General features: G+C 33.6%; 1 protein-coding gene across 1 annotated transcript; it reads right to left on the bottom strand.

Moving 5' to 3' along the window:
- Positions 1 to 17,147: 17,147 nt before the first annotated feature.
- LOC149410945 (uncharacterized) lies at positions 17,148 to 50,623 on the bottom strand. Its single transcript, XM_089647191.1, has 2 exons — positions 50,433 to 50,623; positions 17,148 to 18,756 (listed from the first exon to the last, which is right to left on the bottom strand). The coding sequence occupies exons 1-2, from the start codon at positions 50,466 to 50,468 to the stop codon at positions 17,719 to 17,721; spliced, it is 1,074 nt and encodes a 357-aa protein (XP_089503317.1). The 5' UTR covers positions 50,469 to 50,623; the 3' UTR covers positions 17,148 to 17,718.
- Between the last annotated feature and the right edge of the window lie 21,466 nt (positions 50,624 to 72,089).

The following is a 72,089-nucleotide window of genomic DNA, read 5'->3' on the forward strand; positions in this document are numbered from 1 at the left end:
TGACCCTCAGAGTGTACTAAGAGGAATACGAAAGCCAAAAGTATTTTTGTTCTTACCCCTTCCATTATAATAATCACGAAACTCAGATTGCATGTCTTGTATGCACGAGGCAAGGAATTGTTAAATAATACATTTGCCATGCATGGCGAACCTGCAATAGATAGGAAGCGCCCGCAAAGATCTTGTTCCGTTGACGCTTCCGAAGGCTTGCTAAAACCCTTTTCAACTGGTGGACGCATACTGCCGGAGTTTTGTTGACAACTCAACAACTTTTGTAAACAGCCAACAATTCTCCAACTTAAGAGATTACTGATTAATATATTTACACAGTAAGTAACCATCGGAGTGTATTAATATCTAGTCTGTTAAAAGAACTTGGAAAGTTCACATAAGTGCGCTCACAAGACGTGTTTCAAAGGGCCGCGGGTAAGTCAGTTCCTAATTGTAACTAAATGTTATCCTGCTTCCAAAATAGTTATGTCAACTTGAAAGGTTATCAAAATATATTGATTAAAGTCCACAAAATTAATTCGCACGCAATATGCCACATAACCTAGAGTCCCAAATATACTGACATAAAACATATATTTTCATTTTTTTTTATGAACACAGAGATTATATTGATGAATTCACGCTAAGAATATAGTATTTACATCAGAAATAGATACTTCAATATGGGATTGAAAACTTATTCTTTATCAATGTCTCAAGGTTTACAAACTTTCAATTTCAGTTTTATCAATATTACGATTGATGAAGCTAAAATATTTTAACTCTAGGCCGTCGATTTTCAACGGTATAACGTCACACGAATGAACTGCAAAAAGAAAATATATGCAAGAATAGCAATGTCACAAAAAATAACAAAAATGTACACAAAGAAGAGTTCATATTTGGTGAAATATATGGATCAAATGGAGAGAGTACAGAGACGATTTATAAAAATACTAAGAAAATTGAAAGATGACCATTATGAAGATAGACACAAGGAACTAAGATTACCAATGTTAAGAGAAAGAAGAAAATGAGGGAACTTGATTGAGACTTTCAAAATTTTATCTGGACATTATGGTTGCCCTGACATCCAAGAAATCTTTGCCACCAAGAAAAATATAAATCTTGGTGGACTCTAAAAATAATGAATAAAACATATTTTACAATCAAGCATAGGAAACACTTCCTTGCAAATAGAGTAGTGGATGCACGGAACAATCTTCCAAAACATGTCATAGGTTCTACTAATATAGACCAATAGAGTAGTGGATGCACGGAACAATCTTCCAAAACATGTCAAAGGTTCTACTAATATAAACCAATAGAGTAGTGGATGCACGGAACAATATTCCAAAACATGTCATAGGTTCTACTAATATAGACCAATAGAGTAGTGGATGCACGGAACAATCTTCCAAAACATGTCATAGGTTCTACTAATATAGACCAATAGAGTAGTGGATGCACGGAACAATCTTCCAAAACATGTCAAAGGTTCTACTAATATAAACCAATAGAGTAGTGGATGCACGGAACAATCTTCCAAAACATGTCATATGTTCTACTAATATAAACCAATAGAGTAGTGGATGCACGGAAAAATCTTCCGAAACATGTCATCGATTCTACTAGAATAAACCAATACAGTAGTGGATGCACGAAACAATCTTCCAAAACATGCCATCGATTCTATTAATATAAACTAATAGATTAGTGGATGCACGGAACAAACTTCCACAACATGTGATAGATTCTACTAATATAAACCAATAGATTAGTGGATGCATGGAGCAAACTTCCACAACATGTCATAGATTCTACTAATATAAACCAATAGATTAGTGGATGCACGGAACAAACTTCCACCTCATGTCATAGATTCTACTAATATAAACCAATAGATTAGTGGATGCACGGAACAAACTTCCACAACATGTCATAGATTCTACTAATATAAACCAATAGATTAGTGGATGCACGGAACAAACTTCCACGACATGTCATAGATTCTACTAATATAAACCAATAGATTAGTGAATGGACGGAACAAACTTCCACAACATGTCACAGATTCTACTAATATAAACCAATAGATTAGTGAATGGACGGAACAAACTTCCACAAAATGTCATAGATTCCACTAATATAAACCAATAGATTAGTGGATGCACGGAACAAACTTCCACGACATGTCATAGATTCTACTAATATAAACCAATAGATTAGTGAATGGACGGAACAAACTTCCACAACATGTCACAGATTCTACTAATATAAACCAATAGATTAGTGGGTGCACGGAACAAACTTCCACAACATGTGATAGATTCTACTAATATAAACCAATAAATTAGTGGATGCACGGAACAAACTTCCACCTCATGTCATAGATTCTACTAATATAAACCAATAGATTAGTGGATGCACGGAACAAACTTCCACACATGTCATAGATTCTACTAATATAAACCAATAGATTAGTGGATGCACGGAACAAACTTCCACGACATGTCATAGATTCTACTAATATAAACCAATAGATTAGTGAATGGACGGAACAAACTTCCACAACATGTCACAGATTCTACTAATATAAACCAATAGATTAGTGGATGCACGGAACAAACTTCCACGACATGTCATAGATTCTACTAATATAAACCAATAGATTAGTGAATGGACGGAACAAACTTCCACAACATGTCACAGATTCTACTAATATAAACCAATAGATTAGTGGGTGCACGGAACAAACTTCCACGACATGTCATAGATTCTACTAATATAAACCAATAGATTAGTGAATGGACGGAACAAACTTCCACAACATGTCACAGATTCTACTAATATAAACCAATAGATTAGTGGATGCACGGAACAAACTTCCACGACATGTCATAGATTCTACTAATATAAACCAATAGATTAGTGAATGGACGGAACAAACTTCCACAACATGTCACAGATTCTACTAATATAAACCAATAGATTAGTGGGTGCACGGAACAAACTTCCACGACATGTCATAGATTCTACTAATATAAACCAATAGATTAGTGAATGGACGGAACAAACTTCCACAACATGTCACAGATTCTACTAATATAAACCAATAGATTAGTGGGTGCACGGAACAAACTTCCACAACATGTGATAGATTCTACTAATATAAACCAATAGATTAGTGGATGCACGGAACAAACTTCCACAACATGTCATAGATTCTACTAATATAAACCAATAGATTAGTGGATGCACGGAACAAACTTCCACGACATGTCATAGATTCTACTAATATAAACCAATAGATTAGTGAATGGACGGAACAAACTTCCACAACATGTCACAGATTCTACTAATATAAACCAATAGATTAGTGGATGCACGGAACAAACTTCCACGACATGTCATAGATTCTACTAATATAAACCAATAGATTAGTGAATGGACGGAACAAACTTCCACAACATGTCACAGATTCTACTAATATAAACCAATAGATTAGTGGGTGCACGGAACAAACTTCCACGACATGTCATAGATTCTACTAATATAAACCAATAGATTAGTGAATGGACGGAACAAACTTCCACAACATGTCACAGATTCTACTAATATAAACCAATAGATTAGTGGATGCACGGAACAAACTTCCACAACATGTCACAGATTCTACTAATATAAACCAATAGATTAGTGGATGCACGGAACAAACTTCCACCTCATGTCATAGATTCTACTAATATAAACCAATAGATTAGTGGATGCACGGAACAAACTTCCACAACATGTCATAGATTCTACTAATATAAACCAATAGATTAGTGGATGCACGGAACAAACTTCCACGACATGTCATAGATTCTACTAATATAAACCAATAGATTAGTGAATGGACGGAACAAACTTCCACAACATGTCACAGATTCTACTAATATAAACCAATAGATTAGTGGATGCACGGAACAAACTTCCACGACATGTCATAGATTCTACTAATATAAACCAATAGATTAGTGAATGGACGGAACAAACTTCCACAACATGTCACAGATTCTACTAATATAAACCAATAGATTAGTGGGTGCACGGAACAAACTTCCACGACATGTCATAGATTCTACTAATATAAACCAATAGATTAGTGAATGGACGGAACAAACTTCCACAACATGTCACAGATTCTACTAATATAAACCAATAGATTAGTGGATGCACGGAACAAACTTCCACGACATGTCATAGATTCTACTAATATAAACCAATAGATTAGTGAATGGACGGAACAAACTTCCACAACATGTCACAGATTCTACTAATATAAACCAATAGATTAGTGGGTGCACGGAACAAACTTCCACGACATGTCATAGATTCTACTAATATAAACCAATAGATTAGTGAATGGACGGAACAAACTTCCACAACATGTCACAGATTCTACTAATATAAACCAATAGATTAGTGGATGCACGGAACAAACTTCCACGACATGTCATAGATTCTACTAATATAAACCAATAGATTAGTGAATGGACGGAACAAACTTCCACAACATGTCACAGATTCTACTAATATAAACCAATAGATTAGTGAATGGACGGAACAAACTTCCACAACATGTCACAGATTCTACTAATATAAACCAATAGATTAGTGGGTGCACGGAACAAACTTCCACAACATGTGATAGATTCTACTAATTTAAACCAATAGATTAGTGGATGCACGGAACAAACTTCCACAACATGTCATAGATTCTACTAATATAAACCAATAGATTAGTGGATGCACGGAACAAACTTCCACGACATGTCATAGATTCTACTAATATAAACCAATAGATTAGTGAATGGACGGAACAAACTTCCACAACATGTCACAGATTCTACTAATATAAACCAATAGATTAGTGGATGCACGGAACAAACTTCCACGACATGTCATAGATTTTACTAATATAAACGAATAGATTAGTGAATGGACGGAACAAACTTCCACAACATGTCACAGATTCTACTAATATAAACCAATAGATTAGTGGGTGCACGGAACAAACTTCCACAACATGTGATAGATTCTACTAATATAAACCAATAGATTAGTGGATGCACGGAACAAACTTCCACAACATGTCATCGATTGTACAAATATAAATCAATTTAAAGCTCGATTGGATTCTTATCTGGAGAGAAAAAAAGGAGTAACTTATTTCTAATGAAAAGAAAAATTCAATTACTGTTAAACTTACTGTGTAATCACATATTATTGCATTAGTAGAATGCTGCCTGCTCATTAAATAATGGTAATAATAATAATGATTTGAGTTCTGTAATAGATTTTTTGTTATTCATACAGTGGCATAACTTTGTTAGTAAAACTTCTAATTGTAATATTTAATCATTGATGACAATATGAACGATTCTCAAACGAAATATGTGAAACTTTATATTGTCTTAGTTGTCTTCAGTGATTAAATGTTACACTTCGAGCGTCTCTGCTTCAGACTTACGGAGAGTGTTATCACAGTTGTACGAAGACGCGAGGCAGGAATTGTAGAAGGTTTTGTTGGTGCCATCGCTGAAGAAGCCGCACACCGGCTCTATTTTGGAAGGGCAAGCGATGATTTTATCGCAAGGGAGCTTGCCAAACTCTGACCGAGAAGACTCGCTTTTGTAGTAGTGAATATCTCCTCGACTCAGCGAAGCAAACGCCAGAATAACTGTCCAAGTAGAAAAAACAACAACAAAAGTTATAAAATTATTGATCTTGCTTAGAAACTTCCAAAGTGGTCTGTATGGACTTTGACAGAGATCCATGTCAGCTAGAAAAAACTTGGTTCCACGAAATTTAAATCAGATCTTAAGGCGATGCACTACGTCGTGTAGTATTTTAAATTGAGTCGCTATCAATAACAACCCTTACGTAGATGGCGATAAGGTTTAAATTCCCGCTTAACACCATCCGCCTGTTTTGATTTATGTAAGAAAAAAACATGGCCAAAAAGTGCCTTTTATTTTATTTTGAGGATGTTCAGGCATATATATATATTTTTTTTCGATCGTTTTATAAATAACTTAATTTGCCACATTACACAATAAAATCATAACCGAAAATGGGTTCGTAAGTAGGAGATTTTGAACTTTAAAGCAGTTTTCATAGGCCTTTACATTATTTTTTTCTGGGCTTATAAAAAGACTTATCTAAAAAATACTCGATTATTTCAAAGGCCGAGATGTATTCTACTTGCAGTATTTAACTAAAGCATCTGGAACATTTCTAGGCGACAAAATTTTCAAACCAAAAACGCATGATTTTGCATTACTACGTATGGCATCGCCTTAATCAAATTACGTGTAGTGTTACCTTCATTTACAACAAAATTTTGTCATTCTGCAAATAAAGTAATACATCTTACACAGATTGTGTGTACATATCACTTAGAATGGATTTAGGACGGGTTGTTTCAGAGAATTTGAACAATTCTTAAAATTTCAAAGTTATTTTTTAAGTTCTGTGATTTATTTTTTCAAATTCTGTTATTGTTTCCGTTCTGTCAAACAACTACCATATAGTGATATAATAACGGAACTTGAATAGGACTTTCACAGAACTCGAAAATGAACGGTTAAATTTGATGAATTCTTCAAATTCCGTGAAAATGGTCATCCTTAGAAATTGGTTATTTGTTATTTCATAAAATTGTTTGAGTTATATAATTCCCAATTCCCCCCAATGTGTCAATCACACACCTCTAGGATGGTGGAGGACATTCTGGCTTATATTCAATATTTATTTTTACTTTAGACAGACTTCTAAACTGCATTATCGATCCGTACGGTGGGTGACATTGAAGAATCAAATATCAAATGCCGAGAAGAAATGAATAAGAATAAACATCTTCGAAGAACTTCAGCGGCTTTAGAAATATATACCTGCTGCAATTATGCAGGATTATTGCAGAAAAGTTTTTGATATATTTTCCATCTTTATACCTCGTGGAGTCTTAACGCGGTAGCTAATCTTTTTACGAAAAAAAGAAATACATATTTGACGAACGTAAATAAGTTTAAGAAAATTTAATATTTGACAGGCAGTGGTTCTACGGGGTATACAAGTTTAGGAACCCTAGCTAGATTCTAGCTACTGCAGGTCCGGTCGTATTCGAGAATACTCTCGTCCAGGCCGTAGCCCAGTGGCACAGCGCATACATCAGATGGCGAATTTCCCTAAATGCTCTGTAAAACAAGTGCGAACAAATGTTCACAAGTTTATTTAATTTAATTTTTTGAATTACTATTTTATGTATCCATTGAAGAATCTCCACAAAGCAGCCTCTCCCGATCTGGCACGCCACACAGTTGGTGGGCTGGTGCATCCTGAACACATCTCACCCGATAAAATTATAGATAATCCTTAAACTTATCTTCCCAAATGTTTAATAAATTTTATACTGTAAATGAATAATTAATCTGTCGCACAGTAAAATAATATGATCAAATTAATAAGTACTTCTTCAAAAATTTTTAATAATCACTTTGTGGCGTCATTTTAATTTTAATAAAATTTAATTTTGATACACCACTGTTTCAAAAAGGATCGACATGTTTCAAAACCAATGGTTTCTTCGTCAGCATAAACGCGTAATTTATATTATTAATAATATTTCCAAGTTGGCAAAAACGTTTTGAACGATCGCTTGTCATAATTTGCCAAATTTATAAAACGTAAAAATATTTAATAAACGGTGAACTCTATTTCATTATTCATTGTCTTTAAACCACAGTAAGCAGTTTTGTATGTTTCCATATTAATATTTTGAGGAATGGTATGATGTAATATGAAAAAATGTATATATGTGACACCAATTTCTCGAGTAAATATACGTTTAAAATGGTGACCGGATAAATCATCTCAATAATAATTCATCACATATTTAAAAAGTTATATAAAGTGATGAAACAAAAACTTTATTAGCTGGGTTAAGTAGGTTAGGTTAGGTTTAATTTTTTTTTCATCGTTTCTAATGACTTTATATCACTTTTTAAAAGTGTGTTGAATCGTCACTGTGTTGAGTTATCATGGAACCGTTTAAAATATATTATACTGACGAAGAAACCATTGGTTTTGAAACGTGTTGATACTTTTTCATCAAATATTGGTGTATGCAAATTTATTTATAGTACTTATGTAAAAGAAACCCAAAAAAATGTAATCAAACATACCGAAAGCGACTACGAAACAAGCCTTCATTGCAGAGAGAGGTTTTCTTAATGAAGAAACTGATTAAGTTTCACGGGTTAAATAAGGTTTAACACCTTCAAATGCTTTACAGGTGTTATCAACTTAACGATAAACATGGCCTGATATTCTACATAGAAATTTTCGCAGATTAGGTGGCTTGGACATGTACTCAGAAGCAGTAGCGGTTCGTGATTTATCTCATTAGGGATTTAATCTAAGATTAAAAGATGAAGAAGAAAAATTAGTAAGAAATTTTAAAATCTTCCAATGGTATTTTCGGTGAGCAATAAAATGCAGTTCAGTGATTCAGTAAAACGTTTGCGGCCAAAGAACATAATGTCACAATATGAGCATACTGAGTCTGTTCTACAGATATTTCAATGGAGCCTGCTCTAAGGAGTGAAGCCTGCCCTGTGCACCGGTGCACGTGCGTGAAACTCGACGTACACTCAAAGTGAAAATTTCCAAACATCACTTTATAGCAAAGAGAACCCATTTCCCGTCACAATATCGGACCAATTTTCTCGCCAAAAAAATCCGACTTATTAGAATTTTTTTCTGAAAAATAAAATTTTTATCATGAATAATTTCCAATCTTAATATAATAATATCGAAATGAAAATGTTTTTACAAGAATTTCATAGCTCATTTTCCGAATTCAATGTTTGAGATTTTCGAATTTTCCTGTTTTTTTTGTTCAGCAATTCGTCCAGTAAATTTCAAATGAACGAAGTTATACAAAATACGTATATATGGCGCCCCATCTCAGGTAAAGCACACGGTGTGGCTCACATTATCAAATAATATATTAAACTATAAGTACGAGTATAGTAGGCATTCACAAATGTTTTTATTAAGATAAAAAATTATAAGGTACCTATGGGATAAGTAAATTTTAATAATTGGTCTTGTAAATACAAAGCAGCAAATCTCTACTATCACTGAACGTAACTAAATTGGGCGAGGCCTATCAAAAAGCCGCCTGCAGGGCCGAGCAGAATTTTATTTTACTATAGTAATTCTACAAAAAACTCTTGTATCTTCGGGATTTCTCACAAACTTTCTTAGCCTTTAACAAAACACCCCGACGTTAAGGTACTCACCTTATTTATTATCCTATTATTTTCGACAGCTAACGCCATCTATGGTAACCTAACAAACTAATCGAGTTCCATATATAGGTGAGCTCATACATTAATACAAAGGATATCACAAAAACTATTCGGTAATCGTTCGGCATTTAAAAAAAATATTCAGTTACTATATTGAAGATATTGTTTACTTTGCAGGAGTATTCGGTTTCATGGAGGTTGGGTTTTTCCAGGTCTCGGAGACGGATACGCTTGCCCACCAGCTGCGTGGCGGCCAGATCGGTAGAGATCAATTGAGGGAGATCCTTTGACCACACCGGCTGGTTTGTTCAGGTCTCGGAGACGGATACGCCTGCCCACCAGCTGCGTGGCGGCCAGATTGGGAGAGACCAATTGAAGGAGATCCTTTGACCACACCGGCTGGTTTGTCCAGGTCTTGGAGACGGATACGCCTGCCCACCAGCTGCGTGGCGGCCAGATCGGTAGAGATCAATTGAGGGAGATCCTTTGACCACACCGGCTGGTTTGTCCAGGTCTCGGAGACGGATACGCCTACCCACCAGCTGCGTGGCGGCCAGATCGGGAGAGATCAATTGAGGGAGATCCTTTGACCACACCGGCTGGTTTGTCCAGGTCTTGGAGACGGATACGCCTGCCCACCAGCTGCGTGGCGGCCAGATCAGTAGAGATCAATTGAGGGAGATCCTTTGACCACACCGGCTGGTTTGTCCAGGTCTCGGAGACGGATACGCCTACCCACCAGCTGCGTGGCGGCCAGATCGGGAGAGATCAATTGAGGGAGATCCTTTGACCACACCGGCTGGTTTATCCAGGTCTAGGAAAACCATTTCAAGCAACGTTTCAATTCCGAATGGTGGTCTTACACCAGTGCGGTACTGAGAGTATCTTCCACTCTGGAACGTGCCGTAAATATACTATATATTATTTTTAATTAATAAATTGTGAAATAACACAAATTCATCAAATAAAATTTACTTGCGCACGCCGGGTTTTGAATGTAAAAAGAAATAGCAAATCTTAGTGTTAATCTTATAAAAATGAGGCGCCCATATATATTAATAACTTTTCAACAATTATATATTGAACGCACCACTAATAGTGAGCCTATGTTGAGTATTTTTAGGTTGGTAATTGAAATCATTATAAAAGGCAAAAGTAAGTACTTTGTTATTGAGGACTGTTAACAATTCAAATTGAAATTAATTAAAATAATCAGAATGTTTAATTATTGGTTCAATCAATGTAATGTTCATGTTAACAGTTGCAGCGTTAAACTCACAGCTACGATTTTTCTAATCTTGGGCTGAGTCATAATTGCCAGGGATGTACTAAAATTATTTATTTATTTACGGTGGTTCCTTTTAATACAGAATAAATCATTCATAACAAAAAAAGAATTTAACACATATGACAGAGACAACATGTCGGCTGTACCCGAGTGGTTACGAGTACAGCTAATGCTAGCCGATTCCTAGGTAGCCAGCTCAGTTCTAGTTGATTCCCTCGTTAGAATAATAATAATAATGATAACATAGCATTTATATAGCGCAGTTTCGTGTCATTTCATTTCAAGTGCGCTGTACTATTACAAACTTAAAAACGATAATTTAGTATTAATGGCCATGTTCTTAGAATTATTCCTACAGTGTGACTTGCCCAATACAGATCTAATATTATAACACTAAATATACTGTTTATAAAAAGTGATGAAAAAACTTAGAATAACAATAATAGCAGGACAGGACAAAACAAGAACATTAAAACTAAAATGTAATATAAAACAGGAGGCAGTTTGTGCTCAGAAATGAGAGTCATTTGAGCAGACATTTAAAAAAAGGTACAATAAGAAGGCAACCGAAACCAAATAATTACGAAGTTTTAGAATATGGCTTATCATAAAATATTGAAAAGAAGCTACGATTTATGAATGGTAAGATGTTTTAAATAATTTTGTTTTTAAAGCCCGTTTAAATTCAGCCAAATTCTGGAGATTAGTAAGAGCTGAGGGAAGGGCCGCAGGCCTGTTACACGAAAAGAGCGATCATAGTAAATGGCTCGAAAAACTCACAGTATCTGATAGAACGAACGTATGGCATGCAAGATATTAATTGTAACTATCTTACGATAGTAAAGAACTCAAAATCTTTGACGAACCCAAGCATTAACTGAATATTTCCGTTATTACTTGTATTCCATAGTAAGAAGATAGTTAAACAGTACTCCAGTACATTACACATACAAAATGAGGATTGTGCCAGTAATGAAGAGCCTTTATGTGGAAAAAGAAGTTAAGAAAATAGAAGTTAAGCACATCAAACAAAAGTTAGACGACCACGCAACTCTGTCTTGGCACAAACTCCTTTTTTATTACAATTTACATAGGTAAAACATTAAAAGAATATGAGAAGTATCTTCAAAAATTAAAAAACTTCGACGCGTTTCACAAATTCTGAAATCATTGATATATATTCAGATCTCATATAAGCTTTTCTGTTATCTGACCCTTGACATGAACCCACTTAAGTATTGTATTGATCAAACTGAGCACAATATTAATCACCAATGTATTTTTACGGAATATGACGTCATTTTCAAGCCAACAATAATAATATGCAGATATGCGTAATGCCATTAAAGTGCCGATGATTCCAAAAGAATGATTAATTTAATGAGTTAAGAGAATTAGTCAATGATCGATTAAATCATCTTCATATTGAATTGGTAATCATTCTATTTGACCTTAGAGATATAAAAATATTAAGTATAATATACGAAAAACAAACAATTACGACAAGTTGAGACTTCAAACTTTCAATGAAAAAAATATATTTTAAAATGTCTTTCCAAACTTAAAAATATTTGGTTTCACTGAGAATTGAACCTTCCTCCCAGGAACTGGAGTCAAAAACTCTACAGATTTTAGAGAAATGTTAACATTTCTTTATTGAAGACAATATAAGCGGTTCAAAACAAAACGATTCAAAGGATACGGTCATATCTAGGACTCGAATCCAGGACCCGTGCCTTTTCGGGGCACGGGGTTTTACTCATTAAGTTATGATTTCAATTTGAGGTTTAACTCCTTAAGTTATTAAAAAAATATATATATATAATCGGTATCGAGGACGCAATACTATCGACGTAATGCGTAGACGCAGCACGATCGTCGTTATGTATCGAAAATTATATTACTTCGTGGACGCGGCAAGATCGTAGAAATGAATAAAAACATACACTGCTCGATATATACATCGTGTAGCGAACCTGTCGGAAAAATTTCAAACGTTCAATATTCGTTTCCAGACATTCTGAGAGATTTTTTGCTTCCACAAAAATTTTTGCCATACGATTCTAAATTGGGTAAGCATCGTTCTGGCCAATTTTGACGTCAAAACATTGTAGCGTCCATATATCGGACGCTGTAAGTCGGTGGACGCTGCAATGCTATGGAGTTTTTAGGGGTCGGACGCAACAAATGTAGCGGGATATATATATATATAAATATATACATATACTATATTCTACCTCGACTTGCAGAAAAGTCAAAAGATGCCGCACATTAAAATAAAAATAAAATATATTTATCCTAAGACACTGTCTAGATTACATTTAGCTCGTGTTAACCAATAAAAATGTGCGGTGATAAAAAATGAAGACAATGTTGGTAGTTCTTATTCGAAGTATGATACAATTAAATATGACCGAAGGAGATAGGGTTCCATTAGCTCAGTTGGTGGAGCGGTGCCCCGGCAAAGCAAGTGTACTGGGTTTGAGTCCTAGATGTCGTTTATGTTTCCTATTTTCGTTTAGGAATCGCTAATATTGTCTTCAATAATTAAATATTACAATTTGTGGTTTTACTTATTAAGTTATTCAAAATTTTTATATGTTCACTAAGCGCCCTTGAGGTGATTTCTTCACGAAAACGGCGCTGTACAAATAATCCAATCATTATTATTACGTTTTTTTTTTAATTATCTCCACACAAGAGGCCCTGAGGAAGATAATTTCCCTCAGGGCCTATGTCATCTTTTTTGGATGCTGCGTGGGTTTTTTATAAATAATATAAAAAGAAAGAGAACTGGAAAGCAAAAGGTATGATGGGTGGAAAGGAATCCGGGAGTCAGCGTGTCCAGGAGTGATTGATGGACGTTTGAGTTCATCCCTTTGAGAGGTAAAAATATCTTCTTCAACGAGTCTTCCAAATCTGGCCCGTTACATAGCAGGCGGGCAGACGAAGATAACAAACGTAGTGAATCACTTAGGGTTACCTATGGCAGAGGTGTTCGTTATCCAATAATGTTAGATTTAGAGCAGGGGTTGCCAACCCCGTGTCCGTGTAGTAATGCAAAATCATGTGTTTTTGGTTTGAAAATTTGGTCGCCTAGAAATGTTTCAGATGCTTTAATTAAATACTGCGAGTAGAATATATCTTGGCCTTTAAAATAATCGAGTATTTTTTTTGAAAAGCCCAGAAAAAAATAATGTATAAGGCCTATGAAGACTCCTTTTAAGTTAAAAATCTCCTACTTACGAACCCATTTTCAGTTATGATTTTATTGTATAATGTGGCAAATTAAGTTATTTATAAAATTATCGGAAAAAATAAAATAAAAGGCACTTTTTGGCCATGTTTTTTTCTTGCATAAATCAAAACAGGCGGATGGTGTTAAGCGGGAAACCTTATCGCCATCTACGTAAGGGTTGTTATTGATAGCGGCTCGATTTAAAATATTACATGACGTAGTGCATCGCCTTAATTGAAGAAATAAAAACATTTATAAACGGTAAAAAGGAAAATTATGATGAACTAGCTGACACTCGCTGGCTGATTGATTTGGGATTTATCGCAGACATCGTGGAAAAATTGAATTCTTTAAATTTGGAGTTGCAGGGGAAAGACAAAAACTTAGCTGAAATGATAAGCTCTGTAAAGTAATTTAAAGCTAAATTAATTGGATTTGTTGATATCAAATCTGCAGATCAATTCTCTCGTGCATATCTCGCATATGAAGAAAATGCTAGGTAACAATGAATTAATTCAATGTCATTATTTTTTTATTATCTTCAGGTGTTAAAAAAACAGTTTGAAAAAAAAAAATATTTCCTTCAATCCTTTTACTTGCCAAATAAATGTAATGAAATGGCCGCATGTATAGCAGATTTTGTTCAAGGTAAGACAGAAGAATTAGAGTCCTCTTATATTAAGAATTTTGCCAATATTCTTAATATAAGAGGACTTTTGGAATACAGTGGAGAGAGAAAAGTTCCTCTTTTTGAAAAAAGAGGCATATAAAATTGAATCATTTTTCGGTTCGACATATTTATGCGAATCATTTTTTTCAAACATGAACATGGGAATATCTCGACTCACCGATGACCATCTTTATGATTGTTTGCTAACAGGATTATCGTCAGACTCTCCTAATTATTTATAAGGCACTGGAAAATGATATGCAATGCCAAAAATCACATTGACATATTGATATTATATTATTATGATTGTTTGCTAACAGGATTATCGTCATACTCTCCTAATTATAAGGCACTGGCCAATGATATGCAATGCCAAAAATCACATTGACATATTGATATTATATTTTTATGATTGTTTGCTAACAGGATTATCGTCATACTCTCCTAATTATAAGGCACTGGCCAATGATATGCAATGCAAAAAATCACATTGACATATTGATATTATATTTTTATGATTGTTTGCAACAGGATTATCGTCATACTCTCCTAATTATAAGGCACTGGCCAATGATATGCAATGCCAAAAATCACATTGACATATTGATATTATATTTTTATGATTGTTTGCAACAGGATTATCGTCATACTCTCCTAATTATAAGGCACTGGCCAATGATATGCAATGCCAAAAATCACATTGACATATTGATATTATATTTTTATGATTGTTTGCAACAGGATTATCGTCATACTCTCCTAATTATAAGGCACTGGCCAATGATATGCAATGCCAAAAATCACATTGTCATATTAATATTATATTTTTATGATTGTTTGCAACAGGATTATCGTCATACTCTCCTAATTATAAGGCACTGGCCAATGATATGCAATGCCAAAAATCACATTGACATATTGATATTATATTTTTATGATTGTTTGCTAACAGTATTATCGTCATACTCTCCTAATTATAAGGCACTGGCCAATGATATGCAATGCCAAAAATCACATTGACATATTGATATTATATTTTTTTATAAAATGTTTTCTTTGTATTTGCGTTTTTTGTTTACTTTGTTTACGTTTTGTAAATTCATTTCTCTGTGTGTATGCAATTTGAAAAATAAATTTAATATTTTGAAACATTTTTGAATATTATTTATTAATAAATTAAGAATATAATAAAATAAATTAAGGGAAAATGAGAAGTTATGGAAGGAGTTTGTCGGTTAAAAATAGGTGGTGCCCGCCACCCTACCGATATTTTAGAATGTGTTCTAGAGTACAAAAAGGTTGGGAACCCCTGATTTAGAGTATATTATTTAATGACAGACCAATAGTTCTTTTATAAATTGAGAAAACAACAAATTGCGATTTGAGATATCATTTTGACCGAGGATTTAACTAGACAGCTGATAATTACGTATTTCGTTGAAGTAATAAATAAATCAATCAACGCTAGATTTTATTAATCTTTTTATACCTTTTTTAAGCGTACTAGCAATTAGAAATTAATTAGGAATCTAATGTTTGTCTGTTACTTACTGATTAATAAAACTACCATCATGAATAAGTCCCTTGGTTGGTTATGACATGTCATATAAATGGGCACTTAAGTTAGGTAATTATGTAGCCTTATGTTTTAAAAGTTGGTCATGTTGCAACATGTTCGACGGTTTTTACAGTGATAAATTAAAAAATATTTTTTCTAGGATCCAATTCAAGGTAAAATGATTTATTTTTGTTATGTGACTGGCACCAAAATCTCCTATGTGATCTAGGAGAATTTGCCAGCACAGACTCGTAAAAATCACGGGATATTATAATTGTAGGATTTAAAAAAGTGTATCTGCATTAGGATCCATTGCCTTCCAAAAACAAAAACTGTCAATTTTAGAGATGATCAGAAATTTGCATTTCGTTACAAATTATTTCAAAACCACCGTTTTAAAACAAATTTAAAAAATACGATATCTGTCAAAAATTTAAACAAAATAAATACCCATTTTAAATGTAGAATTATTATTAATAAAAATTAAATAGTTTTGCTGACTACTTTATCGTTTTTCTGAATTGTTCCCACAATCCGTTCCAATTTTGAAACTGACACTTAAATTCAAAGCATTCCCAAGGATGACCTTCTATGGCAAAAGATTCAGATTCCAAATATTGGTCTCTCACCAGATAAAATGACACTGACAAATAACATTACATCGAATCGTTTTAACTCGAAATAAATTAATTTAAAAACTAGTAAAGCAGGTGAAATCGTTGTCTGGCTGTCATAAAAAATGTCAATAGTATATTATCGTTTCATTACAATAATTAAAATTTGACTAACAATAATTGATACTTGATGCGTGAAAGAGGATACTGCATATTAATTTATTTTAATCTAGCGACCACTAAAATATCAAGTTTATATTACCTGTAAACATTAATGTAGTCTTTAAATTACCCTTCACTCCTTAATATTTTTGAATCAGTAAAAAATAGCATAAGTTAGAAAATACTAAAAAGTTTCCAAAAACAGAAAACGAAAGCAATAAAAAGGCAATTTGAATACAAATAAATGTATTTTCGATTTTATAATATCAGTTTTATATCCGCGTCAGTTACAAATAATATACACGGATATCGTATTATATCTAAACGAACAGGATATGGCAAAATTCTATAGCGAAAACCATTTCTATAAAATATTCATTATTATTTTATATTTTCGTATCACAGTTATAGTTTTAGTATACAAAAAACTTCACTGATTAATAATTATACAGTTTCATTCAATATCAAGTCTTTTCACTTGAAACTGGGATATCTTTTTCACTAGATTTAATCGCACATTTACAATAAAAAATACAAAAGCAACGAGAATTGTATGTAACCAATTCTCTTAGCATTTTAATTTTTGTGCATAATTTTTGTGACCTACTGCTAAGAGTACCGAAGTCAAACGATCATCTAGTATTGAGAAAAAATCTTTATAAAGTGTGAACTTTCATTCTTAAAAGAACCAAACTCAATACACTAAGAAAACGCCAATACAATGTTAAATAACAGCTAATCTCGATGGTACTTTTAGCATTAGGTAACAGCGTTATGTCGTGTTAATCTTTTGATTTTAAAAGCGTAATGTCTCTATTATTTATCTTATTGGTCACGTTCATATGGTTAAATGCGCCAGAGATGTAGCTCTTATAGCTGGTCCTAATTCCACTCCAACCACTTGCTTGTGATTTAGCGGAAACCCATAAGAAGTCAATGGACCACCAGCGGACAGCTTCTTCTTCAATTCTTTGTCGTTTATTCTAGATTCTTCTTTAAACAGAAGATCCTGAATGATTTTGAAAATTTGTGGATCTAAAGTTTCAGAACTGGTATCAAAATAATCACTTTCGTGGCTTTGATATTGATTCTGGACTTGTCCATGAAATTCCTGGTTTTGGACAAGCGCTGGAAGATCAAAAACTGCTCCATTGTTTTGTAGATTATAATTAGGGCCTTGGTTTTCTTCTTGATTTTCATAAATAGGTTTTTGCGCCGGTACTTGTACGAAATTCGGCTTTTGTCCAACGTTTGGCTTTTGGCCGTTTCCTTGAAGTTCGAAATTGACCCCATTCTGAGGAGCAATGCTATTGAGGAAGTTTTGGTATTCTGATGTGCTGTGATTTGGCTGTGCTTGGCTCTGATGCGAATGGTTTTCTTGATCTGGGTTATGATGGATTGGGGCATCGTAAGAAGTAAATGGCTTCTTCTTTTGTCCGTTATTTGTAAATAATCGTCTCTGTTGATCACCTCCCGTTTCGTCACCGAACTCATTGAACTGATATTTAGGATCTTGCTGCAGAAATCTTGGATTCTTTTGCCGCTTATAGACTTGTTGGTTAGACACTGGTTTTTGTTGATAGACGAACCCTGGGCTGTTTTGGTAAGGTATCACGACTTGGTAGACTTTTCGGCGGAGTACCACATTGTTGGAAGGCTTGGTGTATTGGAAGCCCTGTTGAGGTTGTGAAGGTTTGACGTATTGATACTCCTGGAGAGGTTGTGTTGAAGGCTTGGTGTATTGGTATCCCTGTTGCGGTCGTGTCGTGAAGGTGGCGTCTTGAATGGTGTTGTCGGAGTGAGACTGCCAAAGAGTTGGAGAGGGGTAGAAATAAGGCTCTGCCAGAACTGGAGAGCATGTCAGGAAGATCGCCAACTGGAAAAAAGGAGAATGAAATTTTAATTCTTGATTTAAAAAAAATGCAATTACAGCCAATTTGAGAGCTTATTGCGGCAGAGGGGAGAAGATGGTTGTGTTACTAAACATAGTTATAGCAACGTTTCATTATCTTTTAATAACTGCCTCCGTGGATGAGTGGTTACGATCCTTTGCTATAAATCCGGAGGATTCAAATTCTGGCTTACGCAAGTAAATTGTAATTGATTAACTTGTGTTAATTCACAATTTTTAAAATTTATTCAAAGAAAGACAAACATTCTCGGAATACGCATAACCCGGCAATTTTTTAAAATCTCCTACTACCACCACAGTAAGCGGGAAATGTTGCTTGTTTTGTGATGGAGAATTTATCCAGCCGAGGAATTGAACCCGCTACGCCTGGGTGGGATCCAAACGCGATGTCAACTCAGCCACCCACCGATTATTATCTATTCATAAATTATATGGTAAATTTGCGGCATTTTCTAGAGAGACTTCGTTTAGTATCACCCTGGCCAAAGACAACCATTCTAAATATTGATCCTATGATTTGATAATTTTGAGTATACTCGTATTACCCCCACCGGCAGAAAATTTCCAAAATAGTTTCTAAAATCATGAAATATCTAATTGTTTAATGGGCTGTATTTTATAATTTTAAAATCACAAATACATAAAATATTGCAAATCCGTACTAGAAATTTTCCATACATTTTAATAAAAAAATAAAATATTCAGTTGGGTTGCGTCTACTACTACTACGTCGTGTAATATTTTAAATTGAGCCGATATCAATAACAACCCTTACGTAAATGGCGATAAGGTTTAAATTCCCGCTTAACACCATCCGCCTGTTTTGATTTATGCAATACAAAAACATGGCCAAAAAGTGCCTTTCATTTTATTTTGTGGATTTTCAGGCATAAATATATTTTTTTTATACAATTTATAAATAACTTAATTTGCCACATTATACAATAAAATCATAACCGAAAATGGGTTCGTACGTAGAAGATTTTGAACTTTAAAGCAGTTTTCATAGGCCTTATACATTATTTTTTTCTGGGCTTATAAAAAGACTTATCTAAAAAATACTCGATTATTTCAAAGGCCAAGATGTATTCTACTCGCAGTATTTAATTATAGCATCTGATACATTTCTAGGCGAACAAATTTTCAAACCAAAAACACATGATTTTGCATTACTACGTATGGCATCGCCTTAAGATTAAAACGGCCGCGCAGCCGTCCCGTTCTCGGGGAGGCTGTATTAATCACTTTCTCGCTCTTAATACAATTATCTTTCATCTATTTATGGAAAGAAGAATGTCTGTGGTGGGCGGATGGCGTGGATTTGATTTTTTTGCAAATCTGCAGTTTCCAAGATTGATAAAATTTTGGACACTTGACCTTCCAAACAAGATAAAGGTCACTGTCTGCACCTTTTTTTCAACGCCGGGGACTTTCGGCTAGTTATTGTGTTGTATTAAATGTAAAATAGGTTCATAGGTTGGATTTTTTGTTCATCACTTTAACACGTTTTTGTTCATCACTTTAATACGGTTTTTGTTCATCACAATAATACGGCTGGTACTTCCAGACTTCCAGCAAATGTCACATTATATTCATAAAAGTAAGCGAATAATTCCGCTTATAAAAGTTTTTACAAAATATTAATTTAAATGCACGTTTTCCATCTCCCCCGACATAAGTTACAGTTGTTTATTGTAGTAATGAAGTTGTAACCAAGTGTAAAAAATAATTTATGCGTATTACACCTAAAAAACTTAGAATTTTTAACATTTTTAAAGTCATTCCATAAAACTTTCCCTACCTTTGTCACTAATCTTCAGAAAAACGTAATATCAACACAAGCGAAGGGTAGAAAAAAAGGTTTTTGCTACAGTATCCTCTGCGTGCAGTCATAAAGTTTTTAATAAAAGTCTGCCTTTCTGAAGTGACCTGACAGGTTAGTATGTTTTCTGAATCTGTTTGTAAATAATATACCTACATAAGTTGTATAGCGCCCTTGGTTTTTTTATACAAACGGCGCTATACAAATTATCCAATTATTCATTATTAAGAACAAAGCGGAACAACATAATATCACCTAGAAAACCTGCGACCTCGGGGTCAAAAACCAATGAGCTTACCGATCTAGAACCAAGATCATCAAATAAATACAATCATATTCGGTTTGAAAAAAAAACAATCAAATCAGATAAAATCAAAAATAATCTAAGTTCATAAAAATAGTAATGACCTCTAAAGCTAACAATTAGAAAGGAAAATAACAATAATCAAATGTCAATCTATTTTAAAACATAACAATACACGTGTTTAAAAATTCGCGAAGTCATTAATATTACCTATTCAATTTTATGGGTTGAAAAAAGATACAGTTTTTTAAATACAATATTAAAATGAAATATGGTATTATGATTAATTACTGATACCTACACAAACTATGACCTTTTCTTTGATTTTATCTCGCCTAACTGGGCTTTTACATGTTCAATTTTGTAAAACAATTAATATTTAATGAAAAAACAGTAGATAAGATAAAATATTGATTCTGAAACATTACAGGAAGTACCATTGAAGAAATAAGTAGATAGAAAATCCTTAGTGTACTAAAATACCTCAGTGTATTACGTATAATACAGTTATCAGTCAGACAATAAATAAATTTAATAGGTCGAAGCAGAGCTGTACTAGGGCAGTTTGTTCAATTAATTTTTTTTCTTTTTTGCGATTATATTTAGTGACGATTCGATATTTTTATTGATTACTCAAATTCTGTATTCGGAGAACGGGAGTATCCAATTGTGATTCCGTGTTGGAGTTGTGACAATAATACGGTAGATTTTGCTTCGATGTTGTTTTGCGTGGTATGTGGAAAGAAATCAAGTGTAATAGTTCAGGGCTGTCAATGATTGAATTTATCATGTTATTAAACAAGTTAAGTCATTAAGAACGGGTTGTTTCACAGAATTTGAACAATTCATCAAATTTCATAGTTGATTTTTAAGTTCTCCGAAGGTTATATACAAGTTCTATTATTATTTTAATTTTTTGAAACAACTGGCCAGTAATGATATCATAATACTTACGTTCACTTCTTCACATAATGTGTATTGAAAGCTCCGTAGCTCATGACAGAAATTATGTAGCGAACTGAATATAAACCATTGAGTCAGTAATGACTCTATAGGTCAACGTCCAATAGGTTTTGCTAAGAGGAACAGAGTTTTTGTTATTGTGATTCATTTTTGGGATATCATGCCGTGTTGCGTTACCTCTTTCACAAACCAACGTTTCGGATAACGTTACAGTGTCCATCATAAGCGCAGACGTGTAATATATTTAATAATAATTAATATAATATGTGTAATAATAACACATCTGCCCTGATAATGGACGCTGTAATGCTGTCCGAAATGTTGGTGAAAGAAGGAAGTAGCGCAACACGGCATAGTATCCCAAAATAACTACTAATACACTATAATACTTTTAGCCGCGAACACCTAAAAGTTATCAAAACTTCACTTTTATACTAAAATAAAATTTTACGAAATAGTTAATACATTTTAGAGTATAAAATGTCTATGCAAAATTATTGATTTTATCACGAAATCTGTAGAATTAGTCGCCGTTTTAAAATTTGATGTTGTTGAAAAACTTATTGTAGGAAGTTCATTATGAAGTCCTCAAAACGATGATGTGATCATCAAACCACATGACAACAATTCAAGTGATTATGACAAATCAACAACGAAATAAAAACTTCCTTATATTATTTTTTTGCCAGACAACTCTGTTATTTTATGCGAATAAATATAGCAGGTACCTTATCATAGAATAAAGTAGAAAACAAGAAATGTGATGTTGGCGTGTTTTGTGATCCAAAATTCTGCCTTAAATTTCCAATACAAAACTGTGTTTCATCATTATCATCATTAAAATTCACAACAGCAAATTTGTCCTCTGTGTGAAAAGTCGTAAAAATTAAAAAAAAGTGTGTTTATCTGAAGTGATTTGTCAGGTAAATATGTTTTTTTGTATCTGATTGTAAATAATAAAATTAGATGAAGCCTAGGAAGTCGCTATAAATTGTACAGCGTCCTTGAAAAATTATGACTTTATTATTATTATCATAACATTCAAATGAGATGGCGATATGTCAGGCAAATTCTCCAGTCCTAAAATAATATATTTATATTTGTAAATAGTATAAAATAAAGTCGCTATCCGCGTCTGTCTGTTTGTGCGCTTATTTCTTTTAAACTACGCAATAGATTTTGATAGAATTTTCACTGTCATTTAGAAAATTTCTTCCGAAAGGTTTATATATATAAGACATGCATATTATAATTGTGAAAAATAGAGATAATTCAAGCAACGTCTGGTAAATGTCAGCTAGGGAAGTGAGTTAATTCCCACTTCAAAGATTCCTCTTCATTAATTAATTATTAACTAACTAACTAACTAACCATCACGCCGTTTCCCCGCAGGAGTAGGCAGAGAAGACGGACGCCAAACAACTCGGTCTTGGCACACACTTCTTGCCTCATTCTATTCATACATTGTCTCATACATACTCTTCTATTATACTGACTCTTGACATGGAAAACATTAATTAATTATTAATTCATTAATTTTAACATTAATTAATTATTTATTAGTAATTTATTCATTCATTCACCATTTATTAGCTATTCATTAATTCAATAAATCCATTATTTATTCATTCAATTATTAATGTATTCATACATTAAATTATTTATTCATTACATTATTTATTCATTCTTTCATTCAATTATTAGTCATTTGATTATTTATTCAATTGACTATTCATTAAATTATGTATTCATTAATTCATTAAATTATTTATTTATTCATTTATTGATTCATAAATTCATTCAAATAATAATTACTATGCATTCGTTCATTCAATTATTTATTAATTCAATTTTTAATTCATTCATAATATTATTAATTCTTTGATTAAATTATTTATTTATTCTTCTCTTAAATTATTTATTCATTCTTTCTTTAAATTATTTATTCAGTCATTGTTTCAACTATTCATTCTTTTATTAAATTATTTATTCATTCATTCATTCAATTGTTTATTCTTTTATTAAATTATTTATTCATTCATTTATTTATTTATTCATTCATTCAAGAAAACAAACATTAAAATTAAATGATTTTATAAGGAATGTTGCGCCTGTCTTTTTACACTTATTATAAATAAATACTACCGAGTATTATCAAATATATATTTAAAAAATTTCAACACTCAAGGATAATGGAAGATACAAAACGTTGCAAAACAAGAACGCGATTATTATTCGCAATAAAGCCAAAACAAGAATATTTTAGAAGGATATTTTTATGCGACTGGTTTTTTTTCTGCCAAACTGGAAGGCAATCATATTACAGATAATATCGATAACATTGACACATCTGCCATAACAAAATGGTCATATGACTGCAAAGGCGTAAAACGTGATACGTAGGTAACAATAGACCAAATAATAAAAAATAAAAACATTTTTCTAAACACTGTTCTAGTGAGGCGTTTTTTTTTAATTAACTCTACACAGGAGGCCTTGAGGAAAATAATTTTTATCAGGGCCTATGTCATCTTTAGGGATACTGTGCGGTAGGTCTTTATGAGGAATGGAAAAGTGACCGTGGGTCTTAAAGATACCAATGTTGTAGCAGGGAGAGAACACAGAGGCTGGAATATTGTTCCACAGCCGAGTTTGTTGAATGCAAGATCGAGTCGTAAAAGCGATCTGTTCTCATGTCACTATGTGCCGGTGCAGTGAGGAATCAGTGGCGTAAGTTAAGTGGCTTGGTATTACTAGTATAAACACTACACAACTGCTAACCCGGTGCAAATTGCAAGTTCGCTCTGTTGTTGAATTTGGCGGCCACCTTTGGTCAGGAGACCCAAAATATCTGACTCTGTGTGAAAACGGGCGGTTCGTTTGATAGGTTCCCCTATCTTAACAAGAGGTTTGCAATCTTTAGAGGACAGGCGTCAGAGTAGGTATGCTGTACTTTGTTTTACCGATATTATAATGGAAGATGCTCCAAGAAACTAGCATCATTGATTCCATCCATTAACATGTTAATTCTAAAAGTTATAAATAAATCTTACTTCTACCGTCATGTAGAATCACCTCCCGAAGTTAGTACATTTTACCCTCCGGAAAAAATTTGAGAACTTTTTTTTTTTTTTTTTTTTTTTTAACTTTATTTATTTTCATTTCTTTACACATATTATACATATTAATAGATAATATAAAATAAAATAATATATAATACCAAATAGTTTACAAAAGAAATGAAAACCCACTAAGGCACTGACTGCCTGAGTGTGGGTAATATAAAACGATTACTATATTTCAAGTACCTAAAGTATAATATACATTAGTAGAAAAAGTTTTTTTTTTGTTTATAGTTATTATAAAAGGTAAAGAGAAAAACATTATGTACAATAATTTATAAAGTTTCAGCAAGTGAGTTGTAGAAAGGATAAATAAATTTATAGTAAAAGCGTTTCAATATCTGCGTCAATCAGCCATAATTTTACCTCTTTAATATATTCTATCTTTTTGTTTATCATTTGAGTTTGTAGTGGTAGAAGATTAAATGTACGAGGACTATAAGATGGTTTGGACATGTAGAGCGGATTTACGGAGGAAAGGGTGTCAGTGGAAGATACTCTCAGTATCGCCCTGGTGTAAGACCACCATTCAGAATTGAAACGTTGCTTGAAATGGCTTTAGCCGTGTTTGGTGACCAGATCTGAATAGCCAGGTACTTCCCCACCTTCCTCTTCCCCATCTCCCTCCCCTACCCAATACCCTCAGCCTCACAACATACCCCAATTGGGGATGCCATAGTCTCACTGGCTCCAGACGGGAGCAGTTGGGACTCTTGTGCGGTAATACTGTAAAAAAAAAAAAAAAGGAAAATATTACGATGCATAATTAGATAGAGAAGTTTAGGACACACCAGAAAAACATAAAATCTTCTATTGACTAGAAAAACTGACCCAACTCATGTCAATGGAAAAATACAGGAAAATCTTTTTGAGATGATGTATGTTTTCCAACATAGTTACATTGCGGTTAATCGAATTCTGATCTAACTCTGCGGGGAACGGCGTGATAGTAACTCTTATTAATTTATCTTTCTATATGAAAACGAATGTTTCTTTGTTTGTACTAAACCGATTTCGCTGAAAATTTCAAGTTTGTTCTTATTAGTGCCAGGAGTGTTTAGAGAGTGGTTAGAATAAAGGAAAATGTCGGGGACGCCCGAGGAAGACTTAACGCACTATCTCTGCTTTGTAACGAGATACGGAGACAAAATAAATTCGATATAATATTGTTTTATAATAGTAACAATATGGTATACTGTAGAGATAAGTATAACAATCGATGACGCCTGAGGAGGACATGGCATGATCAAATGTAGCAAATACTTCAATGTGGTAAAATGTGGCATGTGTTGAAGAAATAAAGGGGTTCTAAGGAGAACGTACGACGTGAAAGTGAAAGGTAAAATAAGTCGGGAACGTCCAAGGCAGAAATGACACAATAAAGTGAAACAAACACTTTTAAATCTAAGCTTTTAAAATTGTTACGATTATATGATTACCAAATATATTTACAGAAATTTCATAACATAAAATAATAAAACCTACGCGTAACACACAAAACCAATATAAAACACACATCACTCACAAACACACAACATATTATATAAATTTACCGATTTTTTACTTTATGTCATTTTATTTATTTTTATTTTTTAATGATAAACTAACGTTTATAAGACAAGGTTTTATGCATAGCATAAAGGATAACAAATAATTAGTCATCCGAATAATATCCGAATAATAATAATATTTGACAAGTCAAAAATATTTCACCAATAAATGAAGATATCTTATGTCTTTTTATTTAATTTTTTTTTTTTTTTAAATATTTTTTTCTTTAATTTTAAATCTATATTTTTATTTTAAATTTATCTTAATCTTTTTTTTTTCATCAACATTATATATAAATTTTCCATAACTGAATTATGAATATTTTTTTGTGTTATAAAATGGAGGCCTCAGCACGGGTAAACCACTCAGCGAGGCCAACATTACTAAATTGTAATAAGAAGTCAAAAATATTATATGAAATAATTAAAAAAAATATTGTTATTCAGATTCACTATAATTTGCAACCTCAAAACATTAATAACAACTAAAAAATTCCGACCTCGAGTAACGCTGGGTATACGTTTTAGCAAGATCTATATAAATAAAAATGTAAATGTTCGTTTCTTCAAAATCTAAAATCTACGAAAGTTGTCCACGGATTGCTTTGAAATTGTGACACAACGTCAACTTGCATTCGAATACGCGTATGTTTTTTTTAATATAATATAGATGTCACTTGTGTCAGGTAAATACGAGTTAAAGAGAAAACATCGCCATATATTGGATAAACAAGCAACATACGCAATTTCTTCTCTACCTGCACAGAAAGGCCGAGTCCCAGTAACGCGTGACGGGGTACAGCTTGTAATAAAATAAAACATTACATTCTACATTTCGGGTTTTGTTTCTATCCGTGCGTTGACGTTTTTTGTTCATTAAAAAATTACCAGTACTTATCATGTTTGGAATCCACGTTCACAAATTAGTATAAAATATTACATAATATTTACGGTCTTTAAATAATCTATTGTCAAGATTACAAGAGATTAAAGAAGCAAAAACACAAACATCTCAAGTGTTAGTGCCAAGATAAATATAATATAACACACGCCACACGATTAAGCCATTAAGGTGTCAAAAAAAAGGTCATCATCACTTTTTGACGAGTAGATGATATTTTTTTATTTATTGATTATATAAAAAAAATATAACTATTTTATGGATTTCAGTTTGCAACAGTAATTTTTTTAAATAAGTTTCACAAAGAATGAAGGCATGCTTTTACCAAACATATAACGATAGATTTTAAAATATTTAAAATGAAGTGTCGTTAGTGTCAATGCATTAAATATGTTTATTTATTTACTTTTGGAATAACTTAATGAGTAAAACCTCAAATTGTAATATTTATAATTTAATTTTAATGTCAAAAATAAATATTCATCCTGGAAACCTCAATAGATGTCGCACATTAAAATAAAAATATTATATATTTATCCAAGACACTACCTAGATTGCATTTAGTTCGAGTTGAATCTTGCGATCATATATAAAGATATCAGCCAATATAAATGTGTGGTCAGAATAAAATTAAGATAATGTTGGTGGTACTCATTGAAAGTGTGATACAGTTTAATATGACCGAAGAAAATAGGGTCCCATTAGCTCAGTGGTAAAGCAGCGCCCCGACAAGGCGTAGATCCTGTGTTTAAGACCTAGATGCGACCATTTATGTCAATGATTAAATGTATTTTAAGTTTAAGCTCCACAAAAGAAGCACCGAGGTTCTATGCCATCTTTAGGGATGATGATTTAGCTTTGGAATGTCGATCATGTATCTTGAAGAGATCAATTTTGTTGTACGAAGGAAACACATAATTTGTTAAGTAATTTTGACGGAACGATTTGTTTTTTAAACGAATAGTTCAAATTCGGAATTTCAACTGAGAAGAAATAATTTTGAGAAGTTGCAGATTTAAATTAAAATATCTTGTGATGCATTTATTTTGAAGAGGAATCCACGATAAAGATAGTTTAACGTACAATGACGTTATTCCACATTTAACATACGCAAGGAGAAACCGGTCCAAACTATAATCGTTATCAGATGTAAATCTGAGATGAGAATGTTTTATTCGAGTGGACAACAGTGGAAAAGTGTTACATAAAGAATTTGTAACAAAGTTTAACCTTCAATATATTTAAAATCTTTGTTTCTGTGTCTGGCACCTCCAGCATTTACAAATTTATCTTTGTGATTGGTCAGATTGCCAACCCTGGAATTTTTTGGGATTCATCGGTTGCCAAATCTGCTATCCAATCACAAAACCTTAGAGATAAAATCTAAGCAGGAAACCATTCCTTGTTCAACAGTCCAGAACATTGGGCATCCTTTTGGCTGGTGACCGACGGGGAAGATCGATTTCATAAAAATTAGTAAAAAAAAACTGGAGTCATCATCCTTGAACGATGAGTAATCGAAAAGCATCTTCCAATCCTGCACTTTAAATAGAATTGGATTGGATTGAATGTAAAATGGCTTGTGTCAAGGCTATTGCATTGACAAGGTTTTTCTAGAGCTGACAAAAAGATTGTTTGTTGGAAATCAAGGATAATTTGCTTCGAACAAGCTGTTTTCAACAACGATTCAATTGTTAAAACACCGCTCCATATTTAAACAAGCCCTTTTCTGCCAGAAAATTTAATTGAGGACTCAATATTATTGAACATAAATCTCAAATGCGTTACTCTTTCTATCCATTTCTCAAAAACCCCATCCTTTACAGAAAATTAGCTAGCATTTTAAAATTAATATTTAAAAAAAATTGTAGCTAGCTAATTCCACGGCAAAAAGAACCCATTAAACAATAAGTTCAACGAATAGCTTTGATAAACCATAAATTTTGAGAGCTCGCTGATTAAATTGATAAGTTGCACATTTTGGAATACAGGTACAGAACTTATGGAGTTACTCTTTGTTTTCCCAGGATATTTTCAGAACTATTAGAATAAAGCGCTGAATTTAACATTGAAACAGGATACTTATCATATTATTAAGTGACTCACTGTACAATTTTACTCGATCTTGATAAGTTTGTCTACTATCGTTTATGTCATGAGTCATGACTTTGATTGTTCATGTTGTCAATGTACAATTATTCTTATCTTGACAGCAGCTATTATTGTAAACTCACAGACTCGTCGGACCAACAAGTTCCTTTAACATTTTTGCTATAAAATTAATAATTCGTTTTTTGAAATCTATTTAATAATACATGGAGAAAAATGACATTGCTAATTTATTAAAAATCTGTTCAATTTTTTTTTAATCTGGGTAAAAACGGGATTGCAGGGCGTTTCCTGATAAACTTTTAATAAATTCGTAATATGTCGGAACACGTGTTGTCACGTGTGACATTACGCAAATGATAAACTGCGCAAATATTAGAATCTTTCTGAACAAGTGTTCCGACATCATATTTTACTAAAAAATATTAGGAAACCTATCAATTAATTCGGGCCTGAAATCCATTTTTTAACAGGATTAATAAATTGAAGAGATTCTTAATAAATTAGCAATATTCAATTTTAGTCATTTTTCTGCCTGTAGTAATTGGGATACAAAGGTAGTTTCCAACAAGACCACCATCTTGAACCGGAACCGGAATGTAACAAACAAATTTACTGACTAATGAAATGGAAAATGGTCGAGTTAAAGCAGGACTTTGCTATGTTGAGTCAATAATATCAGATATGATTGGACGAAATAAAATATACACCCAATTTGGAAAAATTGCACCTTGAAATTTTTACAAAATAATAACTTTAACCGAGGGTACAATGTAATAATATTTTTTTAACAAATTTGCGCTTGTGGAGAAAAAAATTGAAACCGTCAGAGCAAGAAACACGGACTGAGGTCGAGGGGTAAGATTCTCGACTAGCAAACTGAAGGTCGCGGGTTCAAATCCCGGCGTACGCAAGTAAATTTCATTAAAAATAATATATAGTTTATTTGCGGTATGTTACATAGCGGAAAATACTCTCATAATCACTCTGGTGTAAGACCACCATTCAGAATTGAAATGGCTTTACCGGTGTTCTGTGACCAGATCTGAATAGCCAAGTACTCCCCCACCTTCAACTTCAAAACATACCCTAATAAAGGATGCCATAGTCTCACTATCTCCGCACGGTATGGAGCAGTCGGGACTCTTGATTCACACAAAAAAAGAATGCAACCCCTTTTGATATTTCTGATATCAAAAGGACGAAGGGTGCAGTGGATTCTTTTGCTCACAGACCTTTATTTACCTAGGTATTTGCCATTGTACACACACGTTTTTGTTACACCTTGTGTATTCATGACCGTAATAAGAAATAACATTAAAAAACAACTAGTAAACACACTACTTTGGTTGGCAGTAAACATTAATATTATTAATCATATATACATAAGCTAAAGCAACCAGTGGTTTTTACGCTTCAAATGACATTCCCCGCATGAGAGTAAAAGTAGTAATCAAAATGTAATTGAAAATTCAATGTCATCCCACTTGAGAATTCGGAATTATATGATAATATTAATCATCAAAGAAAAACATGTTTAGAATTTTTTTATTCTTTAAATTTATGAATTTGGTCATCTTCAGAGCGTTCTTGGAATACATTGCGTATGGATCTTAATATGTTCCTTATTTGTATAAATTGATCGTGATCAACCGTTTCTAGGTAAAAATGAGTTTTACGGGACAGGTAGATTTAATGCATCACAGAATGGAGATATTTGTCATATTATTTTAAGAATTATGTTTTACTCTTAGGTATTCTCTTGAAGTAATTTACATTTTAGTCTGGACTCCGTGTAGAACGGGCACGAAATGCCGTATTTAAATCAGCAATTTAATTGAAGGCAATTTATCAATTATAATTACAATTGAAACTCTTTAGCGAAATCAACATAAAAAAGGTTCTCCAATGAAATGGCTTCTTTGATTCCTGTGCGCCAGTGACATCGACTGTAAAATGCCGGGGGTATCTTAGGGAAGGATTTGTAATTGAAACATAACTTCGCGAATGTTGTCGGACAACTGACTAATTGGGCCAATTGTTTGCACATTTATTGGGTTAAAATTCAACAGTTTCTACACGTGTTAATTTGCACCAATTATTCTTATATCTGAACAGGATGCATGAGAGCATTAAGGAACCAAGAAAAATAACCGAAATTCAATTACTACGGTTAAATCCCATTCTACAAATGATACGTGTCCGGTGATAAGCCTCATAAAGGATTCAAAGCATTAACAGATAAATATTAATTTCCTTAATCATTAAAATTATTATAAAGGTACATCCATCTGCTGTCCGATACAATCCATTTAGCTCAAGTTGGCTAGGAAGACACTCCAAATGGGTGTCCAACATTTTTTTGCTAAATTAAAGAAGAAAATTTAATTATGTTATTAAATCACTGGACGAAACAACAAGACCATTTTAGAGCTAGACCATGTTGAAAGATCTATTTTCAGAAATACGTGAAACACACAATAGTTTTTCTTCTATTTTGAGTCATAGATAGGTATTTAAAACATGACACACATTGGACATTAAAGGTCTTATTATAAGTGATGAACGCAAGTATATTTCCAAAACTAGTTTTGGCTTTAACTGGTCTAAATAGACTGGAATGACTTTTGGATGACCTATCAGTGGAAGATCAAACTCGAGATCTTTAGGAAGTTATTTTCACTTTGAAAGCAAGTTGTCTTCTCAACGCAATCTACAGGGTTTTCCAATAAGAGATGTTATTTTGAATAGCCCGCTATTTTGGTAGATGTTACTTTTGTCATTTTTTGACATTTGACAAGTAGAAACTACGCCATTAATAAAAATGGAACGATACACGCTTCAACAACGCATTGAAATTATTAAAATTCACTTGAGTGAATCAAATGCAAATCATCTTGAGTGATGAGGCCCATTTCCACCTCGGTGGCTTCATCAACAAGCAAAATTGTCGCATCTGGGGCTCGGACAACCCAAGAGTTATTTTTGAAAAGTCTCTTTATTCTCAACGTGTGACTGTTTGGTGCGGTTTATGGTCCGGCGGAGTCATTGGACCTTACTTTTTTGAAAATGAGGCTTGAGCAACAGTCACGGTGAATGGATTGCGCTATCGAGAGATGATTAATGATTTATCATGGCCGAAATCGGATGGTATTAATCTAGATAACGTTTACTTTCAACAAGACGGCGCTACGTGCCACACAAGCAACGAAACCATTGATCTTTTACGATTGAATATCAAAATAACACCTCTTATTGGAAAACCCTGTAGATTATTTTCACAGAGTTGTGAAAACGTAATGCACTACGCTAAAATATTTGTTAGTTAGTAAAGGGAAATGTATTTTTCCTAGTCCCAAGTCCTAAACAAGGGACTACCGTGACGCCACAAGGAGCTATGTGACGTCACAAGAAGCTTAATTTTTATATCAACAGGGTCAAATCAGTACTAAGCTGAAACGGAATCATAATATATTATAATTATGGTCAGATATATAAGTGCTTCGAAAGAAACAACACCACGCTTTGTATTAGCTTATAAAAACTTATCATATACGTTCAAATAATTATAGTATATAAAAAAGTCGATGCACTACGTAGTAATGCAAAATCATGTGTTTTTGGTTAAAAAATTTGGTCGCCTAGAAATGTTTCAGATGCTTTAATTAAATACTGCGAGTAGAATACATCTTGGCCTTTAAAATAATCAAGTATTTTTTTTGAAAAGCCCAGAAAAAAATAATGTATAAGGCCTATGAAGACTCCTTTAAAGTTAAAAATCTCCTACTTACGAACACATTTTCAGTTATGATTTTATTGTATAATGTGGCAAATTAAGTTATTTATAAAATTATCGGAAAAAATAAAATAAAAGGCACTTTTTGGCCATGTTTTTTTCTTGCATAAATCAAAACAGGCGGATGGTGTTAAGCGGGAAACCTTATCGCCATCTACGTAAGGGTTGTTATTGATAGCGGCTCGATTTAAAATATTACATGACGTAGTGCATCGCCTTAATTGAAGAAATAAAAACATTTATAAACGGTAAAAAGGAAAATTATGATGAACTAGCTGACACTCGCTGGCTGATTGATTTGGGATTTATCGCAGACATCGTGGAAAAATTGAATTCTTTAAATTTGGAGTTGCAGGGGAAAGACAAAAACTTAGCTGAAATGATAAGCTCTAAAGTAATTTAAAGCTAAATTAATTGGATTTGTTGATATCAAATCTGCAGATCAATTCTCTCGTGCATATGAAGAAAATGCTAGGTAACAATGAATTAATTCAATGTCTAATCAATGTTATTATTTATTTATTATCTTCAGGTGTTAAAAAAACAGTTTGAAAAAAAAAATTATTTCCTTCAATCCTTTTACTTGCCTAGATAATTCTTTTTTAAGCCCAGAAAAAAATAATGTATAAGGCCTATGAAAACTGCTTTAAAGTTCAAAATCTCCTACTTACGAACCCATTTTTGATTATGATTTTATTGTATAATGTTGCAAATTAAGTTATTTATAAAATGAACATCCACAAAATAAAAGAAAAGGCACTTTTTGGCCATGTTTTTTCTTACATAAATCAAATCAGGCGGATGGTGTTAATCGGAAATTTAAACCTTATCGCCATCTATGTAAGGGCTGTTATTGATAGCGGCTCGATTCAAAATATTACTCGATGTAGTACATCGCCTTAAAAGTAAAATTTCACATGTTTGCGAAGGATTTTCATAAGCATGTCAATTTTATATTAATTATTTTAACAAGAAATCAAAAAAGTGACGATAACCATTTGTCTGTGCTATATATATATTTTTTAGTTTAATATAAAGTGGAATTTCTACAGTTCACAAGGGAAAACAATAGGTAAGCGACAAAAAAATCTGTAAAAAATTCTACCATCTTTAAAATCAGAGTTTTTATACCTGTAAATACATTCAACCATTATTTAATTTAATTTAAAATCTGAAAGAGTGTTTCATCTGCTTTCAGAAGCAGTATATAGTTTTGATATACATTACAAATAATAACGAATCTATTAGATTCATACATTTTCGATATTAAAACAGTAAATTTTTCGTACAAAACGAGAATTTAAAACCCGCAAAGACCTGCGGCGTGACTCAAGAGACAGTAGTGATGCCAGTGATGCCAACCAAAAAGGACTTTTTAAATGGACAATATTTTACTAATTTTTAAATAAAGATTTATTGATTCTACGTATAATTAAATTTAATAAAACTTATATATTCAGAATCGGCGTTTGTTGACCTTTATGAATATATATTTTTAAGCCATAATATTTCTCACTGGAGTTCCTTATTGCAAGAAGACTAGGAGCAGATCTATTTTTAAAAATTTTAATGTTAAAATGTGCAATTCTTTAAAAAACCTTCTGCCATCAGAGACGCAATACACAAATCAAGGTTTGATCCAAATCAGTTAAAATGAAAAATTTAAACATCGGCTATAATGTTTTTAGATTCTCACGGCCAAAAGCATTTTTGTTGTTTGTTTTTGGGGTGTTATGCCGTGTTGTGCTAACTCCTTCTTTAGCCGACGTTTCGGACAGCGTTGCAGTGTCCATCATCTACCGGATCTACCCTGATGATGGACACTGCAACGCTGTCCGAAACGTCGGCTAAAGAAGGAGTTAGCACAACACGGCATAACACCCCAAAAACAAACAACAAAAATCGGCTATAATATTTTTTTTCACAATTCTCGATCAGTTGTATTTTTGTTGTTGTTTGTCTGATGTCAATTGACTAATTCGATGTTTGTCGAAGGATCCTACACATATATTGCCGGTAAGTATTTATCAAGGTGATTTCTCTCACTTGATTTGATCAAGTTTGTTGACGAAAATATTTTTTCGAAAAAATATTAAAATGGTGATTTATATTTTGATCAATGACAATTTACCAATGTCAATTCATGACTCTCGATTTAAAAAAAAATTATACCTACAATTATCATAATTAATTGATATATTTTTCTCGTTCATCATAGTTAAATAATAATTGGAGAAGTTCATAGTTCAAGCAGAGTGGTAAATCTGATAACGTGAAGGTGTTGACTATTTTTTTAAATTGTAAAAATAACGTGAAGGTGTTGACTATTGGTTAAAGTTGTAAAAATAACGTAAAGGTGTTGACTATTGGTTAAAGTTGTAAAAATAACGTGAAGGTGTTGACTATTGATTAAAGTTGTAAAAATAACGTGAAGGTGTTGACTATTTTTATTGTTTGTTTTTGGGGTGTTGACTATTGGTTAAAGTTGTAAAAATGCGCAAGAGCCACATGTTTTGTAAAATGCCACTATGACAGCCTCCATGGTAGAGGGGTAAGGCTCTCGACTAGCAAGCCGATGGTCACGGGTTCAAATCCCGGCGTGCGCAAGTAAATTTTGTTTGATTAATTTGTGTTATTTCACAATTTATTCAAATAATAATATTTAATATACTTACGGCACGTTCAAGAATAAATAATACTCTCAGTACCGCCGTGGTGTAAGACCATAAATCAGAATTGAAAAGTTGCTCGAAATGGCTTTAGCCGTGCTTTATAACCAGAACTGAATAGCTAGGTACTCTCATACCTTCCTCTTCCTCATCTCCTTTTACCCCCTCGCTATTTTCATCTCCTCACCTTCACAACTTACCCCATTTGTGGATGCCATAGTCTAACTGGCTCCAGATGGTTGGGAGTAGTTGGGACTCTTGTGCGGTATTTAGTTTAAAAAGTATCAATTTGTGACACGCATGTGGTATGTTCCACATCTTCCACATATAACGTTAGAAGTCGAGCAAATATTTGAATACAGGTGGAGATATGTGGTAGATAACTAAAAAAATCTCTGTCACAACAATTATACAAGGTATTCAAAAACTCGTAGTACAAGCTCGAAGCTGACGAATAAAGTGAAAATGTAATTATTAAGTACAAGTAGATTTAATTAACTTTGATTGCCAAGATAAGATAGTATAACCTTCTTGTACTTACCTCCAGTGCAGTTAAACAGATCCGCCATATCTACGTATCTATTACTAACTTCATGTTGACAAACTACTTAATCGTATTATTTTTTAATGATAAACTAATGTTTATAAGACAAGGTTTTTATGCATAGCACAAAGCATAATACATTTTTATAAGCAATAATTAGTCGATTATAATATCAATACAAATTGAAAATATCTTCCGAGTAAAAATAAATGCCGCCGACGGGATTGAACGCGCCTTCTTGACCACTGAGACGAACACGCCAAATAATTCAATATGTACTAGTACTTAAATCAAAAATTACTGCTTATTATTTTTTTTCCAAGGCTGTTTTTAAGGCTTTGTTAGTACTAATTTTCCCAGTAGATGGCGTCGAGACATATTATATCTACATTTGTTGGTGAAATATTTTGACTTGTCAAATATTATTATATTTTTTAGTGATAAACTAATGTTTATAAGACAAGGTTTTTATGCATAGTTTTGGTTTTTACTTAAAAACTTTAGAGAACAATGTAATATAGGTACAAGCGAATATTTTGGTCCGTATTTATCTGCAATAAAATACATTTGGTCCTCTTCTTATTAACTAAGATCGATGAGGATTCAAACGCGAGACTTGTGACCATGTTAACATGTGTTTTCCATTTGAAGGTTTCCTAATACATTTATCAACTTGCACACGATATTCACCCGACAATTAAATTCCTGACCACGATCATTATTTGACCCAGCAAACAAACAAGGATCCTCTTCAGGTTGATTAATTATTATTGTCTGCAGGCTGACCTTTATTTGGCATTGATAATAATGATGATTTGGTAAACAGAACCATGGTAATAATGATTACAGGTAAGTAAGCTATTAAGTACATAAGAATTACTGTATTTATAAAAAGGCAAACATTCCTAAGTTATGAATAACCTGAAAATATTCGATTTACTCCATTTGATATGATCATTTGGGAGGCGGGTTTGAGTACCGCGCCGCCCCGAAAACATTTTATTGGATGACCAACACCTTTGTCATAGGTCAACCCAATTGGTTCGTCAAGTTTACGAATAGTTGTGTTGTTTACAACAGGACTATCTTGGTACATTGCCTTGTACAGCCGTGGGAGGTAAGGATTCATACTTCCGTTACTCCTGGACTCACAGACCCCTCGTACCTTTTTCCTTCCCAGAACTTCCCATCCTTAGGTTACGAGCAGTTTGAAATCTTGTGCGGTACTCCAAACAAAAAACACCTGTGTTTACTGGTATTTCCAGGAGTCTTAGCAATTAATATTTTTCAATAGTTTTTGATATTTAATCTCTATATAGTCCTGATGAAGACCACCATTCGGAATTGAAACGTCGCGTCGCTTGAAATATCTTTCAATAATGTCAATCTAATTTTAAGTCAGCCATTTTTTTGGTGTTTCTGCGACGTGGGAATGATTTTTAGACATTAGTATTTTTAATGGACTGAAAACAATGTGTTTTCACCCACTTAAATGTCTAGAATCCGGGTATAAAACTTTATGTGGGGACAGCTATTAAAAATGTATATACCACAAAAGAAAAAATACTATCATCGTTAAGAATTAGTTTAGAATCCGAGTAAATATGTACTCAATGTTTGGCATGTTTGCACCGGTGCTGAAGGGATCAATGATCCTTTGGCTAAAGCTATTTCAAGCATGTTTCGCTTCTGAATGGTAGTCTTTCACCAGGGTGATATTTAGGGTAGTTATTTACAATTCTGGCAAAGTTAATCGGTAAATAAATTAGAATAAAACATGCTTGGAATGTCGTTAAATGGCTATAAAACTAGCTTTTGTATTACTTGAGCTTAAAATATGCAAGGCTGATGTAAGAGCAATGGTTAACATTAAGAAAGAGAAGCTTACATAATTTGGAGGATAGTGATTATCGCCAATTTAAATGGGTCGTTGGCTGAATGATTCTGTGGTTCTCTAATCCGCAGAATCCAAGGTTGCGTGATTACTCTCGGTGTGTAATAATGAGAATTCGGATATCTTCTATTTAGTTTTTATTTTAACAAAACTCACGTTACAATAATTTTATGAACAAAACAGATCGCGTACGTTAGAGAAGATTTAGGGCTAAACCGGCGCGCGGCTAGTCCACTGGAGATAGAATGAATTATTTGCCGCGCGAGGTATCGCGCGCAGGTTCACAGTGATACCAGCCTCAAAAGAATGTGGGTAAAACTAATGTTGTCATTATTTTCGGGAGATGTAAACTCCCTATTATTTAGCCTAAATAAAGATAAAAATAAAGGGAGAATGAACATTGAAAGGAGTTTAAAGAGAATTAATATATGAATTGGAAGTTAACGGTAGAAGAACTTCGCTTCACCTGACATTTATTTAGTATATTTACTACTGTAAGCCAGATTTCAGAAAAATGCGCAAATTAGATTCAGAATAACAGAAGAGTGTTTATGAGACGGTATACACGGAGAAAAATTTATATTGCTAATTTATTAAAAATCTCTTCAAATTATTGTCAACCCAGTTAAAACGGGATTGCAGGCCATTTCTTAATAAACTTTGGCTAAATACCTAATATATCTGACCATGTGTTCGTGCACTGCATTTTCCATGTTTATATACAATGAAGGAGTTCTGAAATATTAGGATAATAAGAACACGTATTCCGACAGCGTCATAAAACGTTCTCATTTTAAAGACAGTTTATTAGGAAACCATTTAAATCATTCTTTAATCGCCTGCAGTCCCGTTTTTTCAGGATTACGAATAATTCGAAGAGATTATTGACAAATTGGCAATATTTTATACTGGCAAATTTTCTACGTGTAGGTAGGAATGTCTTCTTCTTTCGTATGGTGGGGTGGTCAGAGGGGGACATCTACCATCGCCATGTGGACCTCATAGATCCCGCCGGGGAATGAATGTAGCGGGCATTCGTTGACCACATGTTTGGTGGTCTGCACCACACCATATTCACACATCGCCGACTCTTTAAGGCCCCATCTGTGCATCATGTGGGCACAACGGCTATGGGAGCACCTTAACCTGTTATTGGCGAACCAGGTTTCGCGAGGCAATGAGAATCCAGACTGTCTCTCGGTGGGGTCCTGTATGTATGGGGTAGAGGTATGTGACGTATACGTATGTGAATGAAGCAATTAGTGTGTGCCAAGACAGAGGTGTGGGAAGATCCATTTTTTCTGCCTACCTCTTACAGGAAACCGCATAAAGGTTAGATAGTTAACTTTAATAACATATTGTCAATTATTACATATTGCATAATGTCGTTTGTAATGTGTGGAAGCCTTCAGATGTTAATTGCAATTAGGTGAAGATAATCACGATGTTTAAATGTTTATCTTATGAACATGCACTTAAAAATTACGTCTTTTTGGGTAAATAGCGTTTGACGGTAAGTGCATGCTAAGTGATTGCAAGGAAAGCCAACGTTAATAAATTGTAACTAAACGTTTTACAATGTATTATGCAACGGATAGCTGAAGCTTTAGATGTAGTTCGAGAACGTATTGATATTTTTATTAGAAATGCAACGCACAGCGATTTAGCCGAATTATTGTGACGGACGAATAATATATCCCGAGATACCAGTTGGAGAAGTCAAAGGTTCTTCCCAAATCAGCCTCTCCCGATCTGGCACACCACGGATGGTGGGCAGACGCATTCTGAACACACCTCCCCTGATAAATCCGGGTGACCTATAGCAGAGGTGTTGGTTATCCAATAAATGGTTCCCAGGGCAGCGGTACTCAAACCCGCCTCTCAAATCGAAAATATATAAACCAATAATGACTTTTCGCCTAATAAGAAAAGAAACACCAATGTGAATGATAGTTTCTGGAACTGTTTTGATGAAGTCGCAACTGTCAATATGCAAACGGATAGGGAAAAATGGAAATGAGATAGATTTTTATATATATATATAGATAAGGCAAACTATTACAACTGGTGGTCTGGAAACGCAAAAAATATTCCAAGCCTAATGTAGTTTGCAGTAGTGTCTGTAGTGAGATACTATTTTCGGAAGCTGGTACAGTCTACGAAGAAAAACGCAATTGTCTGTTTCCAGCAAACGTAGAAAAACTTGTTTTCATTCAACACATTTTGCCTCTGATTGATGTTAAATATTAAATAACTTAATACTCTCTCACTTTTTTATTGTAATGCGTTTTATATTTTCATTATTATTCAGCCGTATAGTAGACAGTATTCAACCGAATTGAAGACAGTATTTGGTCGAATACCAAATATTTCTTTATTTACATACTATTCGCCTATATGGGCTTTTACAAACACGTGTTAACATTTACATAATATTTCAGTGGAACAATAATCAAAAGTAAAAGTTGCATTTAAAATTTAATTGTTATTATTACTGAGATGAGATGTATACTATTATAGCCTTCTTGTAACTATATTCTATATTTAAAAAAAGCCGAATACCGAATAGTGGTCGAATATTTCACAAAATAATAAAATCACAAAAAATCAACAGCAAAAATTTTTCAATCCAAAACTTTATATTTACATTTCTTGTTTTAAATGACTTTGTGTACATTTGGCTGTGACCTTGTAAGGGGAATAACCTTGTCGTATCGAATTATTCAAACCTATCCTGATCATAAACTTCCTATACACATATAAGTATATTGAGATGGAGTAGCGATCGTCTAGTTTTAAATTTGGTAATTTCAGTGATTCTCAAAATTGGCCGTATAGCCTTCCCGGGGGCTGTGGATAGGTCCAGGGAGAGTTATAAAGCAGTAAAAGACGATGAAAACAAGAAAAACGTATTGGAAATGGTGAATGACTAAAATATTTTACAAAATATGATGGACACTGTAACGCTATCCAAAACGCTGGCCAAATAAGGAGGAAACATAACACAGAAAACGTAAAACATAATACTCAAAAATAAATCACTAAAACACTTTTTGTCGTGAAAATCTGAAATCAAATATACGGTAAGACAGATTCTTTTTATCTGACATTTGAAATCATAACGTTACCTAGAAATGTATCTATTTATTGAATTGTTTTAAGGAACGAAACAGTCTTTTTACAAGTTTAATATACAAAGGAGGATGAAAAAGAAACAGACCAATTATAAGTGTTCACAGGTGGTTGATTTGGTAATATACAACTAAGTTATTGAAGGCAATATTAGCGATTCATAAACGAAAATCTGAAACAGAAAAGGATACGGTCACATCCAGGACTCGAACCCGGGACCCTTGCCTTGCCGGGGCACCGCTCTACCAACTGAGCTAATGGGACCCTATCCCCTTCGGTCATATTTAACTGTATCATACTTCGAATAAGAACTACCAACATTGTCTTCATTTTTTCACCGCACATCTTTTTATCGGCAACTTTCTTTATGTATGACCGTAAGATTCAACCCGAACTAAATGCAATCTAGACAGCGTCAGTCATAGAAAAGTCAATAGATGTCGCACATTAAAAAAATAAATTAGAAAGGTTTATCTATAAAAGACGCTGTCTAGATTGCATTTAGTTCAGATTGAATCTTGCGATCATACTTAAAGATAGTTGCCTATAAAAAATGTGTGGGAAAAAGTGAAGACAATGTTGGGAGTTCTTATTCGAAGTATGATACAGTTAAATGTGACCGAAGGGGATAGGTTCCCATTAGCTCAGTGGTAGAGCGGTGATTTTTCTGTTTCAGATTTTCGTTTAGAAATCGCTGATATTGTCTTCAATAATTAAATATTACAATTTGAGGGTTTAATCAATAAATTTATTCCAAAAGATAAATGCAACTAAGTCTTTAGCGAATGTAGACTAAAATATAAAAAGCAGGACTAAGTAACAAATTTAAAAGCCGAACTAAGTAACAAGTATAAAAATGGAAGTAGAACAAATGTAATAAACCTATTTAATGCATTATACAAGAATATAAGTATACAGGGTGGATAGAGTGGGAGACAACATTAAGTGTATTAAACTGATATATTTTGCCTTCTTTAGAAGTCAACTTAGGTGCAATTCTCCCTAAGGGGAGTCAGCGGTTTGCAATACTGTCGATGCTTATGTTTTAATTTTGTGATTACCGCATAAGCCTCACTGTCTCACGTCTGGAGCCAATGGAACAGTGTCAATCGGGGTATGTTGTGAGACCAAAGAATGAGAGAGTGAAGAAGTTGGGAAACAGAAAGGTGGGGAAATACCTGGCTATTCAGATATGGTAAAAATTTGAGAATCTCTGATTTATTTTATGAGCGTCTAGGTCGAAATATTAATAGGATGAGGCGCCGTTTTTCAGACGCTATAAAATGTTGCAAAACTAATGTAACATTATTAACCGGTTTAAATACTGTTTAAGGACAACCATTGCTGCTTTATAGAAGTGATAATTATGGAAATTACATTAAAATTTTGTTATTTGGGGTTAATCCTCTTAAATTAAAATAACATGAAAGCAGCAGGAAGTTTATTTTGGGATTAACGAGACGTGAGCTGACTTTTTGCTTAATTATCTCCTAAATCATTAAAACCTACAGATTTCTTGCTTAATTTGATGTGGCTGAGTTATTTGCTAAAATAAACTTGCGGTGTTTAATTCGTCATCTTTCAGGAAACCAGTGCGGTAAAGTTTTTGAAGCAAACAAGTTAGGGCGATGCACCACATTCAACCAGTGGCGGCTCGTGACTTTCGGGTTACTAGAGTGCTAATATTACAAAAATGGCGCTATTGATGTTGTTGCAGCTGAAAACGATTTTTTTTTCTAAAAATCGATTTACTAATATTAGCACTCTAGTAACCGAAAAGTCACGAGCCGCCACTGCATTCAACGCGTAATATAATTATAATTTTTATCAACCAATGTTTTAGAAATGATGCCGCACTTTTTTGTGAATAAAATTATTAAATTAAACTGTCGAATTTTTAAAACAACAGCTTAAGTTAGTGGTTCCCACAAAGACAAATAACGAAAAATCATACCTAACATTAAAATAGGCTTCACCATTTAATGTCAGTTTAACGTGATTTTGTGAAGCGTTTTGCTCTTGACAATGAAATGTGATAATTAAATAGAATCTTGTATAAAATTCCATGTAAATATTAACGTAAAAGCCTGATCGATTGTTCCGTAACCTTAACCTAAGGCTAAATTTAAGAATCACAAATATTCGCTATTGTTTTTTGTTAATTTTTTTTCATTTCATGGGAACTTGGACATTAAAGTAAGTGTTAAGGAATAAAAAAGCCTTTAAAATTTGGATTTACAGACACGTCCTCGAAATACTCTGAAATTATAGGGTTATCAATGTGGGGCTTCTGGGGGCCTGGCACAGTGAAATCAACAACTTTACAATATCGGATTGATAGGCTTAACTACCGATGATTACTGATTTTCCGAGCATGGTCTCACTATTGATATCATGTCCGATATTGATAATGAAAATCGAAATATGAGGGCAACACCGACGCACCTTTACATGAATTGACGTCTAAACGCCAAAAGGCTACGTAAAAGATTCTTATAAATTGACAATTTTGATTTGAAATAATAACTTTAAAGTTAAAAGCGACGCTCGTTATATTCTACGTTATATTATTATTGTTATATATATTCTACGCCGAGCTGTTGAACTAGAGAACGAGTCGAAACAACAATCCGTTCCCAGTTACAAATATCAACCGTACAAATGTTCCGGACGATGACACTAGTTCTACAGAGCATCTTCCGTTGAATAATTTTCCTCGGGGCCTATCTCATCATTGAAGATGCTGTGTGGAAAGTCTTGAAGAGACGTGTATAGTCCAAAAACTTTCCAATGTCAAACTGTTACACTCAAGAACGAGTCGTAGAGACGACCCGTTCTCACAAGTATATGACAATGTTGGGAGCACGTTTTGCGTGTTTACCAACTATGCACCGGTGCCGAAGGGATCAATGATGCTAATTCATCGGAGCGTCTTCCATTGCAATACCGGCAGAACAAGCGTCTGTTTTGCCTGTACTTTAAAGATTGCGATTCGTTTGTTGCCTATTGCCGAAGGTCTTGGCAGTCAATAATCTTGCCGGGGAAGGTGTTGGAAGTTAATATTTACGTATCAAGTGATGATTGTCGTAATGTACACCTAAGATAAAACAAAAAAAATGATCTCCACTTGAAAGCAAAATCGCTGATCGTATTGGAAAATATTAAGTATTACTATAATGTAATGTTTTGTTTTGTTTTCTAGGATGATCACGTATAATCCCCAGAAAAACATGTTGAAAGAAGCTCTACCAAATACTAAGATGTTAATTGATGTAAACAAAGAGTACGACATAGAGAATCTAATGTTGAAGACCTTCGATCCTCTCAACGACATTCAGAAACGGGGACAGGTGGAGAATCAGTTTCCGCTCTGGCACTGGGGCAAGAAACCCCCGGGACAAATAATAATCGTTGACAACCATCAGTACCTCACCAATTGTGATTTGTTCAGGAACGTTGCCGCCCTGTTCATAATGGATGAGTACTTCAAGGCCTATGTATCGAGCATGAGCAAGTATATCACACAAGTATTTATAAATCAGTCTCCGCTCCTAGAGACTAAAACCATAAAGAATCACAACCATCAACAAAACTTCAGTATTGAACAGAGATGCACGTATAGTGAGAAGGAAATTGATTTTCCCCGGCAATACTGTCGTACTATCGGTAGCTTAGCGAAATATCTTGCCTGTGCAGGCCTTACTATGGGATCAAATATTGATTCAGCATATTATATCTGACTATGAGAAAGTAGAACATGAGCACCACACTAGGTCTACAAAGAATGAAGGCATGCTTGTTCCAACACTTAAAAATAAATACGAACTGCGAACCCTATGGAATAACGTACCTAAAATATTCAATATCAAAATTGAGAATTACTAAATACATTCAGATATATGCTAAAAACATGGTTTCTAAGATGAGATACTTTTCAGTAGTCATCACTATCAATCAATAATTGTTATTTATTAGAATGTAGATTTAGTGTTATTTTAGATCGTGTGTCTCAATAATAATAATCTGTCTAGTATTTATAATTAGTAACAACTTTACGTTTATATATTGTAATTAACTTTGAAGAACAATAAATAAATAAAAATAATTAAAACTCAATGACAATACGTCGACAAGAATGTACACGATAATCTTGCCCGACATTTAGAAAATCCTGACAGCAATACCTTTTACCAGAGTCTTAAAAGAAGAAAATTCTAGTTATTTTCGGTAGCATTATGTGGAGCGCAAAATACAATTACACAATTTTACTGATAACCCTGGGAATTCATTACTGTTGAAAGACGTAGTAGAGAAAGAATCTCGACTTCGTGGCTTCGAAAACTATGTGACTGGTACGAAGACAGTTCCGCGCTGTAATCTGAAGGGTGAATATAGCACCGATGAGAGCCAAACTTCGATTGAAAACATCACTAAAAGAATTTATTATATTTCAATTTGCAAATAATTCATTACGAATCTATATCACATTGTAGACAACAAGTTTAAAAATCTTGTTTTTTCACAAAATCATGACGAAATAACAATGTAAAATAATCAAAAGTCCAAAACAACGTTTTTTTACTTTATTGAATGTACGAGTATATTAAAATGTCTTTTAAAACTTCCTTTTCAGGGACTGAATAATCACAACCTCGCTAAACCAATCGGGTACGACTAAAATTTGTTTCGTATATTAAATCTGTAATGTTATCCGATTTTAAAGATGTTCGCGTGGGGTTCGTGATTGCCACCAAAAACCAAAAAAGCCATTTTCAGCAAAGTGTGTGTGTGCGTAAGATACAACAAAATAGTTGAAAGAATGCATTGTCATCCATAACGAGTTTATCTGATCGATCGGATATCGGGAAGTGGGTTAGTTTTCGCTTCCAAGATTTGCTTCAAATAGATGTATTTAAAAATGGTAATCTTTTTATTTATTTATTTTTTAGTTACATATTATACTTTAAGCATGTATTGCAAATTTACCGACATTAAAGAAGACGCGAAGAGTATTTCCAAGGTCTATCGAAAATTATAGTTTTGTTTTTCACAAAAATTCGACAAGTTTTGAAATAAACAAAATAAAAAACTAATTAGGTGAGAACCAATATCTACTATATATATAATATCTATTATATAATATACACGGTGTCCGGAAACTCGTAGTACATGCGGGAAACTGGAGAATCTACACCACATGGGGAACCCAAAAAAACATAAAGTTTTTTGATTTGAGCATTTTCAAAAAAAAAAAAAAAACAAAAAAAAATATTTTTCGGCTATTTTAGGGTTAAAGTTTTTTCTGGTGTTTAGGGTTGAATAACAGATGTTTTAACCCTGCAGAGCAGAAATATTTTATGATTACACCGGGTTAAATGAAGGGTGATTTCAAAATAATGCTTCAAATCCGAGTTTCTTCATTTGTTTTACTTTCAAATAGTTTTAATTAGTTGGGTACTTTGATCTTCAGTAATAATTTATAAGAATTTGATTAAAAAAAAAAAAAAAAAAAATCAACTTCAAACTCGATTTACTCGATAACGAAAGCTCAAATAAAAAAAAAATATACTACAAAATCGACTCCAAATGTGATGTAGATTCACCAGTTTCCCGCTTGTACTACGAGTTTCCGGACACCCTGTATATAATAGATATTATTATATATATTATAAAAAACTAATTAGGTGAGAACCAATATCTATTATATATATTATATCTATTATATAATATATATAATAGATATTATTATATCTGACAATTTATATATATAAATTGTCAGATTTGTGAAGCTGAAAGGAAATAAATAAACCTAAATGTAAATAAATTATTTGCCTGAGGATTTTTAGAGACGATCAGAAATTTACCATTTGAATGTATACCGTTAGTAAACTTGAAAAAATATCAAACGCTTAAACAAAATAAATATGTATTTAATACAGAGAATTTTCAATTTAATAATTTTGTTAGGTAAGTAGGTAGGTACCTACCAAGTTTATCGCTTGTCTGAATTGTCCCCTTAGGTCAGGTTAGAAAATTATATTGAAAAACAAGGAATTCAAGGAAATATTTCAAAGAGTCCGTTTGATTGTGTAGTTCTATATTGGATAAATAAAACATAATTAAAATAAATTATTATTTTATTTTATTAAGAAGTTGAAGAACGAGACAAAAACATCTAATTATCGCGCGTCTAAATTGAAACGGAATTGAGTATTGCTAATTTATTAAAAATGTACTCAAATTATTCGTATTCCTGTTAAAACGGGACCTCAGGCCTTTAAATAATGAATTGACAGATTTTCTAACATGCTATCAGTAAAACACTAATGTTTTGTGAAGATGTCGGACCACGCAATGTCGCATTTCGTTATTATATTTATCAGGATAAGCACAGTGGCATACATGTTCCGATATATTCTGAATGTACTAATATTCTATAAGTAAATGGCCTACCATAACGTTATTAACAGGATTTTAATAAATCAATAATATTTATTTTTTTGGATTACTTTTAGTGAGTAAAACCTCAAATTGTAATATTTAATTACTGAGGACAATATAAGCGATTCCTAAACGAAAATCTGAAACAGAAAGAGCAGAAAAATATACCGTCACATCTAGGACTCGAACCCAGGACACTTGCCTTGCCGGGGCACCGCTCTACCAACTGAGCTAATGGGACCCTATCCCCTTCGGTCATATTTAACTGTATCATACTTCGAATAAGAACTACCAACATTGTCTTCATTTTTCTCACTGCTCATTTTTATTGGCAGCTATAAAAGCAACGAACTAAATACAATCTAGACAGCGTCTTTAAGATAAACATATCTAATTTTTTTTATTTATTTTACCCTTGCCGTAGATGGAGAGATAGGGTCCCATTAGCTCAGTGGTAGAGCGGTGCCCCGGCAAGGAAAGTTTCCTAGGTTCAAGTCCTAGATGTTACCGTATCTTTTTCTGTTTCAGATTTTCGTTTAGGAATCGCTAATATTGTCTTCAGTCGTTAAAAATCAACAATACTCAACTTTCTCCGTGCAGAATCTCCGAATATTAATAGAGGTAAGAGGGGACTGCGGGCGGGTGCTCGAAATTCATTCGAAAATAATGATTTTTGTTCATTTATTTGAATCTTTTTTTTTCAAAATAAATGCACTAACTACTTAATTGCCATTTAAATTTTTTGATTAAAAATCCCAAAGAACGGAAATAATATTATTATGCGTCATGTGCAACCTGAACCAGTGCATGTCTGGACAGAAACGTGATATGCACTATTGATTTTTACACTCTGCTGACTACCGGTTTAGTTTTTCCGGAAAAATGAATCATGATTTGTTACTGTCTAGTAAATACAATATTTGATTGCTTCCATTACATTTTCTGTTCCATATTATCGTGTATGAAGCAACAAAACCGATCGAACAGGAAGCTTTGATGCACTGAAATGTCCCCAACTGGAATTTCAAGGTCAACAAAACTATATTTAGCATACACGCCATTCACATCATGAGTTACGGAGCTTGATTTAATCGTGAGCAAATTTACAAAATGAAGAAATCGAAATTAAATACGAAAATGGATTATTGGAAAAGAACGTAGATATTATTTCCAAGGTGCACGACCGAAAAAAATATTTGCATATTTGATAATAATATATCTTCGATTCGTACACTTAGGGAGGGTTGTTTCACAATATTTGAACAATTCATCAAAAGTCCTGGGAAAGTTCCATTCAAGTTCTATTATTATTTCAAACATTATGTGAAACGGCTGGCTTATTATGACATAATAACATAACTTCTTTAGAACCTTTACAGAACTTGAAAATTATTTTTTTGAAATTTGATGAAGTGTTCGAATTCAGTGAAACAACCTGTCCTTAATATTTTTTTCACACAACAGAACGTAACACTCTATTGCGAAATAATATTTCTTTAGATTTCCACTGGATGCTTACAAATGTATCTAAAACAACACCATTGACCTACAAATATTTTTTTTTATAAAAAAAACATGTTTTAAAATGACATAAGGTTCACGAAAATGTCACTTCCATAAATACAGGGTGTCCAGGGGTAAAGTGCGCTAATTTCGGGGGTGATTGTACATGATTTTAGAAGTAAAAAAAGGGTGAATAACTTTTTTCAAAATTCCAATGTTTTAATATAGTTTTTAGGGTAAATTGTTTATGTGGAAAAATAAAGAATTGAAATTCGAAATGAGTTATTTTTCTTTTTTTACTTCTACCATCATGAAGAATCACTTCCTGCAGTTAGCGCACTTTACCCTAGGACACCCTGTATATTAAGTAATTGCAATGTGTTATAGTGATTTGTTTTTGGGGTGTTATGCCATGTTGCGCTACCCCCTTCTTTAGCCAACGTTTCGGACAACATTGCAGTGTCAATCATCAGGGCAGATGTGTAATTACATCTTATCAATTACACACCTGCCATGTTGATGGACACTGCAATGCTTTCCGAAACGTTGGCTAAAGAAGGAGGTATCTCAACACGGCATAATACCGTAAAAAATCACTATAATACTTTTGGCCGTGAAAATCTTAAATCATAAAATTGTAATGTGTAATTGGAAGTGAAACATGTGTTATATTTAAAAAAAAAACACTTAAACCCGCGAATAAGTAAAAAAGTTCACAAAACACTCAATAACCAAAACAACAGAAGATTCACGAATATGTAATACAAATAATTACATTATGCAATCGCGAACATACTTCACAAGTTGCACAGATAAATTAACAACAAAAGACAGACAATAATTAATCACTGTTATCACTTGACCGCGAAAAATTTGAAAAAAGAACTTACAAATTTCACGGCTAACTTCGCCATCTTGCTCCACATATTGTCCGCGCACAAGCCGAAGGAAGATTGCTTGAATTCGCCCGACCGCGAACTTTATATAACAGTAAAAAGATTTGTTATATTTTTATTTATATTTTAAAGTGTGTTTATCAACAACGTGTCCGACAGCTAGCAATGTCAGACTAGCTTTTAATGAGCCGAAATGACTTCTGCGGGCAAAAGGTGAGCGTTCACAGTTTTCCAGTGAGATTTTTTTTTACATTTCTACGTCAGCGACATCTGTGGAAGTTGTCAGAGGTAATAGTACTAGAATGCGTGGAGGAAGCTTCGGATTGAAATAAATCGATTACGCGGGATCTAGGCGGGTTTGCTAGAATGGATGCGTATCGCAATGAACTCTACAGTTTGATGACTGTTTACTTCTGTAAATCCTTTTATATTTTATAGTTAGGTTAAATTCGGTTAAATTTTCCTACAATGATGCTATTTTTCCACAGTACCTACCTATCTACCTTTCCCAACCATCACTACATAGTTTGAAACTATATGAAAAATGGAACAGAAGAAAACAAAATAATTTAGTTCTTTGTTTTGAGCGGAAAGATAGAAAAGGATTGTTCTCGAAACTAGTTGGTATTGTTTGTTGTTGAGAGGTTTCGATCTTGAGCTACGAATCCAGAAGTCGTGGATTAAGATACCGGTATGCAACAAAATTTTGTTTGATTAATTTGCGTTAGTTCACAATATATTTGCGTCATAATTCAGAGCTATGGTAGATGAATACAGTTTTGCCCTGGTCACTGTTTAGAATTGAATCGTTGGTTTTAACCATGTTTTGTGTTCAGATCTGAATAGCCAGATACTCTCCCACCTTTATCTTTCCCGTCTCCTTCCCTTCCTCACTATCGTCGTTATTTACCATTCATTTTCGGGTCACATAAAAAGATGTTTATCGGTTCCCTTGTATCCAAATCCAAGCCATCTAAGCGTCTTTTTCTTAATCTTTCTCATTACGCTTACATAAATAAGCATATGTAGAAATTAATTTTATCTAATAAGTCATTAGTTTGTACATTGGACTAGGTCAGTGCAACTACGCGCGTTTTCTCATATACCTATCTTCCTGTATCTTCCCATTTAATTTATCTCAAGTTGTTGTCAAGAGTTTTTATAGTTTCTTAATCATGAAATCTTTACCCAGGTTTATTTTCATAAAATTGTCATAATTTTCAATTCAACTAATGAAGGTTCTGCAGTAATAAACTTGGTTGACAGTCATAAATAAGATGCGCCTATGGATAAACAGATTTACAGACAATAAAGCAGCTTCCTTATCGATTTCAACAAATCTTACTTTTTGTCGTTGTTTTTTAACGCACCGGGACACAGATTTAAAATAATATCTATTATTTTATTCTACAGCAAAACCGCGAAAAATCACGGGATATAATAATATCCGAGTTGAAAGGATTTATATTACCTTTTAAAAGAAGAGTTCAAATCCGTGAGCAAATGTAATGCAATGATACTTTCAGTATTGCCCTGGTGTAAGACCACCAATCACAATTGAAACGTTGTTTGAAAAGGCTTTGGCCGTGTTTGATAACCAGATCTGAATAGCCAGGTACTTTCCAAACTTCCTCTTCCCCTCCCCACTACCTTCATCCGCACAACATATCCCAATTAGGGATGCTATACTCTCTGGCTCCAGATGTTTTTGAGTTAATTATTAATGCATTTACTATACAATCGTCTCATTCTGACAGTTTTAACATTTGAGAAGATAATTATGCAAAAAGAGCAAATTAATACATCCACTGATTCAGAAATTTCAGCAACAGCACAGATCCTCGTGTCATGCTATATTGCGCTAGAACATCTGTTCAGCTGTGTGGTATCTTGAACAAGTCACAGCGACGACTACAACTGAAATTTTTGGGCACGTGTACGCCATACCATTCAGAGAGAAATAGGCCATCAATATGAATTATTAAATTAAGTATTGCATTATTGAAATTATGCATCCATTTTTTTACGTCCTTAATCCAATTAATTGAAATTCCAAATAATTCTAAAATTTTCCAAACTAATCAGAAATTTTCCGAACAAAACCAAATAAACATAGTTTTATAATTTTTTTTTTTTTTTTTTTCTTTATTCATGAAATATTAATGTGTACAGTTTTTACATGCTTTTCGACTACCACACTAGACACACGCCCGTATTATGGTAGTCGAAATTTATATACATAGGTTTATATAATTATATAAATGTAATATTTGATAACTTGTTAATCTAAGTATTTTTTTTCTTACATGCAATGTATGTGTATAATAGGTGACACTTTTACTGGTTCCCAGTTCAGTAGATTCATGTTGATGTAATAATATTTTCATCCTAATTTTACTGAAAGTTACACATGCTTATAAACGGTTTGCATTTGACCTTGTTTAATCTAATATGAAGAGAAGAGTGAAAGATAAGATAAGTATCGCCCTGGTAAAAGATCTCCATTCAGAATTGAAACATTCCTTTTTTTATGTGAAACCGCACAAGAGTACCAACTGCTCCCAATCGTCTGGAGTCAGTGAGACAATGGCATCCCCAACTAGGGGTATGTTGTGAGGCTGAAACTAGTGGGGAGGGGAAGGAGATGGGGAAGAAGAAGGTGGGGAAATACCTGACTATTCAAATCTGGTCACAAACATCCAAAGCCATTTCAAGCAACATTTCAATTCTGAATAACACAAATTAATCAAATAAAATTTACTTACCCCTCCAATAAAATTAGATCAATCATAGCATATTAGACCTGTCAAATAATTTTTATGTAAAAATGAAAAAATCAGTCATTTTCAATATATGTAGGATTACGAAAGATTTAAAAAATATTTATATTGAGGGATCAGTAGGATTTATAGTTCCTGTTAGGAGTTCTACCGAGCCGAACCCTCTGATATGAAAATATCTGGAGTCGGTGAATTATTTTACCATTTGATCTCTGGTGAGTTGACGTGTTGTTCTTGTATTGTTTTGTATTTATTATGCTTATATAATGCACTTGCATAATGTGGATTGACTACACTTGTGGAAAAGTGTGTGGAAGGGTTTAGTTTTTCCTAAGGGGAAGATTTAACCCGGACATAAAGTCGGAAAAAAAATAATAACAGTAGAAAAAATTGTTTGTACAATAATGGGGGAACTGGCTAACAGAGAAATTAAACCCACGATTCCTGGTTGCAAGTCGACGCAATTGTCCACTAGGTTACCAACCCATCATTTTAAGATTATCAATATTTACGGACCCGTCTTTATCATAAACATTGGTGTTGATAAATCAAAATAAAAGGTGTCTAAAATTTTTCATTAAAAATAAAGATTTTGACAGCTTGTTTTTAATATAAGAACGGCATAAATTCCCAATGTTTCTGCAAGGATAACTAATGTGCGATTCGACTGTGACATTTTTACGTTTGTAAAAAAAAGGAATAAATTTGGGGTTTTCCAGAGCGACTCAAATTTATGGGGCGTAGAAATATAATTTTATTTAGTATCAAAGAGATGGAATTCCTTTATGGTTCTTGTAATGATTTCACCAGAAATATAAATACTAGTATTCCATTTAAATAGCGTATATACAAAGGAGAAGCCTAAGCATAGTGTCTAACATGACAGCAATACTGTTCAATGCATTCTGTACTGGCCTGTATACGTGTGAGACATGGTGTCACTACCGAACTTGCTCGATGATACGACTATGAATCCAATATAATGACGCCTGTAGAATCATATTTGGATACTGAAGATACAGCAGCGCATCGACAATGTTCACGGAATTATGACTAAATAGATTTGCCGGCCTGATGAGACACCGGGTCACTGGAGCCAGGATGCGACTAATGGCTTCCGCCAGTACGTTGGTGACCGCAGCTTAACCAACGGCCTAACCCAGCCTACCAGCACCAAACGCCGCTCCAAACTCACGCAAGACCACGCACTACATAGTTGTCCTGAATTATTAATTTATTTTCTTTATCTATTTTTGCATTTATCACATAATATATGTACAAAAAAATATGTATATCATATGGATTGCACTAACCTCCCCACATCCTGGAATAAAAATGATTGTTATTAGTATTACAGCGCTATTTAGTGATATATTAAACCAAACCACAACCACAAAGTAAATTTATTTAAAGAAATGTCTTTCTTACTAAGAGAGTTACATTCTTGGCTTTGTTCTTCGTGTATGTCAAGATACATTAGCTTCGGTCTACTATAAAATGTAAATTACAACCACTCGATGAACAGATGAAAATTATTAAAACTCTCGGAACAGATTTGAAGGCCTCCGTGGACGAGGTTAAGGCTCTCGACTATCAAGTTGGAGGTCGCGAGTTCAAATCCAGGCGTGCACAAGTGAATTTTATATAATTAAATTGTGATGATTCACAATTTATTAATTTAAAATAATATATAGTATATTAACGGCACCGTTCCAGAGTAGAAGGTACACTAAGTATCGCCCTGGTTTAAGACCATCATTCAGATTTGAAACGTTTCTGAAATAGCTTTAGCCGTGTTTTGTGACTAGATCTGAATAACCAGGAACACTTCCTCTTCCTCTTGCCAATTTCCTTCCCCTCACCACTACATTCAGCCTCATTAGATACACCAAGTGGGGATACCATAGTCTCACTGACTCCAAATGGTTGGGAGCAGTTGGGACTCTTGTGCGGTTTGATATAAAAAATAACTTGTTTCAGACTTGACATTTATTTGTAAAATTGTTGATGAAATTATAGACGGCCCTGATTTACTGAGCATCACATTCAACATAACAACTAGAACTACTCGATAGAAAATTCTTTTAAGTCCAACTGAAGAACAAGAACTAAAAATGAGCCATTTAGATAATCACTTGTATTTAGATTGCATGCAGTTGGCAATACTTTCGCAGAAATAGTAGGTGTGTTCAACTGCACAGAATATAGTTACAAGAAGGCCATAATAACAAACCTAAATGATGATAATGATTCAGGTTAGCATAATACTATTCATCTGCATAGATTGTATGTAATTTTAATAGCAAATTTTACTTCGTGATTACTGTTCCACTAAATTATTTTGTATAGCACTTGCTTGTAAAAGCCCCGATGGGCGTATAATATACATAAATTAGGTTTTTTTTTTTGACAATTAAATAAAAAATCTTACCCTGTATTAACTTACTTTTAAAGGACTTCTCTGGTTCCTTACTATTATGGATAACTGTGGAGAAAGCAAGTATAAAAAAATCAATTGCGCACAGTCACATCACACGTTTTACAGATAGCAAAAAATGAAAATCCCAGTAAGAATAGAGAACAAACGCTGGAACATTGAGTACCAATGATTCTAAACCCTTCAGACCTCAGAAGGACATTACTAGCCACAAATATCATATTCCATTATAGCCTACAAAGGACAGATCCGACCGGAGTATCAATACATTATAAAAATATTTTTTTACATTTTTTCTATAATGTGTATGTTCGTCATTGGAAATATAAAGAATTATTCTTCACGGTTTGTATCAAATATTCATACATTATTACATGGATAAAATCTGATAGTATTATTACGCTAAAGTCTGGGCGGTTTCGGCCCTCTGATTGGTCAAATTGAAATCTTACTGCCGCTGGAGTAGTTTCCCTATTGGCCGACAGAGCGCACCTCTGGCGGCATAATAGTGAATAATAGTGTTTCATTCGAAATAATCCATAAAAATACGTATAATTTCATTTATTCAATCAAAGGTTATTCTTTACGTACAACTACCGTCTTAATACGCATTTAAAAATAAAACAAACATTTGATTCAACTTAATGACAATAAAACAACTCTTTGCATTTAAGATTTTTTAAAATATTGATTATTAATATTATTTACGTAAATAATAATTTTGCACCATATTGACAACAAATCTCTAATCTGACATGTACTTATATGCATAATAAAATGTACATGTACTTATACATATAATAAAATGTACATGTACTTATAGATATAATAAAATGATAGGTTACGTTAGGTTATGTTGGGTTATTATAGGTTAACTGTTGTTAGTATCACTTAAACTGGGCGAAGCCTAACCAAGTGCCACCCGCAGGGCCTAACAGAAAAAAGCGGGTTTTTTTCTGCTAGTTTAAAATAATTGTCAAAGTGCTTGTTTACGAATTTCGGCATTTTTTCACTGACAGTTGAAAGTTAAAAAAATAAATATATTTTTTTATTGTATAAACGGTATAAAAAGTTTATTCAAATTTGCACCACATATTCGCCTTACACTCTTTTCTTCGCCCATTCGCTCTATATGCCCAAACCATCTTGCTCAACAGTGCATACTCGATCATACACAGTTTTACTACGTGTAATATTTTAATCGTTCTTCTGCCAGTTCCCAACATTAGTTTTAAAAAGTCCGTTAATAAAGAATGATTATTTAAGCAAAAAATTCCCGGGAGGCTTAGCTATTATTATTGTATTTGTAAATTGTGCAAAAATTCCATGACCACAAATAATAACAGTGACCAACCTTTATTTTTAGCGGAACCCATTCAAACCATGAAAAAAGGTAGTCTTTAACGTTTTTTTCCAACTAGTCGTTATGTACGATTGTGTATAAGTGGGAACATCATTTATTAATGATGTAAAATTCAGAGAAGCGACTGAAAAAATATTTTTACTTAGCAGAGGCGTCTGTCCGTGTAATCTATAGATTTAAACAAATTAGCGCACAACGCACCTTGAACTGGGCACAATAAAATGTATTAAATCAAGAATGTATTCGGACCTTTCAAGGATCAGCCCTTTTAGGGCATAACTGTTTTTTATATTATCGATATTTGCACATAAGGAGAACGGCTGCGAAGCCTTTTTCGTACAAAACTTTAAAAAAGATTTAATTTTCAAAATATCGTACCAAACTGAATAATATTGTTTATTATTTTAAAAAATACTAAATTGCTTATTGTTAAATTATGATATATAGGCTATTACTTAATTTTATTACTATATATAGGCCATTACATAATTAAATTATTATATATAGGCCATTACATAATTAAATTTTTTTTTTTTTTTTTTTTTTTTTTTATATTTACTCCACACAGGAGGCCCTGAAGAAAATAATTTCCCTCAGGGCCTATGTCATCTTTGGGGATGCTGTGTGGAGGGTCTTTTTGTGGAGAGGAAGGAGTGAACATGGGTCTTGAAGAGTCCCATGTTGTAGGAGGGAGGAAACACAGAGGCCGGCAGTTTGTTCCACAGCCGAGCTGTTGAACTTAAGAACGAATCATAGAAGCGACCCGTTCTCATGTGACAAGTGTCAACTGTGTACAAATGTTGGGCGCGCGTTTGGCGTGTATCCCGACTACGCACCGCTGCCGAAGGGATCAATGACGCTAGTTCCTCAGAGCATCTTCCATTGTAATACCGATAGAACAAGGACAGCATACCTACCTGACGCCTGTGCTCTAAAGATTGCAGTCCGTTTGTTAAGATTGGGGAATCTATCAAACGGACCGCCCGTTTCTGCACAGAGTCAAGGGTTTTTTTCAGGTATTTTGGGGCTCCAGACCAGAGATGGCTGCCAAATTCGACAGTAGGGCGCACTTGCGATTTGTACAGGGTGAGCAGTTGTGTACTATTAAAGTATCTGCGGGCCCTGTACAGTACGCCCAGCTTCTGAGAGGCCAACTTTACTCTAGCTTCGATGGAGCCCCCGTACCTGAGCTGGTCACTTATAGTTACACCAAGCATATCAATGGAAGGCCTGTTCGGAAGATTGCTTCCGTTGAAGGAGACTAGATTATCATTTGGATCCCTTTTAGACGTAATCAGACAGGATTGGGTCTTTGAAACATTAAATTCGACGAGATTATTTTTACCCCAGGAGGAAATACTCTCGAGATAACCGTCCATTCTCTGCTTCAAAGCCCTCCGAGCCGTTGGAGTTTGTGTGCCCTTTGGGGGCTTGTCAAACAAAAAGCTATCATGAACTGTACTGTCATCCGCGTAACAATGAATCGGTGCACATGTCAAAAGGTCATTGATGTGCAACAAAAACAAAGTCGGAGACAGAACCGATCCCTGTGGGACGCCAGCATTTATGGAGTGCGAGGAAGAGGTGAAATATATAGGTAATTACATAATTACATTTTGATATATAAACCATTACATAATTAAATTTTGATAAGTAGGCCATTACATAATAAAATTATCGTATATGCTATTAAATTATGAAATATATAGGTCATTAAATAGTTACATTTTGATATATAGGCCATAAAATAATTAAATTTTGATATATAGGCCATTATATAATAAAATTATGATATAAAGGCCATTACATAATTAAATTATGATTTACAGGCCATTACACAGTTAAATTATGATATAAAGGTCACTACAAAATTTAATTTTGCTTAATTTTAGTGGCAATTTTAAATTTTTTTGTGAGTTAATTGTCATAGTTTAAAAATTATCTTATCATGCCTAATGTATTAATATAGTAAAAAATTACATATCAAAACCATGGATGGTCGCTTGAGAAATATGGTGATGCAAGTATAATGTGTCAGATTAAAAAGGGACGCTTAGATTTTTTGGGCATGTAGAGTGAATGAACGAAGAAAGGAGTGTAATCAGAGTATATGACCCATATGTGAATAGTAGGAGCACTGGTAAACCACCAAATGAGGCCGACATTATCAAAAAATATTTAAACCACCCAATGAGGCCCACATACCAAACAATATTTGAACCACCCAGTGAGGCCTACATTATCAAACAATATTTAAACCACCCAGTAAGACCTACATTATCAAACAATATTTAAACCACCCAGTTAGACCTACATTATCAAACAATATATAAACCACCCAGTGAGGCCTACATTATCAAACAATATTTAAACCACCCAGTGAGGCCTACATTTTCAAACAATATTTAAACCACCCAGTGAGGCCTACATTATCAAACAATATTTAAACCACCCAGTGAGGCCTACATTATCAAACAATATTAAAACCACCCAGTGAGGCCTACATTATCAAACAATATTTAAACCACCCAGTGAGGCCTACATTTTCAAACAATATTTAAACCACCCAGTGAGGCCTACATTATCAAACAATATTTAAACCACCCAGTGAGGCCTACATTATCAAACAATATTCAAACCACCCAGTGAGGCCTACATTTTAAAACAATATTTAAACCACCCAGTGAGGCCTTCATTTCAAACAATATTTAAACCACCTAGTGAGGCCTACATTACCAAACAATATTAAAACCACCCAGTGAGGCCTACATTACCAAACAATATTTAAACCACCCAGTGAGGCCTACATTATCAAACAATATTAAAACCACCCAGTGAGGCCTACATTATCAAACAATATTTAAACCACCCAGTGAGGCCTACATTTTCAAACAATATTTAAACCACCCAGTGAGGCCTACATTATCAAACAATATTTAAACCACCCAGTGAGGCCTACATTATCAAACAATATTCAAACCACACAGTGAGGCCTACATTTTCAAACAATATTTAAACCACCCAGTGAGGCCTGCATTTTCAATCAATATTTAAACCACCCAGTTCAAACAATATTTAAACCACCCAGTGAATCAGATACTTGAGCGGGCCGTATCAAGAGTCAGACTAATTGAAGAGTATGTATGAGACGATGTATGAATATGTATGAAGCAAGGAGTGTGTGCCAAGACCGATTTTTCGGTGGTCCGTCCTCTCTGCCTACCCCTGCGTGAAAACGGCTCGATAGTTAATTAAATTCTTATAACATTGTTTCTACATAATATTTGTATGTAATTGCTTCTAAACCAAACATTTTAATCGTTGAAATGCATCTTAGTAGCCTTATAGACCAGTGCAATTAGCGATTCACGATCGAAGTAATTCCGGTAGTCCCATTTTTTTATATGTTATATAAACTGATCCCCTGATGTAAAATCTGAGTTTCCGACCTTGGCGCACCTGTGCTCGCGCCGCCATTTTGAAAAAACTGGCCGAAATCGGGCCAAAATCTAGTTTTTCCCAAATATCTCATTTCCAATGCAAATTTCGGCTAAAGTATTTTAACAAATATAATAGAACATAAAATAACCTACAACTTTTGTAAAAATTAATTTCTTCTATCTCTAATGGTTACCGAGGTAGAAAGTCGCAAAGGTGCGTATATTTTTGAAAAAACAGGTTTTTTGCGCGACTAGGTTTGGTTTTTTATAAATACCTCGTTTCCAGTACAATTTTGTGAAAAATTTATTGATAATAATTTTGTAGAAAATAAAATTTCATTAAAGAAATAGGTATATAATTTATATTTTTTATCTCTATTACGTATCCAAACTATAATCCACCAAAACCAGGCCAAAAATTGAAACAGAGGTTAGGTGTTTTAAACTTGACATTCCTTGATTTTATTTTAACAATTATTATTCTAAGAACAAATACGTTGACAACAATCGTCATGCCTGTGTCAGACCTAGCTATAAATATAGTATATAGACTATTTCAGCATATCGGTCGCCATACATTCCCAATGGGAAGACCACTAAAATAGGCCAAGCCACTACATTTGTGCTCGCAGCTTGGTCTGACATGCCTATCAACGTAATCACAACATACATTTAAGATTATTAATACAATTAAGATGATAAGGTACATAAAAAAGATAAAAAAAAGGTATTTTCGTAAAATTAACATTTATTGACATTCTTTTCTTTATTAGTTAAGTTGTCAGTATAACAAAAAATAAAATTAATGGTAGATCAGTTTAGACAGAAGTACGAGCCCTTGACTATAGTTTCTTACTTCTTGCCCTGAATAGCTTCTTCATCTGTCTTATCACCCAAATTTGTGGCTACTGGGTCATCATATTCCTCGTCATCGTCATCAACGAAGGCTTCTACAGCATACTCGCAGGAGTTGCCATTGCAATGAATGCAGAGTAGGGAACATTTCAAACCTGACTTTCTGCAGGTGAACTTTCCAGCGCAACCTTTTTTGCATTGACATGATATGAAGTTCAGCAAGGCCTGAGGTGCAGCTTCCTTCAACATTGTTACTGGAGTAAGTAACGCGACAGCATCCTTTTTCCACCCCCATTCAGTCGGATCCTTATCGTGACCAAGCCAAGTCTGCACTTGCAAGTATGTTCTTGAAGCGTGTTGCTGGACTGCATCTTTGGTGGGTGGTAGCCTGGAAAAATTGAATTTGTTCTTTTTTACTCCTTTGACAAAAATGATGTACCTTAAATTTTCCAAATTTGATTTCTCGTTGCCGCCATACAAAAGTGCAAATAGTTGTTAGGTAGCCAAAGTGATTGTTTCTGTCTTTGCTTTTGGGTCTTGAAATACACGAACAAGTTCATTCACTGAGTGGTTCTTGAGAAGAATATTACAAAATTTGTGTTTGCCTTAACTGAACGGAGCTCCAGTTGTATCGCAACCACTTATGGCATGAAGGAATAAAATGTTTTCAACTATTTCAATGTGTTTAAAACATTTCTTCGAGTACAACGCGTTAGGTGATTTACCTTTTCCAACTTTTTGGTAATATACGTTGGGAGGTGAGAGAGCTGTGAGGAGTACTAGCAGATCAATATCCTGACCAACGATTATGACTACATCATGTAGAGATGACAACGAATTTGCTGTGTTCACTATGAGAACGTCAGCATCCTCTTCAGCTTGTACTGTCGTTATGTGGGATCGTGCAAATGAGGTTCTGAGTAGGGAAATAAAACGAGACTTGTTCTTCTCATTTCCCAGAAACTTTTCCTGTGGCACTTGTGGGTGCATGCTTTCAAAAAATAAAACTTCAGCAGAAGTTGTAACTCTGGCACGCCGTGTTCTTTCCACCCCTTTAGTGCTTTTTTTTTCCATAGAATCTGGGTATCCATCTAATACCACTTCTGCATTGGATCCATAATGATTTTGTACATACCTGACATATTGCTGGAAAATTACTGAAAAAGGTTGAGCACGACCCCATACAACTTTGTGCAGTAAATATCCTCCATCAATTACGTGTATTTTACTGCTTCCCAGTTCTGAATTATTTGGTAGAGGGTTGAATGATGAATAAAATATAGACTTCGTTCCTTTGCGCATGCCTTCCTCTGAGAAAAGAGACAATGGTACAGGAGAGAGTTCATATTGAAAATATTCATTTAGTTCACTTTCAGACTTTTTGGCAATACACATACGATGGAATAGCATTAATGGATCTATTGCCATAGTCACACCCTGATTTTTGACACTGCTGGTCACCGCCGCAATAGAAACTATCGCATCATTACGTTTTAAGTGTAGGTTTCCAAAGTTCTGGTTGATAACTTTAGACATAGCTAATTTCCCCATCTTTTCAGCCATGTGACAAGTGACTTTGCTGTCCCCGATTGTGCCACTGCTAATAGACATAATCACGTTTGTTTTAGGAAATGGTTCATGGCAAGCAAACCAATCATTGAGAGTTTGAACGTCTCGATCATCCCTCTTAATTCTTGTAGGCCTCATCTCTACATGTTGCTCTGACGTTCCTGATTGAATCCCTGAATTTCATTGTTCCATTCAACTGAAGGGAACCGGAGGGGAGGAGTAGAAGGGTGGGGGGTAGCCCCCCCATACCGAAGTGCCCTCTAGTAAATTTATAGATGTATTTATTTAAAAATGCATACAAAAATCTAATAACGTGATAATAAACCGTGATAGATTTTCTGTGCCTACCTACCTAGATTTGTTTATTATCTTTATTAATTATTCATTGTTTATTATTTTATTTTTTATATCGATAAAAAAAAAACTAAATAAACATAAAAACTGCACAGCTTTTTTTGAAATTTTATGTTCTACATAATTGGTATCAATAAAATTTTCATGAAATTCCACTGGAAACGAGGTATTTATAAAAAACCAAACCTAGTCGCGCAAAAAACTTGTTTTTTTCAAAAATATACGCACCTTTACGACTTTCTACCTCGGTACCTATTAGAGACAGAAGAAATTTGTTGTAACAAAAGTTGTAGGTTATTTTATGTTCTATTATACTTGTAAAGATACTTTAGCCGAAATTTGCATTGGAAATGAGGTATTTGGGAAAAACTAGATTTTGGCCCGATTTCGGCCAGTTTTTTCAAAATGGCGGAGCGAGCACAGGTGCGCCAAGGTCGGAAACTCAGATTTTACATCAGGGGATCAGTTTATATAACATATAAAAAAATTGGGACTACCGGAATTACTTCGATCGCGACCCCCTTTTTGGCGCTAATTGCACTGGCCTATTATGGGGCTGACAGATTACGCTTTATACGAATCATGGCTTGACTTAGTTTAGCATATCGCTCGCCATAAAATCTCAATGGGTATATAGCGTGGTTTGTCAAAGACTTAAATTGCAATGAATTTAATGTTCCTTAAGCCGGCCCGAAGCCAAACTGCGTCTGGCGCTAGTAAAACCTCAAGGGTGCTGTATTAGGTATTATCGGCGCTTTAGCTCCTTGGCAAGTCTTGGAAAGTCAACCTGGAGCAGACTGCTGTAATTGCGCTAGCACTGGGCCAGTCTTGAATGTTCCTCACAATCATAAAAGTATTGCGTGTGAAATTTTACATCCATTTCCCCTTGGGACATTTAAAAACATATTTGCATCAGGGTCTCACCCACCGCCCCTGGTATTTAATTATCTAATATTATTCCACACTCATGTGAAACGGACAAAAGCTCATAATGAAATTATAAGGTCATTGAATTGCCTTCCTAAAACACACTTAAAAACAGATATAAATCTTGACACGCCTGACAATAATAAAGCTTATAATTAATTGTTTTGTAAAAAAAACTAACTCATAATCCTGACGCCATCGGAATTATGTAAGAAAGGATGTTTTGTATTTTTTATGTAATGCAACAGTTCAAGAGTTCAGTGACCAGCTCAGGCACGAGGGCTCCATCATAAGCCAGAGTCAAGTTAGCCTCACAGAAGCTGGGCATACTGTACAGTGCTTTAAACAACTGCCTCCCCAGTCTGGAGTAAAATAATTGAAAAAAAAACCTTGACTGTGCAGAAACGTTTGACATTTGACATATTCCCCTATATTAGAGGAAGTTCCATCATTGATCCCCTCGGCACCACCGGTGCATACTCAGGAAACACGCGACAAACATATGTACACGGTTTGACACTTGTCACATGAGAGCGGGTCGCTTCTACGACTCGTTTTTGACTTAAACACTCGGCTGTTGAAAGATTTGCCTGCTACTGTGTTTTCTCTCTCCTACAACATGGGTCTGTTCAAGACCCGTGTTCACTCCTTCCTCTCCTAAAAAAAAACCCTCCACACAGCATCTTCAGAGATGAAATAGGCCCTGAGTGAAAATATTTTCCTCACGTCCTCCTGCGTGGATTTAATATGAAAAATAAATCACTTTGACAAATTTCGGAGAGCTTGGATTTTCCTAATTGCATAAGTAATAAAATATTGACGGAATAAATTAAATGAAATTGTAAATTTATTGATCTTGCAGTCTGAATACAATACAGCTAATTTTATCACTGTGAAAGAATAGTTTTTTTTGTGGGTTATTAAAAAGAACTATGTATAAATAAAATGATCATATGGATTGTTTGTCCGTCTCTACAAAGAGTCAAGTGTGTTTTTCAGAGTTGGTGGTTTGGTAAAACCACGTACGAACAAATTACGAATAAACATGATCGACAAATAGCAAGGCCGATCTAAGGTGAAGTACTTTATTTATTATTAATAATAATGAATCTAAACGAAACATGAAACAGAATAAGACACATAAAAAATAACGGTCTCAACTGGGAATTTCTATACCCAGGATTTATATCTTACCAGGACAACGTATCTAACCACTCGACCATTTTGACCTAATTATTATGTCATTTTTGTCGATCACATATTTGAAATTTAGGTTTGGCAATATTATCTTGTAACTATTTTTTCCTATATTTTTAGCAGCTATTTTTTAAAATTGTGACAAACATCTAATGAATTGGTTTGTAACCTAGATAGAGTCTCAGATTAACATACCAGATTTTCATTTATATGGGATACCTATTGACTTTTTCTAAAAGTCTAAATGAATATTTAATTTTCTTTAGTGTTGAAGGTTATACAAATAAATGAATTAAACCCAGAAATTTATTCATTTAAACAGTACATTTGTTAATTTTTTTTATCCAATAATAAAACAATAATATATATTATACGATTTACAAATTAGATATATCTTGAGAGTAACGAGTAATATAAAATTGCACTTTTTATTTTTCAGTCTGAACTAACGAGTAATCACTCACATTAACTAAAAAGTACTGAACTAATTGAATTTGGCTTTGAATGCGTCAAGATTTAAATCGAATATATCAGCGACATCTATAAGCTCATTATAAGTCTATGAAATCTCTCTGAAATAATATATTCTATCTAGTATGTTTCGGAGGTACATGTAGTGAAAGTAATTTTATAGCATCAGGGCAGTCAATTCTTGAATTTACAATTCTATACGGTTAGAGATCAAATATTTGTCGCCTTTCAGACAATAAATTGAGCTTACTTTGTAAATTAACATAATTGATGTCATTTATAAGAATACACATTTTAAAATTAAGCTGTAAAAAATTATTAATTTTTAATTTATTTAATTTTTTTTAGATTTGTGGACATTGAGAGTTAAAATTCACGAGGATACCAAATGCATGAATTATAATTTCTAACCAATGTTGTGAATAATAATTTTATGGTTTTTAGGTTATTATTAAGTCTGGCGATTCTGAGAATAAATCCAAGCAGTTGTAATCAAATTAATATGATTCAAAAAGCGTAATTTGGAGTTAAAAATAACGCCAAGGTCGTTTAATTGATATACTCTTTAAGATTGTTATTGTCAATTGAGTAGTCGAATCAGCATCTAATTCGCCAATTAACCGAGCTCTTCATATTTTTGTTATATGTTTTTGGGGTGTTATGCCGTGTTGCGCTAACTCCTTCTTTAGCCAACGTTTCGGACAGCATTGCAGTGTCCATCATCAGGGCAGATGTGTTATTTTGAATAATTTTTAATAACACATCTGCCCTGATGATGGAAACTGCAATGCTGTCCGAAACGTTGGCTAAAGAAGGAGTTAGCGCAACACGTCATAACACCCCTAAAACAAATAACAAAAATACTTTAGGCCGTGAAAATCTTAATCATATTTCATGTACAGTTTGTTTCTATAATATAAAATAAAAAAATAAATAAAAAAATAACAGAGAGGTTGTCTACAATTTATTTCCTTATTAATTAATATCTTCAAAACCCCCACGTGATTAATGCATCGCAGCACAACTTGAAACAAAAGATCATATTTACGACGAATTCGTCCTGATATAAACGCAGCCTTAAGGCGATGAGTAACAAAAAAAAACTAAATTATATCAAACATTTCAAAGTAGTTTTGTAGAATGTTACATGGAATAAAAATAACATCTAATAGAGATTGGATACGCTCCATGTATTATAGTTGTTGTATTGTAACCTTGCTCAACGAATGAAAACATTCCTCTAATTTAGGCATTCATTGTTTTGTAAACCACGTTAAAATCACGTAGAAGACATATTTTTGAACAGGGTCGTTTTAAGACGTTTTTATAGACGTATTAAGAAATTTGGAAGTATAAATGGCGCCAAAGATACCTTGAGTTTTGGCGGCTAAGGCGAAACACTACAAAGTAATGCAAAATTATGTGTTTTTGAATGCTTACAAATATTTTATAAGTGAGTAAAACACATCTTGTCCTTTGAAATAATCGAAGTATTTTTATAAGCGTAGAAAAAAATAAAGTACAGGTATATAAAAATAATAATAATAATATCATGGCATTTATATAGCGCAGTTAAGTGTCATTTCACTTCAAGTGCGCTAGACTATAACAAACTTAAAAACGGTAATTTAGTATTAGTGGTCATGTTCTTAAAATTATTCCTACAGTGTGCCTTACCTACCCCCAATACAGATCTAATAATATAACACTAAATATACTGTTTATATAAAGTGCTGAAAAAACATAGAATTACAATAACAGCAGGACAGGACAAAACAAGAATATTAAAACTAAAACATAATATAAAACAGAAGGCAGTTTGTGCTCAGAAATGAGAATCTTTTGAGCAGACATTTAAAAGGTACAATAAGGAGACAACCGAAACCAAACAATTACCGAAAGTTTTAGAATATGGCTTATTATAAAATATAGAAAAGAAGTTAATACTTATGAATTGCAAGATTTTTTAAATAATTTTGTTTTTTAGGCCCGTTTAAATTCAGTCAAATTCTGGAGATTAGTAAGAGCTGAGGGAAGTCTATTTCAGATGAGCGGGCCTGTTACACTAAAAGAGCGATCATAGTTAACGGTTTGATTTGACCTAGAAAGTTCGATCAGACCATTACTAAGTTCAAAACCTCCTACTTACGAACCCATTTTCGGTTCTGGTTTTATTATGTAATGTGGACAATTCAGTTTTTTTAGAAAATTAGCGTAAAATATTTAAATATTTTTGACTGAACTTCACAAAATAAAATGAAACACCCTTTATATGCGATGTTTTTTTTCTTGCATAAATTAAAACAGGCGGCTGGTGTAAAGCGGGAATTTAAACCTTATCGCCATCTGAGTAATGGGTATTATTGTTAACAGCCCGATTCCAAATGTTAAACCACGTGGTGTATCGGTTCAGGGTAAAACATTAAGATGAAAACTGTAAACTATTTTTAATCACGTTTACTGACCTCCGTGGACGAGTAGTTAAGATTCTTGATTATTTCAGTATAGCCCTGGTAAATACTACCATTTAAAATCGTTTGGAATGGCTTTAGACCAATTTGAATCTAGATGTGAATGGTCAGGTACTAATGTTAACTTACATTACTTCCTAAAACAATACTTCTTAAGGCCGCATTCGTCACCACGACTTGTTCAAGAATTACTTAAACAGGATCTCATTGTTTGCTTTGTTACTAACTTTAGCCACACAACATACTCCAGACGGTTAAGAGCAGTTGGGACTCTTGTGCGGTATTCACATAAAAAAGAGGTCAAATCTCCAACGCAGAATAGAGTGTTTATTTTTTCTTTATTCCCGAAAAAGGTGAAGAAAAAATTACAATAATGAAGGTATATTTACTTCTTAAAATTATGCAAATTCATTTTGTGGCACCATTTTATTAAAGAAATAATTTAAAAAACTTTGTTTTTACCACGATAATCTTTATTTTAAAAAAATCAACAGGTTTCCTGTGTCCATGTGTCCTGAACAATTAATGTCCCGATGAAGAGAACACCGTTCTCGAAACATGTTGATCTTTTTTTAAATAAAGATTATCGTGGTAAAAACAAAGTATTTTTAATTAATTCATTAGGGTATATTTAGTTAATTTTTACGTGGTCGAATAAATTTCCTATAACGATTTACAATATGCCATTTTCCATTTATCGCCTAGACGACATTACCGTTTTAAAAAAACGTTGAAGACAGTGTTCACACGTTGGCAAGTTGGCGCCGACGTGGACTGGGCCCATTAGACCTTATACCTTTAATTGTGGCGTATGTTTAGTACAACCGTGTGTGATAGTGGGAGATATCTGGTGATTCGCCAATGAAAGCTGATTATGTAAGCGTAATTAGTAAGATTAATAAAAGGGTACTTAGATGGTTTGGGAACGAGAGCGAATTAACGAAGAATATATGACGCAAATTTGAAAGATAGATGAAGTTGCAGATGCTCGAGGAAGACGTGGCACAACCAAATACTTGAGTCGGAATAACAGAATGGTATATATGAGACGACGTATGAAAGTGAATGAAGCAAGGAGTTTTTTAGTTCATAAATATACTTTTTCCTTTTGATTATCAAATCATTTTCAAATCGTTTAAGTTTATATATCGCGCACGGATTAGCCATTCAAACACATGTTTATTTATTATTCATTAACGCCCTATCGGGCTTTTACAGAGGAAATTGACAATTTATGTATGTACGTGTAACATAATACATGGATAATAGCATAACTGTATACAAAAAAAATAAAAAAATCTCACGCTAATGCTAAGGTTAACATCAAATCCAAATAATAACACCTGAAATTGTAAATAAAGAAATGTTTCAAATATAAAGTAAGTATGTGCATTGTATATGCATAAAATTATTCATGTTTGTTGCATACCAGTAAGACTGAAAACAGGACATAATTACATTATTATATTGACATTAACTTTACCAAATATTTTTCAAATAAAATTGTATTCAACAAGTACATACACAAACATAAAACAAGGACGTGCAATGAAATCAGGCTACCATAAAAGGACAAGGCGAATACTCAGAATAGTAAACAGGGTTTTCCAATAATAGGTGTTATTTTGATATTCAATCGTAAAAGATCAATGGTTTCGTTGCTTGTGTGGCACTTAGCGCCGTCTTGTTGAAAGTAAACGTTGTCCAGATCAATACCATCCAATTTCGGCTATAAAAAATCATTAATTATTTCTCGATAGAGCAATCCATTCACCGTAACTGTTGCTCCAGCCTCATTTTCGAAAAAGTAAGGTCCAATGACTCCGCCAGACCATAAACCGCACCAAACAGTCACACGTTGAGGAAAAAGAGGCTTTTCAACAATAACTCTTGGGTTTTCCGAGCCCCAGATGCGACAATTATGCTTGTTGACGAAGCCACCCAGGTGGAAATGGGTGTAATCACTCAAGATGATTTGCAATTGATTCACTCAAGTGAATTTTAATAATTTAAATGCATTGTTGAAGCGTGTATCGTTCCATTTTTATTAATGGCGTAGTTTCTACTTGTCAAATGTTAAAAAATGACAGCTTCAAAAGTAACATCTACTGAAATAGCGGGCTATTCTAAATAACACCTCTTATTGGAAAACTCTGTACTATATAAAGGGATGAAATACTTTAATGCGTTGCCGGAAAACCTAAAGTCTGCCCCAATTGGACAGTTCAAGATGTTGTGTAGAAGCCACATCAAGCAAGAAAAAATATAGTTTATTTATATTTAACAATTAATTAGTAATTTGTAAATTTAAATGTACAAATTAATAAAATAAAATTAATAAATAAAATATATCACAAACATTAGTATTTTTTTAATAATATTCATTACATTATATGCAAGGAAGCTTTTGACTGTCCAACTAGGAAGGTTTCCCGTTTTAGGGCAGTCAAATTAACAGATATCAAACATATATTATTGACATTAACTTTATATATCGGGCACGGATTAGTCTTTAAAACACCTGTTATTGACATTGGCCTACGACTTGTTTTACAGATTAGGAAGTTAATTAATTCTTTTTGACATCCAAAAATAATACTTGCAGATGTTCTGCTTCCGTCTTTTGTGTTATTGTTCACGTTTTGAAGAGGCGTCTTTTCCGATACAGGTAGTAAATTAAAGACTTCATTTATAAAAAATTAACATGTGTATGCTAAACATGAACAAAACAGAAGACCAAAAAATTTAAAATATCCAGCGTGGGATGGAATATGCTCGTTGAAGATCTGAAAAGTATGATATAAACCTCTCTCCTTTGGAAGTCCGTCGGGAAAGAAATGACCTCATTTGCTTCTTCAAAATTATAAATGGTATTATTGATTCACCTACTCTACTGCAACTCATTCCCTTCAATATCCCCTCGCAAAGACTCAGAAATAATGAACTGCTCTTCCTCAACCATCGTTCGACAAATTTTAGATATTATTCACCATTGTCCAGAATGTGTAGACTGGTCAACTCAAGTCAAAACATTAACTTTTATGGGATAAGTCTGAATGATTTTTGCCAGTCGCTAAACAAGTGACGGAATATTATAAGTGTCGTGTGGTCCTGACCCACGGCGTATTCTTGACTTGATTCGACTTGTCACTTTATTTTCTTATATTATATCTGCCTTATGTCTTTGCTTTCATGTACCTTTGTCTACTCCTGGATTTTTCATTTTACTGTATTCGTGTTATTATTTTGTAATTTGGACGATGTCCGTTAATAAATAAATAAATAAATAAATATTGATATGTTAACATATCAATATTTATTTGACCGGTCGGTGGCCGAGTTGACATCGCGCTTGGGTCCCACTCAGGCGTAGTGTGTTCAATTCCTCGGCCGGCTAAGTCCTCCATCACAACACAAGCAACATTTTCAGCTTTCTGTGGTGGTAGTAGGAGATTTTCAAATATTGTCAGGTTATTCGTAACCCGGGAATGTTTGTCTTTCTTTAAAAAAAAAAAAAATAAAATATTTCTTTTTTATAAGTGCGCAACTAATTTTACTACCGCAAACTAAGGGATATAGCATAGAAATCGATAACTATAAAATATCGGATCAATAGGCTAACTATTGATGAATTTATACCGAGTTCCTGAGAACGGTTGCGCTGTTGATACCCAATTGCGAATTGACATACGTTGGTAAAACTGGCGAATCTGTCTATTTATTGACATTGCTAAACGTCAAACGGCTACAAAAAAGTAAAAAAAAAAACGAATAAATTGATAATGTC

This window comes from Hesperophylax consimilis, chromosome 26 (genome assembly GCF_061612785.1).
Source record: "Hesperophylax consimilis isolate HC1 chromosome 26, BYU_Hcon_1.0, whole genome shotgun sequence".
Classification (NCBI taxonomy): Eukaryota; Metazoa; Arthropoda; class Insecta; order Trichoptera; family Limnephilidae; genus Hesperophylax; species Hesperophylax consimilis.

Coding starts and splice junctions, on each gene's coding strand:
- LOC149410945 (XM_089647191.1), bottom strand. CDS start 50,468: ATGTGGAGCAAGATGGCGAAGTTAGCCGTGAAATTT. Junction 18,757..50,432: donor CGAAGTTAGCCGTGAAATTT/GTAAGTTCTTTT, acceptor CCTTTTTTCCAG/TTGGCGATCTTCCTGACATG.